General features: G+C 41.0%; 1 protein-coding gene across 2 annotated transcripts; it reads right to left on the minus strand.

Annotated features, from left to right (window-relative positions):
• Nucleotides 1-10,508: 10,508 nt before the first annotated feature.
• Nucleotides 10,509-45,489, minus strand: LIPK (lipase family member K). Of its 2 annotated transcripts, XM_013050133.2 has the most exons (11): nt 43,200-45,489; nt 37,662-37,805; nt 32,500-32,615; nt 30,023-30,137; nt 27,206-27,404; nt 25,862-25,971; nt 24,567-24,703; nt 19,193-19,339; nt 17,266-17,337; nt 14,753-14,824; nt 10,509-11,367 (listed from the first exon to the last, which is right to left on the minus strand). In XM_013050133.2, the coding sequence occupies exons 3-11, from the start codon at nt 32,602-32,604 to the stop codon at nt 11,128-11,130; spliced, it is 1,197 nt and encodes a 398-aa protein (XP_012905587.1). In that variant the 5' UTR covers nt 32,605-32,615; nt 37,662-37,805; nt 43,200-45,489; the 3' UTR covers nt 10,509-11,127. The 2 variants fall into 2 exon arrangements, with proteins under 2 accessions (XP_012905587.1, XP_012905588.1); XM_013050134.2 differs by lacking the exon at nt 37,662-37,805.
• Between the last annotated feature and the right edge of the window lie 6,107 nt (nt 45,490-51,596).

Genomic DNA, 51,596 nt, shown 5'->3' on the forward strand with positions numbered 1-51,596 from the left:
TGTTTTGAAAAGAGCATGAGGTGTCACAGAAAGAAGGGTTTGTTGTTTTTTGTGTGTGTGTGTGTGTGTGTGATGATGATCTTTGTAACTGTTCAAGGGTCCCCATGATACCCTTGAAGGAAGGGATGAGAACTGATGGTTCATTTCTCTAAACAGAATGCATCCCTCTGAAGCCATGCTGGTGAGTGGGATAGCACAGGCCACCAGGCCCGGAAGAGGAGCCTACAAGTCGGAAACCCAAAGATGGGAAAATGTGCAGCCTCAGATAAGAAGGCTCGGGTGAAGAAGGAGGAAAGGCGTGTTATTGCAGAGGATGGCAACCTCTCAGATTTTCCAGTTCTCCTAACCACAGAGGGAGCAGGGCTCTGTTGAAGGTTGGGTAATTCTCCAGTGGGGCAGGGCAAGGCTTTTCTGACAGGAATCGGGTTGCGTGGGGTCAAGGGGATGACTCCTGGCTGTGACCCTGATGTGTTGTGGCTGTGAGAGAACCACCCTAGCACACCTGTCAACAGATCCATCAGAGGAATAACAACCCAGCTGCTGAACCTGGCTCTCCTCTCTGCTGGGCTGGGTTTGACTCAGAACTGGGGTGTCCTGTTTCACCTACTGGAGGACCTGCCTGCTCCAGTCTGACCCCGCCCACTTCACTGCCGCCCCCGCCCCCGGGGCTGGCTCGGCAGCTCCCTTTCTGCGGTTCTGGTGACACAGATTTTGCTTCACTTGCTCTGTTTCTTAAAATCTGTATGAAATTCTGGCCTGGCCAGGCATCCCCATACCAAACAAGAGCCTCCCTGACCAGAGGGTCTCGCCTGCGCTTCCTCATCTGTTCTTTATGGACACAACACAAGGAAGTGATGAGAGTTGGAATCCAGATTCAGAGAACTCTTAAGACCCACATTTGCCTCTGATTGGGCCGACGTAGTATGCAAGGCTTCTGAGCCTCTGTGGTCTTTGAAATAGCCTAATCCCTTTATCACCCAGATATGGGCAGGGATAAGTGGCTCAGGCCAGGCCTTCGGTAAATCCCCTAGAAGTCAGTAAGTGCGAAAGACTGTTAACTATTTTTATGATTACCCTCATTGGGTTGAAATTCCCTAGCATCTTTTAAACTCGGTATAAGTCATAAGATGAGAACCACATTTTCCTTGTGTAATGTCCTATTATCTCCAGCCTCTGACACATAGGAGGTGCAGAGTAAATTATTATTATTGTTTTTAAAGATTTTATTTATTTATTTGACAGAGATCACAAGTTGGCAGAGAAGCAGGCAGAGAGTGAGGAAGAAGCAGGCTCCCTGCCGAGCAGAGAGCCCAATGTGCAGCTTGATCCCAGGACCCTGGGATCATGCCCTGAATGGAAGGCAGAGGCTTTAACCCACTGAGCCACCCAGGTGCCCCAGAGTAAATTATTTTTTAAGATTTTATTTATGTATTTATTTATTTAGAGAGAGCACGAGCATGGGGAGGGCCAAAGGGAGAGGCAGAATCTCAACCAGATTGTACACTCAGTGTAGAGCCCAAGGAGGGGCTTGATCTCAGAACCCTGAGATCATGACCTGAGCTGAAGCCAAGAGTTGGACACCTAACTGACTGAGCCATCCAGGTGCCCCACAGAGTACATTTATTTAAAAGAATGACTTATAACTCTGAGGAGTTGTTTGCAAATTTCTTTGTTGGGGGTCACAAAGACAACCCTAGAAGGAGAACCCTTAGCCCCCTAGTCCTGCACAAAGTAGGCTTAGGATGAAACTGAAAAGTGGTTCCATGTCAAAAGTTTCTCCCCTCTGGAAGCTGCCAATATTCAGATTCCTGAACACGTAATACAAAATCAAACTAAAAATATGATATTTACATGATTGATGAGAGTGATAGTGATGTGCCTTGAAGCTTTTACAGAAAATAAATTATAAATTTAAAGAGTATTTTTAAGAGACAGCACTAAAGGCAAGAAAATCCAACCTGATCAGGAAATGCAACATTGTGACTTAATTTTAATTGAATTCCATTCTGTTTAGGGCAAACAGCGTGGGCCGATTGTGTGTCGAGGAGAATGAGGAAGATGCGTGGGAAGACTTCAATAAATAAACCTCGTGCAAATGAAAGATGGGCATCTGGTTAGAGAAGCAGAGGCAGATGTATCTAGAAAAGCAAGTGAAGTCAGGTTATGAGGAACTGTGAAATATAGCTAGGGAAGCTGGAGTTTGGTGGAAGAAAATGAAAAGCAGCAGAGTCATGGTAAGTTCTGGTACAATGGTATTTCATGGTGAAAACACCCTTGAAAAGAGGAATAGGGAAGATGAGTCAGTGGAAGAACTCATAAATGTATTAAGGAGGAAGCAATAAAGTTTTTTTAAAAAGATTTTATTTATTTAAATGAGAGAGAGACAGAGAGAGTGCAAGAGAAGGGGGAGGGGCAGAAGGAAAGGGAGAAGCAAGCTCCCTGCTGAGCAGAAAGCCTGAGGCAAGGCTGATCCCAGGACCCTGGAGACCCTGACCTGAGCCAAAGTCAGATTAACCAAATGAACTACCCAGGCACCCCAGGAATAAAGCTTTTGTCAAGAAAAACTGACACAGTACAAATACTATATTGGCCCACCATGCTGGAAATACAGTTCCAGTCCCAGCTTACTCTCTAACTCATACCCCTTGGGCACACCACTTAAACATATGACTTGTAAAAGACAATTTTAGGTAGAACATAGCAGAACTTTGAAATTGTTAATCGTTATGCTTATTTTAGTTACTTTCTTCATGTCAGGAGTTACACTAGCTCTGCCTTAGCACAGTGATATAATCTTGAGAATAATGATGCAGTTTTAAGAATCCCACCCACCAGCATGGTATCAGAGGGATATAATCAGTTTAGTGACATGGACCAACCAGTTCTCAGCCCTTCCTTTCAAGGATATTGTGGGTACGGCCAACATGCTTCTAGCCATCAGACAACAGCAGTGTCTGGAAATACCATCCTACCATCAAAACTAGAAGATTGGAGCCAAAGTAATAAGCAACAGTTTTCGAACCTTGGAAATCTGGCCATACAGGACTGTGATTGCTGAGAGGAGGGAAACAAATGAAGTGTTCTCTAGAAAAACCTGAATGTTCTGCCTACTGATCATTTCTAGATCACAGCAAAGGGCGGGGGGAACCCACTCAGGAGGAGTGGGGTCAAATCATGGATGCCAGGGAAGCCCCTGATTGTGAGAAGAACCTGAACCAGGTGCCTTTGGATCTGCATGCCCTGGGTTCTGCTCACACAGACTACCATCGTTGGCACTTCCTGGAGGACTACTTCCTGGGTGATGAGGTAAACCTTATCAAGAAGATAGGTGAGCCCCTGCCTCACCCCCACAGGCTGGCTGTGATGAAGTTCTAGAACCTAGGTGAGGTTTGGTGGGCTGAGGTCCGGAGCCGATGACCAAGAAAGAATTCTTGAGACATCTTTGGTGCAAAATGGTGGTTTATTAAAGCACGGGACAGGACCCATGGGCAGGAAGAGCTGCTGCCCCGGGTTGTGAGGGATGGCAGGTTTTGTACCCTGCAGTTGGGGGAAGGTGAGGGGAAGGGAGGTGTCAGTGGAGTTTTCATATGCTAAAGAGGGCCTACAAGGTGCCAGGATGTTCCAGGCCTGCCGGAGGCCTTGCCCTTGCTGCTGGATCAATGTTGTCTTTAGACCAGCCATTAACATTAAGATCTTTGGGAGACTTTTTGGTGGGGTCTCACAATCCTGCTATCAATCGTCTTTGTTAGTGAGATTTAGAACATTTGTAAGCCAAGGGAGACTCCTGTCTAGCAGGATTGTGAGCTCTGCAAGTTAACTATTTGCTTATTGTTCATGGCAGTCAGGGCTGCCTGAGGGATGCTACACTTATGGAGGGGAAAGGGTGAAGAGGGGTGCAAGGCGCCAGCTTTTGCTTTGTCCTCAGCCAGCCTCCTGCTCCCTCATCAGCTGGGAGAGGACCCCTTCAAAAAGGTTCACCCTGAAGCACAACTAGGAAACTCTGAGCCCAGCAGATGTTGAGGGGTCCCTCTGGCATCCCCTGATGCCAAGGTTCTGCCTGAGCCTCTCCCTGCAGCCATGAGACAACTCTTCAGCCACTGTGGAACATTCTCCCAAGCCCTGGACCAAATGGAAACAGTACAAGCTTTTTGCAGAAAAAGAGAGAGAGAGAAAGAGAAAAAGAAAGGGAAAGGAAAGGAAGGGAAAAAGAAAAAGAAAAGATGAAAGAAAAGAGAAGCTCAGTGGTTTTTATGCTTTATGAAACCAGAGACTGGTATTCGGGGATGATGAGGACGATGAAATCTGGGAGTCAGAATACCAGAGAAGGAAGGGCAATACAGAGGAAGGGCTTCGGAAATATGGAGATGTATACCCTTGAGCTTTTGGCTAAATAACACTGTGCCCACACAGAGGGTGAAATATCACCAGACTGGACATAGTAAAACTTTCAGAGAGTGAACAATTGCCAGGAAAGTATAAGCAAAACAATTTCTAGAGTGTCCCTAGTATAAGAAGGGATGCATTTGAATTCTCACCAGCTGGCATGGAGAGAGGTTTCCGAACACCTGGGAGCATTTACTAGAGACTTCAAAAAGTGCACACCTCCTACAAAGGCAGAGCTTCCTGGGAAGAAAGATTAGTCTAGAGCAGCCCTTGAGGAGATGAAAAACCAAAACCAAAACAAAGAAGTCTTAAAGCAATCAGGCTTAGCTTCAAGCAAACAAACTGAATGCCAAAAGAATTCCCAACCCTATTTAAAGGAAGACAATAAAACTTAGCCCTCAGCAATGCAAAATTCAAAGTCTGGTACCCAATAAAAAAATTAAGCAGACAACAAAGCAGGAAATATAACCCATAACCAAGAGAGAATCAATCTATAGAACGAACTCATAAATGAGAAAGGTAATTCCATAAACAGAATGTATGTTAAATAGGTTCAGAAAGATGCTGACTATGCTCAAGGATTTAAAGGAAAACATAAAATAAAGAGGGGGAAAAACAGGAGATATAGAGAGGAGGAGCAAGATGGCAGAGGAGTAGGAGCCCAAATATTGTTGGGTCTCAGGAGTTCAGCTAGAGAGTTATCAAACCATTCGGAACACCTACAAACTCAACAGGAAATCAAAGAGAAGAGCAGCAATTCTAGGAACAGAAAAGTGACCACTTTCTGGAAGGTGAGATGTGCGGAGAGGTGAATCCAAGAGGATATACAAGAAGATAGACCACGGCGGGAAGGACTGGCCCCCGGCAAGCGGCAGAGCAGCGGAGCACAAAATCAGAACTTTTAGAAGTCTGCTCCATTGAGCGATGTCACTCCAGAGGCTAAGTTGGGGCGGAGCCCTCGTGAGGACAGTGTGGTCTCAGGACCTGTGGGGTCACAGAAAGACCAGGGATGTTGGACTGTAGCAGGTCTCTCAGGTATTGCAGTAGGGAAGCTGACTACAGAGACGGAGCCAAGGAGGGGCTCTCAGCTCGGGGTTACCATAAACCATGATCCACAGCACAGTGAAGCCACTGCTCTTTGAGCCGGGACCCCACAAGTGGCAGATCTGGGGAGACTCACCTTCCTCCTCTGGAGGCAGGAATCTGTTGGGTTTGGAGACTCCATATGGGGCTGTGCTCCAGAGACAGAAATACTCAGTCACATGTTGGGTGAGCATCAAGTGCGGCCAGAGACCAGGGAGAGGGGAGGGATTGACTGCCCTTCTCTGAGGGCACACTGAGTGGGGTCCTGAGCTCTAGGCTCTCTTGGCTGGAGATTGGGCCATTTTCATTCCTGTCCTCCAGATTGGGTCATTTTCATTCCCGTCCTCCAGAGCTCTACGGAAAGCATTTAGGGAACAAAAGCTCCCAAGAGCAAAACTGCGCAGATTACTTAGCCCAGCCCCTGGCAAGGGCAGCGCAATTCTGTCTGGGGGAAAGACATTTGAGGATCACTGCAACAGACCCCTCCCCAAGATCAGCAAAAACATCCAGCCCAGACCAAGTTCACAGATCAACAAGAACTGTGGAACTCCAGAGTAGGGGAAAGCAACACATAGAGTTCATGGCTTTTTTCCCATGATCCGTTAGTCGTTCACAGTTAAATTTTATTTTTCTATTCTATTTTTAAAATTTTTCCTCTTTCCTATTTTAACCTTTTAAAACTATTTTATCTTATCAATACCTTTTTAAAAAATTTTTAAAATTTTCATTGTTATAGTCACATTCTGTCCCTTCATTGTATTTAACCTTATTTTTTGTATACATATAGGTTTTTCTTTCTTTAAAATTTTGGGATACAGCTTCTTCTAATAGATCAAAATATACCCCAAATCTAGCACATGACTTTGTTCTAATCTCCAGCCGCATCACATTCTTTCCTCTTTTTTTTTTATAACCAACTTCTTATCAATTCCTTCTTTAGAAACTTTTAAAATTTTAAATTAAAATTTTCATCTAAAATTTAATTTTCATCTTTATATTCATATTCCAACCCTTCATTGTGTTTACTCTTATTTTTGTGTGTGTGTATATATATATATTTTTTTTTTCTTTCTTAAAATTTTGAGAGGCAATTTCTTCTACCAGACCAGCATTCACCCAAAATCAAGTGTATGGCTCTGTTCTATTCACCAGTTGTATGTATGTATGTATGTATGTATGTATATACACACACACACACACATATATATAAAATATATGTGTATATAATATCATATTAATATATAATATATTATAATAATATAATACATATGCACACATATAAAATATATGTGTAGTTATATATATATACATACATATATGTATGTATAGTGTATATATATATATAAATGTGTATATATATTTCTTTTTTTCCCTACCTTTCTTCTCCCCTGGTTTCAGGTCTCTTCCAATTTGTTTAGTGTATACTTTTCTAGGGTCATTGCTACCCTTTTAGTATTCTGTTCTCTCATGCATCTATTCTTACCTGGATAAAATGACAAGGTGGAAAAACTCACCACAAAAAAAGAACAAGAAGCAGTACCAATGACCGGGGACATAATTAATATGGATATTAGTAAGATGTCAGAACTAGAGTTCAGCGTGATGATTATTATCAAGGTGCTAGCTGGGCTTGAAGAAACATTGAAGATACTAGAGAATTCCTTTCTGGAGAAATAAATTCCCTTTCTGGAGGAATAAAAGAAATAAAATCTAATCAAGTTGAAATTTAAAAAGCTACTAATGATGTGCAATAAAGAATGAAGGAATTAGTGATATAGAAAACCAAATGACGGGGAATAAAGAAGCTGAAAAAAAGAAAGACAACTACTGGACCACGAAGGGGGAATTTGAGAGATAAGTGATACCATAAGATGAAACAATACTAGAATAATCAGGATCCCAGAAGAAGAAGAAAAGAGAGGGGCAGAAGGTATATTGGAACAAATTATAGAAGAGAATTTCCCTAATTTGAGGAAGGGAGCAAGCATCAAAATCCAGGGGGCACAGAGAACCCCCTCAAAATCAATAAAAACAGGTCCACACCCTGTCATCTAATAGTAAAACTTACAAGTCTCAGTGACAAAGAGAAAATCCTGAAAGCAGCCCGGGACAAGAAGTCTGTAACATACAATGGTAGAAATATTAGGTGGCAGCAGACGTATCCACAGAGACTTGGCAGGCCAGAAAGGACTGGCATGATCTATTCAGAGCACTAAATGAGAAAAATATGCAGCAAAGAATACCATATCCAGCTAGGCTTTCATTGAAAATAGGAGAGATAAAAAGCTTCCAGGATAAACAAAAACAAAAGAATTTGCAAACACCAAATGAGCCCTACAGGAAATATTGAAAGGGGTCCTCTAAATGAAGAGAGAACCTAAAAGTAACAAACCAGAAAGGAGCAGAGACAATATACAGTAACAGTCACCTTATAGGCAATACAATGGCACTAAATTCATATCTTCCAATAGTTACCTTGAATGTAAATGGGCTAAATGTCCCAATCAAAAGACATAGGGTATCAGAATGGATTAAAAAAAAAAAAAGACCCATCAATATGCTGTCTGCAAGAAACTCATTTTAGACCCAAAGACACCTCCAGATTGAAAGTGAGGGGGTGGAAAACAATTTACCATGCTAATGGACATCCAAAGAAAGCTGGGGTGGCAATCCTTATATCAGTTAAATTAGATTTTAAGCCAAACAAAACAAAACAAAACAAAAAAAGAAAGATATAAAATAGACCTAAATGGGATCTCTAGAGATGAAGAATATAGGCTTCAAAATAGAAAATGCATCAGATAGGATTCCAGCAGACTAGACACTGTGTAAGGAAAAATTTGTGAATATGAACACACACAATGGACATTATCTAAAAGGAAGCACACCAAAGGAAAACAGTGGGGAAAACATCCAGCTTCAGTGACTTGGGGGTCAACAGCAAGTGGTCAATGCCTTAGAGAGCCAGGGGATGTGAAGTCACAAAAGATGTTTGATGTCGGGCGCCTGGGTGGCTCAGTAGGTTGAGCTGCTGCCTTCGGCTCGGGTCATGATCTCGGGGTCCTGGGATCGAGTCCCGCATCGGGCTCTCTGCTCAGCAGGGAGCCTGCTTCCCTCTCTCTCTCTCTGCCTGCCTCTCCATCTGCTTGTGATTTCTCTCTGTCAAATAAATAAATAAAATCTTTAAAAAAAAAAAAGATGTTTGATGGGAAAAAAAAGATATTTGAAGAAATATTTTAGTTAAATTATTAAATTAATAATAATTATTAAATTATCAAATTTGATGAAAACTTTAAGTCTATGGATTCAAGAAGTTCATTGAATTCCAAGTAGAATACACAACCAAACCACCCCAAAGCTCAATCAAATCAAATTGTGGAAAATCCCTTGGTGAAAAGAGAAGCTTAGAGTAAAGAAAAAAAAATATGCAGTAAATACAAAGAAGGAATAGAAGAACTCACATACTGACCAGAAACTACATGCCAGGAGGTAATGAACAACATTAAAAAACATTGCAAGCGCGGTGCCTGGGTGGCTCAGTTGGTTAAGCATCTGAGTCTTGGATTTGGCTCAAGTTATGGTCTCAGGGTCCTGAGATTGAGCCTTGCATCAGGCTCCTCGCTCAGCACAGAGTCTGCTCAAGATGATCTCTCTCTCCCTCTGCCTCTCCCCCCACTTGCACATGCATGCGTACGCTCTCTCTTGTTTTTTAAAAATAAATGAATATAATCTTAAAAAAAAAAAACCCTGTGAGAATAACAAAATAGGAAGCATATCTGTCCAAGATTCTCTTACCAGAAAAAAAAATTTTAGAAATGAAGGCAAAATACCTTCACTGATCAGCCCAGGTGGAGATTCTGGGAGCCTCTCAAACTTTTCCTAAGGATGTATGCATTGCCACTTCTCTTGCTCGCTCCTGGGGGATAGGTCCCAGGGCCATGCACCATCTCTGTTCATTGCTGACCATCAGGGAAAGGCAAATCAGAACCACAAAAAGCTATCTTCTCACAACTGCTGGGATGGCTATAACAACAACAGTACTACCAATAAAACAAAAGACAAATAAGTGTCGGTGTGGATGTAGAGAAATTGCACCATTACACAGTGTCAGTGGGAATATAAAATGGTGCAGCCACTATAGAAAATGGAATGGAAGTTCCTCAAAATATTAAAAACAGAACTCCTCCATGATCCAGGATTCACACTTCTGGGTATATATTCAAAAGAATTGAAATTAGGATCTTAAGGGGTGCCTGGGTGGCTCAGTGGGTTAAACTTCTGCCTTCTGCTCAGGTCATGATCTCAGGATCCTGGGATTAAGCCCCACATCAGGATTTCTGAGCCTGCTTCCTCCTCTCTCTCTGCCTGCCTACTTGTGATCTCTCTCAATCTGTGTCAAATAAATAAATAAAACTTAAAAAAAAAAAAAAGAAATCAGGATCTTAAAAAGATACACGTACTTCCAAGGTCATCCCAACATTATTTGCGGTGGCCAAAGTATGGAAACCACCTAAATGTCTACAGATGGATGAATGAATAAAGAAGATCTACTTTAAACATACATATAAGGGAATATAATCCAACCTTAAGTGATGGCAAAACAAAGATTTTTTTTCAGACAAACACTCTCAATTGATCGCTAGCAGATCTGCAAAACAAGAAATGTTTAAGGAAGTTCATCAAAACAAGAGAAAGAAGGAAAGAAAGGCAATAAGGAACAGGGTCTCTCAAGCTTTTAACCAAAGAGACAAAATAATAATAATAGTAATGGCTTGTTATTACTATCAACAGAAGTTCACTATTGCTGGTAAGAAATTAACCACAAGGGGTGCCTGGGTGGCTCAGTAGACTAAGCCTCTGCCTTCCTTCAACTCAGGTCATGATCTCAGGGTCCTGGGATCGAGTTCCGCATCAGGCTCCCTGCTCAGCAGTGAGCCTGCTTCCCCCCCCCTCTCTCTGCCTCTCTGCCTACTTGTGATCTGTCTGTCAAATAAATAAATAAAAATCTTTAAAAATAAAAAAAAAGAAATTAACCACAAATGTGGAGGTTTAAAAGAATATCCATTTATTTTCTCACTCTTGCTGTGGGTCCACAGTCTGGACATGGTGCAGCTCCCTCCTCTGTTCAGGGAATCCCCGGGCTGCACTCGAGGTGTGGCCAGCCTGATTTCTCCACTGGAGGCTACACTGGGGAATAATGGGCTTCCACGCTCACCCAGGAGCTGGCTCTAATTCCTCCTGCAGCTGTACGACTAAGGATCCGTCAGTTTGCTGGTTGTGGGCTGGAGGCCACCTGCAGATGCCAGATGTCACACGTGGCTCCTTGCCATGCAAGCTACCATATCTGTTCACTTCATCAAGCCGACAAGAGGAAGCTCTTCTCCAGTCTACTTAGATGGAGTCTCATATAATATAACACAATCAGGAAGTGACGTCCCATCACCTTTGCCTTAAACATGATCTAACCAAGGGTGTGGCACCATTACCTTTGCCAGTTCTGTTGGTCAGAAGCAAGTCTCGGGACACTCCCATACTCGGGGGAGAGGATTACCCCAACACATGGACGCTAGAAGGTGAAAACCACTGGAGGGGTCACCTTAGGGGTTTGTGTGCCATGTTATTAGTTTGAGAATCCACTTACTTAGAGAAAGGAAAATGTATTTACTTTTGCAAACATTCGTCCATCAGTCTAAAAAGGTCTTGGTAAATTTCCTTGGGCGCGTCCTGTCCGAGGTAAAAATCCACATGATTGTAGTGTGGGATCAACTTGTAGTAAATAAGCCTGGTAATCTTAGGGAGTAAATTCTCAACGTCTTTGAGATCAGCCACACGGTCATGTCCTCCACTCCACACAGCCGTTGGTACCTCCATCTTTGTGACGTCATATAAGGGAGGTGTAAGCTAATTACAAATAAAGAGATAGAGGAAAAAAAAACCAGTTTTTACAGAAGACCACCTAATGAAGTAGCATTCAATATTAATTGTTTTTTTAAAGATTATATTTATTTAACAGAGGAAGAGAGATCACAAGTAGGCAGAGCAGCAGGCAGAGAGAGAAGGGGAAACGGGCTCCCTACTGAGCAGAGAGCCCGATGTGGGGCTCAATCCCAGGACCCTGAGATCATGCCCTGGGCCAAAGGCAGAGACTTAACCAACCAAGCCACCCAGGTGCCCTAACTATTAATTGTTAAGCAAGTTCTTCAAATGCTCCAAGCATGCAGTTAGAATACACTTAGTGATCTATAAACATTAAAATGTTCAAAGTACCTAAAAACACTTTTGTGCAATAGTTCAATTGTGAGCAGATGAACAACAATGATTAAAAAAATCCACAACCATTTTATTCCTGATCTGCACTTGGAGGAAAACAGGAAAGAATTCTAGGGGAAGGAGGTTCTTATTTCTATGGGGGCCATCTTTCTAGTAACACTTGCATGAGGACTATGTCCTTTTCCAACAAGATAGATGTGTTTATGTATTGGATACATGTAAATACTTCATCTCATACACAGAAATCTGGACAAGGGGTTACTGACACTTGAGCAGTCTCTTGGGGGAGCACTGAGACCAACAGAAGAAAACATCTGAAATACAAAGTTAAGAAGGAGACAGCCTGTTCCAGAGAAGAGTGGCTGTGGTATTAATCTCTTGTCCCTTCTCTCTGGACATACAGCGTTTCTCACGTGGATCCAACAAATTCCATCCTCCAGTTTATCAGTGGTCCAAGATGACCAGGCCTGGCCTATCCATCCTTCATTCTTCTGGCTTCCATGACTGGATGAGAGATGGGTACATGGCTAAAAACCAAGCCAGAGCTCTCTCTGGAACTTTCGGCTAGAGTAATTGAGAAAAATACTGGCCTTTTCTTTGGATTTGCAGTTGGAAGAATGCTATGAGCTAAGTACCACCAGGCACCCTTTCACTACTATTTGTAAAAATAGCTTAAGAAGGGAAAGGGCATACACAAGCAGAAGTGGGAGAGAGAGAGGGAGAGACCAAGGGAGCAGGAGAGCCTGGAGGACAGTGTTTAAGTTTCTACCTATTGTGAATTTCCCACCACACTTCTTAGCTCAGTAAAGCATACTGCTTTTATATTTTTTAAACTTAAAATAAGTTTAAATAAATAAAAATAAGTCTTCTGTTTAAGCCTCCAACTCTTGGTTTTGGCTCAGGTGGTCAACTTGGGGTTTCGAGATCAAGACCCTGCATGAGGCTCTATGCTGGGAGCAGAGCCTGCTTGAGATTTTCTCCCTCTGTCTCTGCCCCTCCCACTCATGCTCTCTCTCTTTCTCTAAAAATAAATAAATACATCTTTAAAAAAGAAAATGCACCATCATTAATTTTGGCAGCAACATTAGGAAGAAAATGTCATAGGGACAAAGGTACAGATCCTTAGGAACTTGTAACCTTGCCCGGGAGAGGTTTCCTAGATGAGAAATGCACACGGGTGGGCCATACCTAACTAGGCGAATGTGCACCCAGACTTCCCTGAGCAGGGCGGTATTCAGGCAGAGAGCATGGCTTTAGTCATTACAGAAGTCACTGGCAGTCCATGTGTTGGTGTCTGGGTCTTCGCATCACTAACTATCTTACTGTTTCCACCTACGCTATACTGCTGGGAGACTATGGCCTTGGGCTTAGAAGCAGGTGGTCAGTGAGAAGGTGTAGCTGCAACAGGGAGTGAAAAAGGTCAGGAAGCAAGTGAGTGCAGGTCGGCTGTGAGCATAAGGGCTCAGGGGAGCAGAAGGGCTCAGGGGAACTGGCGCAGTGCCCAAAGGCAAAGAACAGCAGAGGCAAGAAGAGACGTGCTTCCCCTGACTCTGTGGGTTTCTCAGTAGGATGATACAGGGTACAACGACCCGGATGCAAGGAGGGCGAGAGCACAACCCAGAGGGAGCAGCACGTGCTAGCAAGTATATGGCAACCGACTGGGGCTCCGCAATGGTTTAGGACACTATGAAGGACAAAAGGGGGCCCAGAAGATGGCAAAGCAAACATGAACGTGAAAATCAGGATGCAAATAAGACGTGCTGGCTTTGGGCCAAGAAATTCTTTTTTACTCTCGTGGTAATAAAGGATTGGTGATTACATTGATAATCACGCCTGCCTAATTTAGGGCTATTACTTATACTTGTGACAAAAGCTATTGCTTTGTACAGTTGATTTCATCTACCCTCAGTCTGGGATTTTCCATTATTCATTCCCTCCAAGGTCCCAAGCAAAAGATTGTAAATGAACTTGAACTACCCCCTCTCCCCACCCAGTCTTCTGAGGATCTGTGAGCACATTGGTAAAGCTAAGCGTTGTGACTCAGCTCTCAACCAAATTGATATCTGAGGCCACAGATAAATTCATCAACCAAGACACTTTCCTTTGAGCAACTATCTATTCCTGTGAGGACGAGGAATCAATCAATTACAACAGTAAACGGCACTTGGGACATAGTGGGTGTGTCTGTGGGTGGCCAGCAGTTTAGGAGAAAACTACAGAAGTTCGGGAGGAAAATTGGATTTTTCACACCAGCCAAAATTATGCAATTTCAATACTGCAGTTGGGGTAGCACTGAAAATTTGCTTTTGCTTTTTAAAAAAAATTCCAATTTTTTCCATATTCCTGATTTGAGGAACTCATGTGTCTTTGATGACTACTTGTTTAATTTGAGCTCAGTCTATTAGCATGAGGCCAAAATCATATACAGATTTCCTTATAAATTCTGGAAAAAATAACAACAAACAGAACATAACCTATTGTCATTTAATATAAAACTTTGGCCCCAAAAGTTTTCAGAGATTGTGTTAGGAAGTATCGTGACCCACTGATCTCTGACAGATAACAGCACTTCTTCCTTAGAGTGAGAGTTCTGCCTCGTATATCTTTAGTGATCCATGTTGTTTAGTGATCCAGTGTTGTTTTTTTATTTTTTATGAGTCATACATGGCATCCCAAAGAACTGTCCCAAAGCGCTGAGAGATTCTACTTTTTGAGAAGGAAGAAGTGCAGTGGAAGAAGAATGGATACAAAATCCAGGAACCCTGGGTCATACTCAGGCCCATTACTAGCTAAATAATTTTGGCAATTTACGTAACCTCTCTGAGCCTCTGCATAATGAGGACAATCATATTTGCCTTGCACAGTCCTCGTGAGGATCACAGTCATGATGTGGAACCTGGCAGGAAACCGAGAAGTAGCATCTGACTGATATACAACATCTGGGGTAGTGTTGGTGGTTAACGAGTGAATACCACTTTATTAGTTTGCAAGCAGGTGCCCCTGATGATTATTGTACCTGGTGGAAGTGCCTCATGTTCTGATCAGCATTTCCCCAATCAAAAGCTTGGAACAGACCAGAATTAGCAGCCTATAATAAAATAAAAATAAAAATGCATTACCATGATATAAGAAGACAGCACACATTGAAAGACAATAAACAGAAAATATACAAAGAGGATGACATCACATCCCACTGTTTTGGCACAAGAGCTAAAACCCAGTAAAGAGGAATAAACCTGATCATATAAATGATAAATATTGATATACTAATTCACAGAACTGACTGTTTTTCAATCCCTTCCTCCATACTTCTCGAACGAAAATCCTCAGGCAGCAATGTCCTTAAATGTTCTAATGCCTATGAAATGTTTACAAGGATGCTGGGTGGGATGATTCTTGAATATCTTAGCTTCACGAATTTTAAATTTTTTTTTTAAAAGCACCAGCTGGACATCTCCTACATTGAAAATTGACTGTTTTCATGTACAAACAGCTTTGTACGTTATCCTAGGCAGGCGGTCTAGGGTATTAGGACCATATTCCTTATTCTTTTTTTTTTAATTTATTTTTTATAAATGTATATTTTTATCCCCAGGGGTACAGGTCTGTGAATCGCCAGGTTTACACACTTCACAGCACTCACCAAAGCACCTACCCTCCCCAATGTCCATAACCCCACCCCCCGTCTTCCAACCCCCCTCCCCCCAGCAACCCTCAGTTTGTTTTGTCATATTCCTTATTCTTAAACATTTTGTCGCCAATGCAAGGAATGTTCATTAACTCGGAGCCTCCTCAGCACTTTCTATTTGAGGTACAGTGTTGCTGTCCCCCATCTGCAGGACCAGGCAGCCTGTGTCTCCCATGTCATCTGTTCCTGTGGCCACAGCCTCCAGGTCTGAGACACCACACGCACCCATATTTGCATTTTAATGTTTAGACTTTGGCTATTAGAATAGAAATATTCATAAGCCTCTACACCTAAGGGTTCCTTCTGTGATTTGCCAGGAAGCAGGTAACGTTCACATTTGTTTCAAGGGCTTCATGAAATGATTTTCAGGCTAATCCAAGGGTTTTTTTTTTTTTCTTAACTTGACTCTCTGATTTTTTTTTTCCCACCCTCGTTGATTTAATCCTGATTTTTAGTTTAAAATTAGTCCCATCGTGATGTCTAAGGACAGATGCAGTAGTCTGCTGCTGTTGGAATTTTGCAGGGTTTTGGCAATGGGAGGCACTATCATGGGCTACTTAGGTCATCTTCCCCAATGCTCATCTGTGAAATGGAAATGACAACATCCTCCTCACGGGCTGTGGAAATCTTTTTTTTTTCTTTTTGGTTGTGAAGATTAAATAGGGTAATGCAACAAGATAAAATAAATAGGGTAATGCATATGAAGTGGGTGACACCTAATTACCACCATCAGCATCAGCCTCATCACCCCTGCCTTGGCTGTCTGAGTAACTTAGAGCCACATGATTTATCTCATCCCCTCCCCCCACTGTCCTGACTTATTTCTGTCCTGAAGAGGATTTTCTGTCACAGAAGAGACCTTCTGAAGAGCAGTCAGCTGGGAGATGCGTAAGGGACTGGCTAGGACATCTGTAGAATGGGGGTCCCAACACCTCCATGGAAAGACTGTTATTAAGAATTCAGTGAGACTGAATGAAATCACACATATGAGTAGCAAGAACACATAGTAAGTGCTCAGTAAATGTGAAATTGAGGTCGCGTCACCTGGAAGGCCATTCCCATCACAGGCTCCAACCGTCTCCTCACCGGGAGGAGGCCCTGTGGCCTTTTTCCTGCATGAACTTGAAGGCTTAGCTTCTGGGGGATATAACTCTTCAGAGGAGTTCAGAAATCCTCAACTAGTATTTCAGGCTATCTAGAGCAGTGCTTCTCAACCTTAAACCATGGAACAAATTTATTTGGGTGGAGGTTAAAGATTCCTAGGGATCTCAGATATATTAAAACTCTGGGAAGACCTTTCTATCCTCCTTCCTTCCACACATGTTCATACATACTTGGCTCAGAAAGCTCTACCAATTGAATTTGACTTGTCTCTGCACTTGCTGAATATTGAGTAATAGGATAAGTAGAACACTTAAACAAATTTGAAACTGAGGGTAAAAACCAGAAACCATTAATCTATTTTAGTCCTTCTCTAACATTTAATTTGCTCAGAACGAAACATGATTTCCATACTCTGAAATGGCCCACATGCCAATAGGAGGCTGAGCAGATCTTTCTGGAACAGCCCATATCATGCTGTATAAAGTTCTGTTAGAACTGACAATTTTCCAAAAGAGGAAATACAAGCTTTCCCAGAAAAGGTCGTTTGGAGGGACCCAACAATCAGAGTTCAATCAGAATCTGTGGGAACTAGGCCTGTACACCAGACACTATTGAGGACATGAACAGAAGAGAGAAGAGGAAGTCGCTGCACAACCCCACAGTGGGCTCTGTGAGACCACTCCTCAGGGGTCTCCAAGACCTACGTGGACCTCATCTCAGGAATAGAGAGCTCTTACCTGGGCCCAGTGCAGCATATTCTGAACAGACGTGCCCGCGGAGCTCTGTGCCAAGTAAACATCCAAGCGACTCTGCAAAGGAGAGAATTTTTCCTCATCTGGAGGCTACTCATGTGACCACACCACAGATAAACCTGAATATTCTCTCTGTCAGGAATAAACATGTACCATACCCTCTTGAAGAACTTTCTCCTCCCTTGGCTCTAGACTGCCCTGTGCAGCCTTCCTAAAGTCCAGAGGCCATCCTGCAGGGTTGAAGGCACTAACACATGTTCTCTCCAGCCTCACCTCAGACAGGTCCGACAGTCCAGGGGGTCAAGGAGTAAAAGCCATAGTGACCTTCCTCACCCTGGGTTGAGTCCCAAAAGACATTCCCAGAGAGTTGTTTATCATGAGGCATTGACAAAAGATCTGAATGTTTGCTTTCTGATTTTAACAACATGGTCAATATTCTATAGGGCTCTCTGAAAGTTTGTGGGACATAACCCAACCAGTGTTGTAGCTTCCATTAACATTTAGATTTTTTTCTGGATTAAAAAAAATTTTTTTGTTTGTATTTTCCATTGCATATTTTTTTGCATATATGAAAGAGTTATATATTTCCACCAAAGTAAGCCTACTAGAAACATCATGGAGCTTTTAAAAAAACACAACTCCTCATGAGTTACCCAATACCATGAGGTACTATGAGGTACCCAATACCAATACCATGAGCTATTGAATCAATATCAAAACTTCTAGAGGTGAGTTCTGGACTTGTGAAGTTTTTCAAAGTTCCACAAACTCTTACTTATGCATCCCTGCTTATCCACTAAAACATTCTTGTAGAGACTATAATATTCCATAGGATGGTCCCCAAAAGTGAAAAAAAAAATGGGCCAATCTGACTGTACAATGAAGGCCCTCCGTGGGAGTTATTCTGTGAAGTCTTTCTTTAGCAAGCTCTTCGGCCATGCCTTGAAGGTATTTTTGAAATGATCTCAGTTGGGTGTGCATAAAGATCCTCTTACTCAGCTCTGCCTACATGATATGCCTCCATCAAAGTGATAAGCAAGCAAAGTTCCCTTGTAAACTGAGAATAACGTAGGGGAGGAATGTGGAAAGCCAGTGACTAAGGTATGCTTTCCATAAACCGCCTTTTTAAAGTCTTGCTTAAAAGCAAGAGAGGTGTTATCAGTGCCTTCCACTAACAGAGGGAGACTAGGCTCTGGGCAGAAGTCTGGGAGATAGTCGAAGACCATTTTCAGCTTTGCCCTGCCTCTGGTTTCAAAGATACTTCCTCTCTGGCTTGGGAGAGTGGACAGTGGACAGTAGCTGACTCTTTGGCTCAGCTAGTGGGGACTGAGGAAGAAAAGGATTTCATCTGGAGAGAACTCACCAGTAACCCAGCTTATCCCTCTCAGTGTCCCTTGAACAATGAATCTATACTTAACATTGGAAAGCCACCCCTTAACCTCTTTGGATTAAAGAAGTAAGTGGTTCAAAAAATGACTATTTCCAAGTCACCTATGAAAGAGGAAGACTGGTTCAAAAACAGATGCCTGAGCTTACTCCCTGAGATTCTACTTTGGTAGGTGTGGGGTAGCGTTTAGGCATAGCAAGATAAATTTCTAAATCATAGCCTTCATGTAAGTGAAGGACTTTCCAAGGGCAGCATGTTGGCCAATAGCAAGAGTTGGTGAGAATGTTCAGTGGCCAAGCCTTCTCCTCAGAACCTCCTACTAAAGCAGGTGGACTCCCCAGCTTGGTTGGAAACCACCACCATGTATCTTCAATTTAGAAGACAAAAAAAAAAAAAAAAAGAAAGAAAGAAAGAAAGAAAGAAAAAAAGATCTTGAAATGTGGTCTCCACATGATTCAGTACAAATTCTCCTCACCTCTGTGCAACAAAACAATTGTTTTCTTGGCTCTGACTACTTACACATACCATGTTTAAATTTTTCGGGTCAAATCCACTCAAAGTAAACAGGAAATTGCTGCAAATATGACGAAATAGCTTCCGGTTGCACACCTTGGTGGCAATGAATTGGTCAAAAAACGTATGAGGGTAGAACATCTTGTCACCAAATAGTGCCTGCAGGATGAGTATAAGACACCATCAGATTTCATGGATGTGGACGTCAAGAGTGGAAAGGGATAGACAAGGGATGGACAGCAGTGGTATCTGCACTACACTAGTCCTCAGTGAAATGGAGAGCTCTGTTAAATTTTGTCTTTGGTTCTCCCAACCCACCCTGGTGATCTTTCCAACTTCCCTCTTGATGCCTTTTCCCAAGATCCTCTACTTGGGGTGTTTTGAGAATGCCCCTTGTGAAAGTAGTCCCTGTAGGGAACTGGTAAGTCTCTGGAGTTGGGGATACCTTGGTTCAATTTGGGACTCTGTTTCTTATACCTTAAGGGAGTATTGAATTTCAATTATCCAGAAGTTTCTCAACAATGACATGAAAAATTAACATGCAGTATGTTCTGAAGATAATAGGTCTTGTTTAAAAGGAGCCTTCTGGGGGCACCTGGGTGGCTCAGTAGGTTAAGCCTCTGCCTTTGGCCCAGGATCGAGCCCCACATTGAGCTCTCTGCTCAGCAGGGAGCCTGCTTCCCCCCCCCCCCTCTGCCTACTTGTGATCTCTCTGTCAAATAAATAAATACAATCTTTTTTAAAAGGAGCCTTCTACAGTTTCTAGAATCTAGTAAACACTCCTCGAACAATAACTGCTATTATAATTAGTGAATGATTGTTCCAGAATCTTTCAGCGAACTCTTCCAGAGGCAAAAGCTCAACCCCCCCCCCCAAATCGATCTCTACTAATGGAATTTCAGGCAATGTTGCCAGTGAGTTGAATTTACCTTCTGAACTTTAGGAATCCCTTCAAATTAGAACACAAGTTCATATCTAATTCCTGTGCATAGAATATGAATCTTGCCTTTGTTTCACAATAACATGTTTTATAATCTTAAATTAGATACAAAGATGAAAATATTCTAAAAAAAAAAAAAAGACTTTATGTGTTTATTTGAGAGAGAAAGAGAGCAGCAGGAGGGGCAGAGGAAGAGGGAGGGAAACAAGCAGATTCCCTGTTGAGTGCAGAGCCTGGTAGCTCGATCCTAGGACCCTGAGATCATTACCTGAGCTGAAGCCAGACAACTGCTCCTTCACCCTAACCGAAAGATAAAGGATAGCAATGCAGGCCAGTCAGCCATGCAGCGCCCATTCCCTACGGTGTAGTCAACGTGACCCGTAGACTGTGTAATTCCAAGTTGGTTCTAGAGGTGGCGTACTTGTCACGTAGCAGCATATAGCTCTAGCTGCTGTGAATTTAAGGTGTTCCTCCTAGGTACCTGGCCCCATGCCAGGTCACATGGTTTACCAAGCAGAACATGGGCTGGATGCAGCTCTCGATGGCCTGCTGAGCTGGGCACCATGTGCATGGCTGTATAAGGATCCAGAACTAACTTTTTCAGGTTGGCATTGGAAAGGAGGGGAAATGATTATGTAGAAGAAAGGACATCGACCACAGATGGCCTGGTCAGATCTGGGTTCAGGTTCTGGTTCTACCACCCATTTGCTGGGTCATTTGGGACAGGGTGCTTAGTCTTTTTGAGCCACAGGTTCTTCTTTTAGAAATGAAGATGGGCGCTTTGTTGGCTCAGTCAGTTAAGCATCATCTGACTTTTGATTTTGGCTCTGGTCATGATCTCAGGGTTGTGAGATCAAGGCCCTGAGCCTTGATGAGTGCTGAGTGTAGAGCCTGCTTTGGATTCTTTCTCTCCCTCTGCCTCTAAAGAGAGGAAGAAAAAAAGAAATAGAGAAAGGATGGAAGAAAGGAAGACAATACTAACAATCCTTACTACTATAGATAACATGCAAAGAGGAAAGGGTCAAAGCAAGCTGTAGGTCAGAAAAAAGATAGAGGGGCAAGAACACAGAAATGCTCAGGGGTAAAACAGGGGTGGACGATGTCGAGAGGATAAGCAGTTGGTAATTAGGAGATCTGAAGCACCAAGTGCTGAGGTTTTGAATCTAAAATAAACTTAAATAATAATACTAGACAATTTTTACTGAGCACCTGCTATAAGCCAGATAAGATGCTTAAACATATATCGTCTTAATCAATCTCCAAAAAAATTTGACAAATCTTACCCCTTTTTTAAACTCATTCATTCATTTTCAACTTTACTGAGGAATAATTGATATCATAAGACGGTGTCTTATAAATGAAGTTTGTACGCTTTGACCTACATTACCCCATTTCCCCCTCCTCCAGCCCCTACTAACCACCATTCTATTCCCCTTTTCTATGAAATTGATTTTTTAATATTAGATTCTACATATAAGTGATTCAGTACAGTATTTGTCGTTCTCTGTCTGGCTTATTTCACTTAGCGTTGTGCCCACGAGTTTCATCTGGTTTCCTTATTCTCTTTTGACTTTTTAATGTTCTTTTAAATTTTCCCATTTTAATTTGTCTTTACTATTTTCCAGAAGAGCTATACTAATTTATATTTTCACCAGTAGCGTACAAGGGTTCGCTTTTCTCAACATCCTTGCCAACATTTATTTCTTGTCTTTTTGGTAAAACTCATCTAACGAGTATGAGGCAATGCTCCATTGTGGTTTTGGTTTCCGTCTCCCTGATGATGAGTGAGGTTGCGCATCTTTCCATGTGTCCGTTGGTCATTTGCATATCTTCTTTGGAAAAATGTGCATTCTTGTCCTTTGCCCATTTTTAATAGGATTACCTGCTTTTTTGGCTATTGAATTGTATGAGCATTTTTATACATTTTGGTAATCAACCCCTGATCAGTACATGGTTTGCAAAGATTTTCTCCCATTTTGTAGGCTGCATTTTCAATATATTAATCACTACCTTTGCTGTTGAAGCTTTTTAGTTAGTCCCATTTGCTGATATTGCCAGTTCTCTTGGTGTTTTATCCAGAAAAATCATCGTCAAGACCAATGTCAAGGAGGCTTTTCCCTATGTTTTTTTTTTTAAAAGATTTTATTTATTTATTTTACAGAGAGAGAGAGATCATAGGTAGGCAGAGAGGCAGGCAGAGAGAGGGGGAAGCAGGCTCCCCACTGAGCAGAGAGCCTGATGTGGGGCTTGATCCCAGGACCCTGGGATCATGACCTGAGCCGAAGGCAGAGGCTTAACCCACTGAGCCACACAGGTGCCCCTCTCTATGCTTTTTTCTAGGAGTTTTATGGTTTCAGATCTTCAGTGTAAGTCTTTAATCTACTTTGAGTTAATTTTTGTGAGTGGTGTAACATAGGGGTTCTGTTTCATTCTTTATTTAAGATTTTATTTGACAAAAGAGAGAGAGCACAAGCAGGGGGAGTGGCAGGCAGAGGAAGCAGACTCCCTGCTAAGCAGGGAGCTCGACACGGGACTCAATCCCAGGATCCTGGGATCATGACCTGAACCAAAGGCAGACGCTTAACCGACTGAGCCACCCAGGCGTCCCTCATTCTTTTGCATGTGGCTGTCCAGGTACCCCAATACCATGTGTTAAAGGGATTGTCTTTTCGCCATTGTGTGTTCATAGTACCCTTGTCAGAGATCAGTAGACAGAAATATGGGTTTATTTCTGGTTCCCTATTCTATCCCACTGGTCTACGCACCTGCTTTTATGTTAGTACAATACTGTTTTGATGACTGTACCTTTGTAAAAGAGTTTGAAATCGGGAAGTGGGATGCCTCCCCTTTTGCTCTGCTTTCACAAGACTGGTTGGGCTATTTGGGGCCTTTGTATTTCCGTACAAATTTTAGGATCATTTTTTCCAGTTCTGTGAAAATTGCCACTGGAATTTTGATAGGGATAGCACCGAATCTGCAGTTCGCTCTGGGTTGTATGGGCACATTAGTGATATTAATCCTTCCAATCCATGAACACAGGGTATCTTTTTATTTATTTGCACCTTTCTGGTTTGTATAGGTATGGAACTGAATCACCATGGGCTAATTTACTTATTTCTCACAAGCCAGAATCCCTGGCTTCTACAAAAATGCTCTCCCTTCCATCTGCTTTAACTAAAATCACTGAATGCAGCAATCACTTTCTGTCTGCCATGGGAGAAGCCCATATTAATGTGTTAGAGGAAAACACACTAAACCAATTTATTTCAACAGAGTAACTGATCAGATTCATTAGCTCTCAGCGCACAGAGGGAATTTGGAGTTCAGGATATTGCCCAGATTTTGAGGAGTTGATGGACTGAGAGTCTATGAAGCATGGGCAGTTGAGTAAGGTTGGGCTTTCAGTGGGGCACTTGGGTGATGCAGTTGGGTAAGGATCTGACTCTTGCTTTCAGCTCAGGTGGTGATCTCAGGGTTGGGAGATCGATCCCCACAACAGGCTCCATGTCTAGCGGGGATTCTGCTTCAGATTCTCTCTCCCTCTCCCTCTGCCCCTCCTGCTCATGCTAGCGCGCGCTCTCTCTCTCTCTCTCTCTCAAATAAATAAATAAATAAATATTTTTTTAAGTTGGACTTTTCAGGTGGGAAAAAAGTAGGTTCTAGGCAAATCCTGGTAACAATGAGTAGCTGACATTTATTAAAATTTTATAATGTGCAAGACCAGGTTCTAAGGGATTCACAGGTTTGAACTCAATCCTCACAGCAGCCTGAGGAGTAGGGGAGGTGCCCTCTTTGGGGCACCTGGGTGGCTCAATGGGTTAAAGTCTCTGTCTTCTGCTCGGGTCATGATCTCAGGGCCCTAGGATTGAGCCCCTCTTTGGGCTCCCTGTAGGGATCCTGCTTCCTCCTCTCTCTGCCTGCCTCTCTGCCTACTTGTGATCTCTGCCTGTCAAATAAATAAAATCTTTAAAAATAGATCCCATCTTTATGGGTGAAGAACATGATTCACAAAACCTATAAGGTCTTGACCAAAGTTACCCAGCCAGCTAGGATCCAACCACATTCCACCCACTGCCATGCTGTGTTCTCAATCCCTACCCCATATTGCTCCTAAAAAACCAGGGGCCACTAGAGAGAAATTTAACCCACGAGATTAAACAAATCAATTAAATACTTCAACATTGGCTTTATCTGTGAGGGAGAAATGACATGGGATAGAAGCCCCTGGTGTAGATTTGGACAATAGAGTAGGATGGTATCAGTGTGAGCTCCCTGAACCCTGTCGTTAAAATTACGTTATCGACAGATCTATGTAGACATCTTACATCTGTGATAATCTCAGAAGCTTATAAAATGCCATTTTGTCTAAGGTTTTCTTCTCTTAAAATCAGTGAAAATAGAACTAGTTTTAGTAACTACAGATTTAAACTTGGAGGAGTCACATACCTTGACTACTTCTCTGGAAAGAGTTTTGAATTTTTTCATAGGACTTTGGGTGTATTTCACTGTGATGACTGGAGCCAATGCAAAAAATATCTTAATCCTTTTAGCCAGCTCTGGATTGGTAGAGAATGCTATGAAGGCTGAAGGGGAAGAACACACGAGTCTATAGATTTAAAACAATTCTTCATTCACCATAAATGAGAGCAAAAGAAGGCATGTTAAAAGCAACAACAGCCACTACAAAACAACTCAAAATAACTACCACTGGTAAGGAAAACTTTCCTAAACTTCTCAAGAAGAAAATTGGGTAATTCAAAATGCAATGACTTTCCTGTCCCTGGAGAATTTAAGTCTACTCATAGTGCTACAGAAAGGGTTCAAACATCCACTGGGGGGCATGGCCAGGTAGACTCCAAGGGCCACTCTACCTTGACCATACTCTTTGGTATCAGATAATATTTGGCCCACAATTTTGGCTTCCCATTCACTAGCCGTGGCAAGTCTTAGTTTGCTCAAACTGTAAATGTGGAAAACACAATCCTCACAGGATGATTCTTTTGAATCACATATATATAAAACAGAAGGTATTCTTTGGCATTCTCACCATTGGGAAGGATTTCCAAATTCAGCCATTTGTAAAACATGGAGGATAATGGTCTCAAATGTTTCTAGGTTGCCATGAGAGATAGTACATAAGATGCACAGCATCCAAAGACCTACTTTACACCAGAAACCTGGTCAGGATTCAGATGCAGAAAAGAGCCTGGTGGAGATGCTGTTAGTATTGTTGAGGTGTCTAGCTACATGGGGAGCAGGGCAGGGGGCGAAGTGCCTCATGCCATTGTCAACATGGCCCCATCTACCTCTAGCCTATCCCAGGGCCTCTGGGAACAAAAAGAAACAATAATTATAGTATATGATTTTCACAGTTTGTAGTTCTCTCATTTCTTTTTGGTGTCCTCATTCAATTGAAAGCTCTTTAAGGGAAAGACTGTATCATTTTTATCTCGGCCTTCCCCACGTCTAAACCAGCATCCAGCAACCGTGTGTGGTATATACACACATGAATAAGTCCCTCTCCCTCAGGCTTATCTGTCCATTTCTAAATTCAGTCCTGGGGCAGCAGAAATCCCTGGTGTCCTCCTCACTTTATTTACTCTTCAGAAACCAGTCAGAGGAAACGGTTTCCCAGGCCAAGTCCTCAAGCTCGAGACTGCACAGAAGGAAGAACTCCTGAATCCTTTCATGAATCTGGAAGGTTCTCTGACACTCTCAGATCCCACCTGTCCCGAACATACCGATGGTGGTGCCTTGTGAGTGGCCCACATAATAGAGTTGCTCTTGTCCAGTTTTCTCTATGATAAAATCGATTGTGGCTGGAAGGTCATAGCCAGCCATCTCGTCCACGCTGCCAAAGAGAAAGAACAACAAAACTGGAAAAAGAAACCATCCATTGTCAGGCCTGCAATGTTTAGACATGTTGATTGCAGGCATAGAGACATAGCTTTTGTCAGTTTAATACTAGAGTCAATATAGAACTTTCAGCATCTCGGCAAGTTTTGCGGATGTCCCCTTGATTGTAAGAGTCACATGGTGAAGAGACCAGAATTGGAAAAATCTGCTTTGCAAAGGCCCAGAGAGCATTTTCCTGTAAGCCTTGCCATAGTTCACTAAATTCTATGGCATATTTACCTTGAAAAGAACAGTGCCTGGGATGCTTATTTTAAAAGCAGACTAAAGAAAGCAGATCTGCAGGCGTCAGCCCAGATAGAGGGAATCAGAATTTCCAGGGAAGTGGCGCAGCAATCTGTGTATTTATCAATCACATCAGCTGTTTTGCTGATGTAGCTGGGAAAACACTCAGCTAGGGAATGATCATGGTACCTGTACTCGTGCTGTCACAGGGTGGCACTGGGGTGAGGAATGAGGAAATAACAAGAAAGGCATCAATGGCTTTAGTGGCCTGTAAGGCATGCTTCTTAGCTCCTGGGCCAGGATGGACGGTCGTCCCTGGCTGCTGTGGCTTCTAGAGCAGACCATGCCCCAGGAGCTGTTGCTGGCAACTCTGCTCTTCTGTCATTCTGTGCTCTCAGGCTTTCTTTTTATTTCCCCGGGACCCCGACTCCAGGCCCAGGTCTCAGCCCCGCCAGCCGATGGTTTATTCCTCCTCAGCAAACAAACATTGGAGGTACCACTTGTGCAGACTCACCCAGGGCTCACTCTTGGCTTATCATAAATGTCTGGGCCTCAAAATTTGCACCCAGAACCTTGTTTCTGGTCCCATTTCTCCATCAATTCCTACTTGAGCAAGCACCTCATGTAAGCTTCCTTTGGGGTCCACAGTGGCTAAGTGACAGTCTTGGAATTAACCTTCCTAAAAATCTCTGCATTTTGATTTTTCTTTTTGCATATATACTTTGCACACACACACACACACACACACACACCAGCAAGCAGGGTTTTTAAAACAAACAACAATGCAGTGAATAAGGGCATTTCTCCAGAGCCTGGGTAGAGGAAGAAATGTTTGTTTCCTTCTTACGGATTCCACTGGGTTGCATGTGCACAGAAAGGGAAAACCCAAGGGTGTTCGTGTCCATGAACAAGGTATACCCTTTATTTATTAGGATGCAGATCCTTACCTGAAGGCCCAGTATTCTTGAGATTTGGGTGAGAATTTCAAGTGTTTCCTGGACCAGGTGTTGCCCCGGCTGTTCCCCATCCACACATCATAACCGCGATCTGCCAGAAGGAAAGCCAGGCTGTTGTTCGGGAGGTTGCATATCCAGTTAGTGGCAGACGCGATTAAGCCATGTTGCAAATACACGACAGGTCTCGGAGCTGAAACACACACAGGCAACAAGACTCTCAGGTCCCCATGCCTTCAGGGTCTGTAGGGGAATCCTCTTTCCTGACTTCCTCTAGCAGAACAGAGGGCAAGGGATGGCATTTGGCACCTGGCAAACCTGGCTTCGAGTCCTCTGTGAACAAATTAGTTGGGCAAGTAATTTGTTGTCTTCTGTCTTGTTTTTCTCTTTGTAAAATTTGGATTATATATACTGTTTTACATTGTTCTGTGGGCACTGGAGTCAGGTTGTTCTTGCTCAAAGTCGATTCTGCTACACATTAATCCCTTGTGCCTCAGTTAATTTATCTGTATAATGGGCAGTGATAACAAATGTTATCTCCTAGTGTAGTCAAAAGAATTAAATTAGAATTAAAAAACTTAGGCGAGCCTGGATGGCTGAGTCAGTCAGTGTCTGCCTTTGGCTCGTGTCATGATGTCAAGGTCCTGGGATGGAGCCCTGTGTTGGGCTCAGCACTTAGTGGGGGGAGGGGTGTCTGCTTCAGGATTCTTTCTCTTCATCTCTGCTCCCCCCTGCACTTATCCTCTCTCCCTCTCTCTCTAAAATAAACGAACAAATATTTTAAAAATACATAAAAGACTGTCCAGCATAATGAATCATTTCTCTCTGATTATTCATATCAATAAGGCTTGCTGTCTCATGGAGCATCTGACTACCAAACTAAATTTTTCTCGAAATAATAACAGAAACATTAAAAAATGCCATTTGTGAATATTGACTGAGATCCAGGCACTAGGCTCAATTTTACACACGCCACGTGGTCTCATTCACATTGTCAGAAAGCTAAACAGCAAAAGGCAAGGTGTTCAGGAACATGTTATGCAAAGTGAAATTGCAAAGTCCTGTTCACAATGTAGAACAGGGACATCTTGATGAAGAAGAAGGCAAGAAGTGGTGTTGAGACACAGACAAGAGAGAAAGTGACAACAGTGTTCTTTTCTTTCACGACGGGTTTATAACTGTGCTGGTGCCCAAGACCCCCTCAGCTCCCCCGGGCTGGACAAGTTCCTGGGGATTGGGTCGCTACACCGGGGTCCCAGAGAGCCTTCTGTCACCCAGACACAAGAAACTAAACTCTATGTTCATTCAGTCTACCTTTGGAGGAAATGGAAAGAAGGAGTGTTATTAATTCTGCTCAGTTATTGCTAAAGAGCAGTCATAAGCCATAGCCTGCCCCGGATCGTCTCACTGTAGAGTCAACTGTCCAGCTCATGCATTTCAGCAGCTCGCTGATGAACCAAAATAAAAGTTTGGGCAGACAAAGTTCTCAATGACTATTTTCAAAGGTAATGGGGTTATCTAGAATCTAGATTTTTCTCTTCACACGATAAACCATTCTGATACTGCTAAGATTCATTATACAAGACTCCAAAGGATCAAATGAGCTAAGATTTGAGAGAAGAAAGCAAAGAGTTCTTGCCAGATGAATTCCCCCTTTCTCTACAGAGATCAATCTGTGTTGTAGGGAGCTAGGGCTGACTCATTAATCAAGTTTAAGTATAGCACTATTTGGGCCCAATTTAGGACCCCTGGATGGCTCAGTCAGTTAAGCGTCTGCCTTCAGCTCGGGGCATGACCCCAGGGTCCTGGGATAGAGCACCCCACTGGGATCCCAGCTCAGCGAGGAGTCTGCTTCTCCCTCTACTCTTCCCCCTGCTAATGAGTTCTCTCCCTCTTTCTCTTTCTCCCTGTCTTTCAAATACATAAATAAAATATAATCTTCTAAAAAATCGGGTCAGATTTACTTAAAACATGAAGTCCCAATGACTTAAGAAGAGAACTAATTACAAATGAAGTTGCGAAGCTGTTGGGATAGCTGAAGCAAAAGACAGTGATCATGTCCAAGTCTAGACTTGAGGAATACTGAAGCAGAGAGGAGTTTTCAGATAAGAGACAGATTGGAGGCAAAATTGGTATATCTTGGCAACTCACTGCATATAGGAAGTGATGGAGAAGAAAGCATTAAGTTGACTCCTAGGGGTCTGGTTGTTCAGCCTCACAAGGGTATCTCCAGAACAAGACCAAGTTTTCTTTCATGTTGTTTTGGAAGGAAAATGTGATGGAGTATAAAAAGATTAAATAAACAGTATACAGTTGACCTTTGAACAACATGGTTCCACTTATACATGTTTTTTTTAATAAATCCAGTACAGTCCTATAAATGAATTTTTTATTCCTTGTGATTTTCTAAACATTTCCTTTACTCTACCCCACTTCACTGTAAGAATACAGTATATGATGCCCATAACAGACAAAGTACGTGTCAATTGACTATTTATGTTATTGTTGAGGCTTGTGGTCAACAGTAGGCTATTAGTAGCTAAGTTTTGGGGGAGTCAAAAGTTACATGTGAGTTTTCAGCTGCTTGGAGTAGGGGTAGTGGTGTCCCTAACTCCCGTGTTGTTTGATCCAACTGTGTATCTAAATGCTTGAAAAACTCCAGAAGATTCTACGAGTGAAATGGAGCGAGACTGGTGGAGGTGATGAGTTTCTCATTTCAGAACAAAAGCTGCCTGTCTGCTCTGCTTCTCTCAGCACCCCTAGGAATCTCTGCTGTAGGCATTCTTCCTTCCATAACAAAAGAAATCCTACTTGTTCTGGGACATCCTCTTCCATGAGGAATCCGGTAAATTCCGAGGACATAACCATCTTTGGTCACGACATCATACTCTTCGCAAGGGTAACCCCAGTAGGAAATAATCTGGCTCTGAAAAGAGAAGAGGAAAACAGACACGACCATGATGTCACCTCTCGGTTCGTATACCTACACTGCAGTATAGCACTTTGAATTACACAACCTACTGTTCAGCTAAGTACTGGGATAGAATGTAGCAGGAAAATCAGGATCACTTGAGGAAGATTTTAGAAGAAGGTTGCATGCAAAGGCAGGGGAAGGCAAGGTAGGGTGACCATACCTCCTGATATTATTAATGCCACCCAGGTACACTCTCAAAATGTTTGTGAAAAAAAAAATGTATGATCATGGTCAGCTACTGAGGGAAGCCATGGGGATTGTATAGGACCCCATGGCAGGTAACAAGTGAGCTATGACTAGACAACCTTAAATGGAGGTAGGAGAAAGTAGTCACCAGGCCCAGAATGAGATAGGTAGAAAGGGCCACATGGAGGAGACAGCCCACCTAAGGTGACCACGTGGAGGAAACAAGGGCTCATCAACGAATCATCCAACCTCCCTCTTGTCCTTCTGATCTCTGCTTAAGATTTCAAAGGGCTGAACTGAACTGAAGTCAATGTCAAAGGAGCTTGTGGACCTAGGTCAGCTTCTTGACCAGAGGGAAAGATGCAAAGAAGAGAGAGTGAACCCAAATGAAACCTCCTGCACAGATACACAGGCATGAGGGGAAATGTTGTTTGCTGGTCATCTTCAGCAGAAAGAGTGTAGTGTATATGTTCTGCTTTATTAATTGTTACAACGAGCCTTTGAGATGGGGTCGTACCCACTTACAATGGAGAGAAGGGAGTGTTAGCAAGCTGCACAATCTATCTGAGATTGTACGCTAGGAAGAGAGAAAGACAAAGTTAAAGCATAAGGAAGCTCAGCCCCAAAGCGCATGGCTTTACCACGGGATTACGCAGGTACCCATGCAAAGTGCACAAAAGATTTGCATATGCATTTAAAGCAGTGGTTATGAGCCTAGACTCTGGAGACAAACCACATGGCATTGAAAGCTAGCTCTTTCTCTTCTTAGCTGGGCAACTCCGGACAACTTATTTAACCCTTTTGTCCCTCAACTGTAAAATAAAAACAATACTAGTATCTCTTCACAGACTTGTTCTGAGGACTTTGCATAAAGTATCTAGAACAGTGCCTGGCACCCAGCAAGTGCCCTGGAGATGTTTATCATTCTCATTATGTTTATAGAATGATTAAGAACCCCAAAGCACCCAGACCAGGAAGGAAGAGAATGTGTGTGAATATGAGAGAAAGAGGGAAAATTCCATATGATGACATATAGTCACGGACTGTGACGTCAGCCATGTAGGAGGTTAGGGCTGCCTGCTGCTTACCATGGAGAGAGGAACAACAGGAGTCACTAATTAGCCACTGTGACAGTTTCATTCTTCTTAAAGTCCTAACACAGCCTTGACATGGGTGAGGACATCACTGGTACAGAATGTGTGCAAGAGTATGGAGTAACCCACTGGAATGAAGACTATGGTGGAAACTGGTCATTTTCTTCCTTCCTTCTTTTTCTTTCTTCCTTTCCTTTCTTTTCCTTTCCTTTCCACCTTTCTTCCTTTTTCTTTTCTTTCTTCCTTTCCTTCCCTTTCTTTTCTTATTTATTTATTTATTTATTTATTTATTTATTTATTTATTGAGAGAGAGAGAGATCACAAGCAGGCAGAGAGGCAGGCAGAGAGGCGGGGGAGAGGGTGGAAGGCAGGCTCCCTGCCGAGCAGAGAGCCCGATGTGGGGCTTGATCCCAGGACCCTGGGATCATAACCTGAGCAGAAGGCAAAGGCTTTAACCCACTGAGCCACCCAGGTGCCCTCCCTTTCTTTTCTATTCTTTCCTTTCTCTCCCTTCCTTCGTTCCTCTGTTTCTCCTTCCCTCCCCCCCCTTCTTTCTTTCCTTCTTTCCTCTCCTTTTTTGACTAACACTGTTCCATTCCACTCTATTCCTTTTCACCTCTGGTATAAATGTCTGTTATAAACAACAGTTACCATGTCTGGCTTATTAAACTAAGAGAAACCCTGAAACAGCTCACAAATTAAAGAAATGACTTTAGAAAGAACTTCAGGGAGAATGCAGAGATACTCTGTGGAGGTCGTCAGTATGAACTCATGGAACTGTTCTTCAGGAAACCACCATCAGATGGTAGCTCAAACCACCAGGAAAGGGAATATCACTGCCTCAACTTGGCTCATATCTTTAAAAGTTTAGATTAGCAACTTCCAGACCTGGTGAGCCCATGCCAGGGAACAGGGGCACGAACACAGATTTAGTCAACGCAGAACTGGTTGTAGACAAGCACACCAATTAGATCTAAAATGATGATACATTAATAATTTCTTATCTTAATGTTTGTTCTTCATGAAGGACTTACAATATTCATATTAGCTTCAGGATTTGTGATACTTCCTTTCTTGTGATAGCCATATACAGGTCCAAGAAGAAGCATCCAGTATGCTGTTGCTAAAAGCTGCTGCATTTGGGGTCTGCCTAGAAAAAGAGATATTAATATATTTGTCATCAGAGAGAATGCTACAAGTGAACTTTGTGTAATCCTTCTGTAATACGACTGCAGGAGAGAGTAGAAACATGATTCTAGGTTGTGCTTTAGCAAGCAATAAACTTAATATTCAAGACTAATTCCAAGAAAAATCTGAAATTATGAATCTTTAGTAAGAAAAGAAAGAAGGAAGGAAGGAAAGAAGGAAGAAAGGAAGGAAAGCATAAACATCAAATAAGTCTCCACTATACAGCTGGACAAAAGAAGGGAATGTAGAATTTGTAGAGAAAGAAATATAGTGGCCAATATATTCATGAAGCATATTCAATATCTCAATAGTTATCAAATGAATTAATTCCTTGTTTTCTGATCATAGGAGTAAGCACTGGCACAAACTTTACAGAGAAATTTATTACCATGACTTACAAATTTAAAAATATTCACAATTTTCATCCAGCGATTGTTTCCAGCAGTCTATCCAAAGGAAAAATAATATACATAATAGTAAAGAAATACATATTATAAAATCACTCCTGATTATATATCTTAATATAGAGAAATTTACCAACTAAGAGATTGATAAAATAAAAATTATGGGCGAGGAAGAATGGTATTATCCAGCCATCAAGTACAATGTGTTACGTGAAATCTCTATTATATAATATTAAGGGAAAAGCAATGTGAATCGTGCACATATGTTGAGCCCAATGAAAAAAAGCAAATGACAAAGAGAGAAAAAAGACTGTCCCCTGCCAAACCCCTCATGACTAACCCTAAGACCTGACCTTGACTGCCCACTGCAGGTACCCATCCACATTCGCCCAACATTTCCCTTAAGTTCTTTTTTTACAGCCTATCTCTTAAGCCGGGGTTGGGGGGTGGGGGTGGGGCATGGGAAACCATGATAGGCACAGCACTCTATGATAGAAACCCAAAGCACACCCCTCAAGCAATAGCAATTGTCCAGCGGAAGAGCTCCTGTCGCCCAGAGCACCCTGACCCGTGTGAGCTTAAACCCGGACTCACGTCTGTGCAGATGGACCGTGGAGTGACTCGGTTGCCTCTACCTCCTTATAACGCTAAAATCTCCACTCAAGGGGGGCACAAGCTTATTTACATAACGTGCAATGTACGTGCAGGCAAGGTTCCTCAGGGCGCATGCTCAACCTCGTCCCTGCCTCTAGTAGGTCCGACGACAAGGCTCCTGTGTTTAAATACTCATCGTCACCCTGAGGAAAAGGAACCTATCACCCTTGCTCAGGGGTCCCAGCTTTGGAAGTTATTATTCCCCGCGATCTCCTTATTTGCTGCAAATGACGTTTTCTTTGTGCGACAACACACCTGGTGTAGTTTCTCTCTGTGACTCACCAAGAAGCCAACCTACTCAGTTTCCTAAACACCAAATTTTAATTACGATTATATCTGGATGGTGAATGATTGTCTCATTTTTCTAGACTTTCCATGTTTATAGTATTTTTTTTAAATATCCAGTATTACTTTGTCTTAAAAAAGAAGTTACTTTTCAAATAGAAAATTCTCAGAAGGGTGGGGGAGAAAAGATGATTATATTCCCCATTTGGCTTTGAAACCACTTAAGTTTAAAAGCAACAAGCAAGGAAACGATCGCAGCAATACCACAGGGGGACACTTTGCAGGATGGAGAGTCTTTGATTCAAGACACTGCGGCCCATCACCACTGCGTCCTGCCTCTCCTGTGTGTGCTGGGACCTTGGATCAGGTCATCTCTTCGTGACTAGCAGCAAAATCATGTTTCATGGAATTTTCGGTAATTTAATATAAAAGTCTACAAGCTAACAATCTAATTCCAAAGACGTTGGTCACCTTGCCGCTTCCTCATTCCTGGCCCTCTGGTTAAAAAAAAAAAAGGGGGGGGGGAAACTTCTTTATTCAAAAGAAGGAGACATTTCTGCACACCATCTCAAAAGGTTTGCTTTTTTTTTTTTTTCCGTTTCTTAGTATCTTCCTCCTTCCTTCCCGTCTTCCCTCCTTTTCTTTCCTTCTTTTTCCTTCTCTCTATGTCATTCTCTTTTTCCCTCCAGCCCTCCTTCCCTTCTCTGTAGCAGGAAGAATCACATCAGCATTTGGGTTTTAAAGGGCTTTTAGGGGCACCTGGGTGGCTCAGTTGGTTAACCCTCTGACTCTTAATTTTGGCTCAGGTCGTGATCTCAGATTGCTGGGATGGAGCCCCATGGCAGGCTCAGCAGAAGTCTGCTTGAGGTTTCTCTCTCCCCCTCCTCTCTCTACAATAAATTAGTAAATGAACTTTTAAAAGAAATAATGGGTTTTAAATAGGACTATTCTCTCTGAGGCCAATAAACAGAACTGAAAAGTGGAAACTGCATGAATAAATCAGATTTAGATACCCACAAAGGCTGTACTTAGGCCGAACAGGTGCTGTGGTTAATGAGAAGAGGAAAACAAACTTTGGCTCAAATGACTCACAGTGTGGAGTCTGGAATAATAAAAACACACTGTCTGGAATAAACAGGAATTATTCTGAGGATGCTGTAATATATTTATAGCAAGCACTGTTTCTGTTCACTGTTACCAGAATTCAGGCCATGAACAGGTAACACTGGGCAGGTCTACAACATGGATTTGCTGAATAAATGTGAGAATGGTAAGCAAGTAAATGTAAATTACTCGTGTTTTTAGTGGTTGTTGTCATTGCTGGCTTTAACTCTTTCAGCTGAAAATATTGCTGAAATGAACATTTCTTATCTATTTAAAAAGAAAAGAAAATCTAATTTTAACCGAGAGAGCTCAGCTGGTGTACTTTCCTTCCTGATAAATTGTTCTTAATCTTCTGAGTGGATCCTTGGTAGCCATGATTATTAGAAGAATATGGAAATTAATCAAATTAGCAAATAAAATCAGTTTCAAAACTGGAAAATAGATTTGACAAAGCTCAACTCCTCTTCCTAACCAAAACTTGTCAGCAAAGTAGAAATAGAAATTCCTCAATTAGTTGAAAGACTCTGATGAAAAATCTTCCACCTGCCATTACAATCAACAGTAAAATACTGAATATTTTCACCTTAAGAATGAGACAAAAGGCTGGGTATGTGCTCTGATCATGTTCATTCAGCATGGTACAGCAGGTGTCATTAAATAAAATAGAGTGAAAAGAAGGGAAAAACAAAACTAAAAAGCAGAAAAAGGTGGGAAAGTAGAAGTGAAAAGGAATTTGCAAATGACATGATAGTGCATTTAGAAAATCCTAATCTGCACCAAAATTACTAGATATCATGAGTACATGCAGAGAAGTATCAGAACACAAGATCAACATAAAAATAAGCAATTATTTATTTTATGCTAACAGAACAATGCTTATCAAACAAAAATTTTAAAATACGAGTTAAATAGCATAAAAAACAAAAATTGTAAGTAACAGCTTTAACCAAAGACCAGCAAGATCTTTACACTGAAAACTGCAAAACTTAAAGAAACCTAAATGAGTGGAGAGAGATTACCTACTTTATAAATTAAAGACTCCATATTGCTAAGCTGTCAGTTCCCAAGTTGAACTATAAATGGATCAAGTTTCAGGTACAATTTGGCCAGACTTCTTAATAAAAAATGACAAGCTGATTTTATAATTTATATAGAAATATAAAGACCCTATAGTAGCCCAAGTTATTTTAAAAAAGAATAACAAAGTTGGAGGACTTACACTATACAATTTAAAGATTTACTATGGAATCACTATAGTCAAGACAATGTGATATTGGCAAAAGGATTGAGGAAGATCCATTAAAAGAATAGAGTACAAAAAAGAAAAAGAACAGAGTACACAGAAATAGACCAAATTATATGTAATCTAATAGCTTTTGACAGATGTTCTAGTGAAGTTCAATGAGAAGAGAAAAGCGTTTTCAATAATTATTTCATTGGAGCTTTGATATCCAGTTGGATATCAATTTTGAAAAAAAACTTGCTACATTTCTTAAACCAGACATAAGATATACTTGAGATGTATTGCAAATAAAAAAGTGAAAACTAAACTACAAAGCTCTTAGAAGAAGTCAGAAGATAACATCTTTACAAATTTGGGATAGACTAATTATAAAAGAAAAAATACTATAAATGAGTCTTTCTTAAAATATTATAAACAAGTTTTTCTTTAAATAAACTTCTGGTCATCAACAACACCATTAAGAAAATTTAAAAAAGCAGATCACAGATAATATAAAAACTTTTCAATCGATACCTGATTTATAAAGTACATATGTGTAGGATTTTTTAAAATTAGAAAAATAATAAGTAACAAATTTAAAATTAGCAAAATACTTGGATAGTCACTTCACGAAAGGATATATAAAGAGCCAATAAACACACCAAAAAGATATTCAATATTGTTAGTCATCAGAAAAATGCCAGTTAAAACCCTCATGAGCTACTACTGCCTACTCACTACATTGGTTAACATTAAAAAGACCAGCAATAGGGGCTCCTAGAGGGTTCAGTGGGTTAAGAATCCAGCTCTTGGTTTCAGCTCTGGTCATGATCTCAGAGTCCTGGGATCAACCCCTACACTGGACTCCCCATGGGGCATGGAGCCTGCTTGGGATTCTCTCTCCTTCTCCTTCTGTCCTCCCCCTTCTGCCCTCAAATAAATAAATCTTTAAAAAAAACAAAACAAAACAAAACTGATAATAGTAAGTAGTGGATAGAAGGAGGAGCAATCAGATCGCTCATACATTGCTAAGGGGAGTTTATAATATTAAAACTGTCAAAACTGTAAATTTCTTAAAACCCTATAAGACTGCAATTCGATATTCAGGTAGTTGCTCAAAATAAAAGAAAATACAGGTCTATATAAAAACTTGTTTACAAACTTGTTTCTTGAAGCTTCTTCAGAATAGTGAATTACTGAAAATAGCCCAAATGTCCATCAATATTAGAAGGGACACACAGATTACATTTATACAGTGCAACTCATTGACACATATGGCATAGATAATTCTCACAAATGTTTGCTGAGTGAAAGAAGCCAAACAAAAAAGAACGCTTACTTGATAATTCTTTCTCTATGAAGACCAAGAACAGGTAAAATGAGGGGTTCCTGGCTTGTTCAGTCGGTGGAGCATATGACTCTCAATGCCAGGGCTGTGAGTTCGAGCCCTGCGTTAGGTGTAAAGATGACTTAAAAACAAAATCTAAGGGGAAAACAAGAACAGGTAAAATAAATGTGTTGGAATAGAAAAAATAATAGTGTTTGGTGGTGGCATTGATTGGAAAGGTACAAGAGCATCTGAGTGATGACAGTGCTCTGTATCTTAACCAGGATGATTGTCAAGACTCACCAAACTGCACACTTAAGATTTGTGCATTTTTATTGTATGTAATTACAACTCGATTAAAAAAACTGGAAACTATGTTGCAAAGCAGGTATTCTCAATGATTACTAGTTCTGGAGTAAATTAGTGCAAGTCAGTTGGTAAACAACATTGCTACATTTACCAGGACTTCTTCATACTATTCTTATCTTATGTCCCAGAGGTTCCACTCAATAAATAAATACTAAGAGAATATATCTTTCACTTTGAAGGTGGGGCTGTGGGGGCATCTCTTTTACAAAGTTATTTTCAGGCTTGTTATTTTAAATAAATGAAACAAGAACAGATGTTCAATTGAAAAGGGCTGCTTAAATAAAATATAATATGTTAGATGATTAATTAAATATTGTAGAGAAAAACCATGAAAATGTTCATGAAAACTACGTAAAAACATGAAGACACACTTAGGATATTACATTAAGTGAGGAAAAATTTGTCGGGAGGAAGAACTGTACATATCAGTGGTCTTCAATCCACGGTATGCGATGACTTTCCAAGAAATATGAAGGCATGTAAATAGTTTTATTTTTTAATTTTTTTAAGATTTTATTTATTTATTTGACAGACAGAGATCATAAGCAGGTTGAGAGGCAGGCAGAGAGAGAGGAGGAATCAGGCTCCCCATTAAGTAGAGAGCCCGATGCAGGGCTTGATCCCAGGACCCTGGGATCATGACCTGAGCCAAAGGCAGAGGCTTTAACCCACTGAACCACCCAGGTGCCCCAACATGTAAATAGTTAAAAAAAAAATCAGATTATAGATCTTTGACTCCTGTATATTCTTTCCTAAAACTGATACGATCTGAGAATTTCTGACTTCAAGCTGGTTTCCCTTTTTGAACTCTACAAAGGGAAGGTCTACCTGTCCCATCTTCTGAATCCTAGGACCGCAAATCATACAGAGGAACACTTGACAATATCAACACTGGTATTGGCAAAAGCATTGCTGATAAAGTAGCAATCTTTTTCCAAGGGCAAGTTACCTCTGCAAATGTGTTGGTTTTTAATTCTTTGTTTTCAAAAAATTGGAAAAAAATCTACTTGACTTGTCAGGAGGTCAATCATTAAAAATAATTTTTGTGGATGTATTACCATCTGATTTGTGACAGAGAGCTTCAGAAAGAATTTGAGGAACTGAATAACACTATATAAACATGTTTTTTCAGCACTTACATCTGTTGAATAAATGGAAAACAATTGATGCTGAATTTTGTTTCATCTGTTAATCAATAATCATCCTCAGTGGGTGTATGGATTAAAAAGTGAAATTCCATTCATGTCGTTAAGAGATTCATTCCTAGGGGGTGCCTGGGACCAAGGCCCACATCAGACTCTCTGCTCAGCAGGGAGCCTGCTTCCTCCTCTCTCTCTCTCTGCCTGCCTCTCTGCCTACTTGTGATCTCTGTCAAATAAATAAATAAAATCTTAAAAAAAAAGAGATGCATTCCTAATAAAATTTGGTTTTAATGCTTAATAATTATTCATTAAACCTTTAATATATTTATGATCCTTTGATTATATGCTAATGAAAGTTACAATGGCAAGTCATTAAAAAGTTAAAAGAAAATGCAACTTTATGATCAGAAAATAAAAACAATTCTAATTTCAACGCATATCCACTGTTTCAGCTGCAGAGAAGCACCAATTGATGAATAAAAGACTTTTTAAGCATACAAATACATTTGGATATGCATTTATAGAAATATATAAAGCACCTGAAATATATAAAGCACCTGTGGAATGGGAATACGAATTCAAGGAACAAACAAAAGATATAATTTTTTAATCCATTAAACAAGAGATTTTTTTTCCAAAGGATGTTAATAGGTTTCAAATCACATTCTATTGCATATATTTTTTAAATTGTGTAATAATTTCAATTTAAACTGTCTACAATATACCTTAAGGTGCATCCCTTGCAATCATTTAAAATTATGATAGGGGCACCTGGGTGGCTCAGTGGGTTAAGCCTCTGCTTTCGGCTCAGGTTATGATCTCGAGGTCCTGGGATCGAGCCCCTCATCGGGCTCTCTGCTCAGCGGGGAGCCTGCTTCCCTCTCTCTCCCTGCCAGCCTCTCTGCCTACTTGTGATCTCTGTCTCTCTGTCAAACAAATAAATAAAAAAAATCTTTAAAAAATAATTAAAATTATGATAAAAACAATTTTATGTCAACCTAAAAGTTTGTACATATTTGTGGAGTCTTGCACAATTTGGGATGATAGAGGCAAAAACAATTTTTAATCAAATTACAGATATATTTTTAAATATATACTTTCAAAAGATCTCAAAAAAATAAACTAAAAAGTATCGTCTTCAAAAAGACTGGAAGGATTATTCCAAAATGATAATGATTATGCTTGGATTCTAGGAATAAACACTTCACCTCTTTTGCTACTTATTGGTTATACATTTTTCCTTGATGACTTTATTATGTTGAATTACTCTTATAATATAAATATACTTAAGACATTTAGAAATAATTAGGTATAAATTTAAACCCAATGACCTCTGCGAAATCCCCTAGTGATGTGGGAGACAAATGCAGAAGAAAAATGACTAAATTTCCTTACTACTTACAGCCCTTTGTCAAGTCCTTGAAACAGGCAGAGAGGCATTCCTCTAAGGGACTCACCTGCCTGGCCAACAGGCAATCTTAGCCTTGACCCCCAGGATCCTGCAAGTCTACCTTAATATATGAAAATTCCTTCAGAAACTTCCTTTATCTCTACCCCCAGGATACATGTTGGCAATCATCTCTCAAGTACATGACCCACCATACATCTGAAGGGTCTCATGGAGTAAGGGACAGGTGGGGCTAGGTAGGGTGAGGTAGGAAGGGGGCTGCAGGGTCAGGCTCACAGAAATCCCAGAAATGCTGAGGTGTAACAAAACCAGACCACCCTGCCCTGAGCCTCAGAGGTGGGGTCTTTTTGTGGCAGTCACACTGTGACCAGACCCCAAAGAAGTAAGCCCTTAAACATGCTATCACCAGCTCTCACTCAAAACGAGACATCACAACAATGATAAGGGCACAAGCTCCCGGGTCAGTTCCAAAGAAAAGATTGTGGATGGAGGCCCACATTGGCAACCCAGTGAGGGACCCCTCTCACTCCTGAGAGCTTTTTCTATGTCCTTGCCTAATAAAACTCTATTTTGTCCATTAAATTTCATTCTCTGACCCAGTGAGACAAGAGCCTCACTCTCCTGCTTCACTGGAAGTCTTCTGAGGGGGCAAAGCTGACACGTTTTAGTATTTCTGTTTTGTAATAACCATATCAGCAGTTCTCTATCCCCCCTCACTTTTTGATGTTTACACGATTTGGGGCAGTGATGCCAATGACTGTGTTGGCCGGAAGACTGTTGTCTGTCAGTGAAGACGTTTTGGTGTTTGCCACACTTTCCCTTTTTATCCAACATATTCTATCCAAAACCAATGGGGCGTTTACAAAAATTTAAATTCTGTCTCCTCCTTTCCCCAGCATCCTCCAGAAAGCTCTGATATTCTTATCTCTTACCAAAGAAGTGTGACTCACAAGGCTACATCACTATTTAGCAACCGGGTGAATCAGAATCTGGATCCAATCTGGTTCTCTGTTTCCTGAAGTCCTCCACCCAGAGTGAAAGAGGGAATAGGGAAGAGTGAGGGCATTATTATCAACAAGTGAATGGGAGGAAATCATTACGCAACAGGACATCCAGGCCTGCAAATCTGGGATGTGAGGATTTAGCACTTCGTGTCAAAGGAAGAGGACTCCTGAAGCTTTGACAGGATCTACAAATGGGGTTGAGAGGCTAATAGCTCTTGGAATCAAGGCTAGGGGAATTCCAACAGAAAAGACTTTCATCCATTCATCTGTTGAAGGGCCTGGTGGTGGGTGTTATGAAGGGCACGTAACAGAGGGAGCACGGGGTGTGGTGCCTAAACAATGGATCTTAGAACACTGAAAAAATAAAATTAAATTAAAAATAAGACTTTCAAAATAAAAAATTAAAAAAAAAAAGACTTTCAGGCTGTATGGGGAATAAAATGCTCACGAGGAAAAGGAAAAAGAGCAGACACTAGAGGGCATTGCATTTTCACGTCTCTTCTACTACGTTGAGGACAAAGCCCTTGAACTCTGGAAAACCGTTGCATCAAAATTTATAAAAAGTAAGATAACAAAGGAGGAGCTGTGGAAGAGATAATTCTTTTATGAAGTAAAGGAGACATAGAATAGGTCAGTGAATAAACATTAAAGCTGGTTGTGTTAAAGTGACTCCTTTGACGCCATTTTCCTATCCCCCAGTTAGCTCCGCAGGGTGTCATATTTCTGGTCTGAAGTGTTAAGTGGGCTCAGGGGATTCTATATTTGAACAACTGTCTTTTTCCAAACATGAAAGTCTGGTAACAACTTTCTTGTTTCTGAAAACAGAGAATAAAAGATAGGGATATTGTAAAAGCAAGAAAATAAACCTTTGGCTTTGACGTGTGGACTGAAAGGACCATCATTTCATCTCTGATTCCCAGGGGGCTTCACACAGGTCTGCAATTATGAGGGCTGGAGGAGCATTTGACTCTTATATCCGCATTCATAGAAACCACTTTTTCACTCCTTGCCCAGTGAAGCTACTCATTACAAAGCAACAGAAAGGGAGAATGACACGTCCTTAGATATTGTTCGAAGAATGTTCATAATTTCCATAAGTAAGAATGTCACTTAGTACAGCAATGCCAGCCAGTCACTTGGCCCCACATTTTCCCACAGGTGACCCTGCTTTTAAGAAGGAATATTCATGTTCAAGGCCATTGGAAGGAGACAATAAAAGACTTTTTGAAAATTCCAAAAAATTTTGAAAACATTATCCAAGCATTCTTTCCCAAACCCCTAGATGCACAATCCAAAAGAATGGTCTCTTAAATCCATGAAATCTGCCACTTGCCTTTTCCAGCTGTGGACTTACATTACCTCCTCTTGAGGAAACTCAAGTATAGATACATCTCCTATCCAAATGCTACAGCTTTCTGAAACTCATTGTGATATTCTCTCAGGAAAACTCTGCATCCTGTCTTCTCGGTGGTCCCATTATACCTGCATTACCTCTTGCTTCATGAGGTAGAAACAAATACAACATTCCTCACCAACACATGATGTTTCTGTGCCTCCAACTATCTCCCAAGTCTCATTGAAATACCAGGACTCAGGCTCTGCAAACAGATCAGTAGTCATTACCCACCTGATCCCTGAAGTCTCTGGGACAAGGGGGTCTGCTGTCGTCAAGCCCTGGGAGCTTCAGATGGATTCCAGCTCCTTCCAGAAGCAGTTGCCAGGAGAACATGCTCTGTTCCAGCCAGCCAGGGAGATGTCGCAACCAGAAACTTCTCAACTCAAGGCAGATTAATCATGGCTTTAAATATGACAGAGGCCGCCCAGGCAACCTTGTCAGGTGAGTTCTTAGTTGGGCAGAAAAAAGAAGTATGAATGGACTAAAACCTTGCTCCTGCCAAGCCGGTCCCCAGGTTCTGTGCCTCAAGGGTCAGATGGATTGGAAACTTCTCAGCGGAACACAGACTCTCCATCCAGAAAATAATTCCACCCAAGGATGGATGCCATGACCAGTCATACAAGCATCTTCATAAAATGCCTCATCCCTCACCCACCCGCCCCGCACCATTAGTTGCAACACCTGTGGTGTTATTCATTCCCAATTCCTGCCTTGACTTTCCCAAATTTTCTCTACCTTCTTATGTAAATTGAGTATTAGAACAGGCAGGAATCAGAGAAAGTGTATCCAAGTCTTTCAACGGAAGCCTAGAAATACTGCGTCTCATTCAAGGTCTCCAGCCAGCTAACGGCAGAAGCAGGGGCTTTTGCTCTCTCCAACCAGTGTCTTTCCTACTGGATGAGCAGCTCCTGAGTCTGCACTGGAAGGTGGGGGAGCTGCAGGGGTGTGGGATGTAACCTGCAGGGAGTGTTAGACCTATGTGGAGTCCTGCTTTCTGTTTTCACAACTGGGAGGCTGCAGATCCAATCTGACGACACTAATCCAAGCAAACTTCTAAAATGATGCAAACACTAACATTTGACATGCTTGAAAGTCATCTGAAGAACAATGAAGTCTTCCTGAATTAGCTCCTGAGTTTTCCCCATTGGTTCTGGCATCTCTGTGGCCACTCAGAGCACAGGACATGGTTGCAAAGTCACAACATGACTTGTGGGGTTGCTCAGTAGGTTAAGCAGCCCACTCTTGATTTCAGCTCAGGTTGGGATCTCAGGGTCGTGAGATCGAGTCCTGAGTCAGGCTCTGTGCTCAATGGGGCATCTGATGAGGAGTTTCTCTTTCCTTATGCCTCTCTCCCCAACTCTTGTGCTCTCTTTCAAACAATTAAATAAATCTTCAGAAAAACAAAAACAAAACCCACACACAAAAGGAGAACTTGCAGTTTCATGGGGTCAGTCAGGAAGGACTATGTGGCATGAAGTTGATTTTAGCACCAACAAGTCTCTTTGGATTGTGTCTGTGAGTAATAAGATTGTACTCGATTTGATTAAGAATTGTATCAGCATTGGTTTTGCTCCTGTCCTGTAATAGTTTTGGCAGTTAATTAAAATGTTTTAGAGATTGACTTGTTTTATTAGAAAAATTTTATATCTCTATGTTTTTCATAGGCAGTTCCACTTACAAAGTAATGTGTTTTACAGCCCGCCATTTTGAGTCTTGAGAAGAAAAACGAAGCCCACCGGAAAGATGGTTCATGTGTTGGCAATATAGAAACATCTGGAATCTAGTCCATGCTAGAAAATTAAATACTCTGAGGCAAAAAGAAATGGAAAGGTGAAGTTTTCAAGTATTGCATTCAAGTATTTTAATTTAGAATTGAAGTTTTCAATGACTGCATTATTAAACTACTTTACCCAGAGTTTTCTGCAGGGCACCCTTTACCCGAAGAAAATCCAAATCATTGTTGTTTGGAGACTTACAGTGAGTGAGTTATTCACCCATATAAGGGCCTTTTGTGGTTTTGTTTGTTCTTATTTAACTTTGATCTTTGTCTCTGATCCCTACTCCCACATGCCTGACCTCCTTTCTACCATAACCTGTCACTGTAGCATATCATTGTAAAGAATACAGTATATTACTCTTCCATATGGTATTTTGTATTAAATCTCATCCCATTTCTTACTTTTCTCTATGCTATTCTTATGAACAGGACTGATGGCCTAACAGAGGAGAGCCAGTGCAAAGCGACAACACAGGATGCCGTGCTGAAAAGCGATGAAGAATTTCAAGATGTAGGCAGCCGAGGAGTAAACAGTGAGAGAACATTCAGAGCATGGGGCCCTACGGTTTGCATATGTGACATAACTATCAAGTCAGCCCTGCTTGTGAGAACACAGCATGTTCCTGTCTGTACATTGGTTTGTTTTTAATTACCGTCCCACAGAATTCTGCAGTATCTGTGTGGGTTTTTTTTTTTTTTAAGATTTTACGTATTTATTTGACAGAAAGATAGAGAGCATAAGTAGGCAGAGAGACAGGCAGAGGGAGAGGGAGAAGTAGGCCTCCCACTGAGCTGGGACCCCGATGCAGTGCTCGATCCCAGGACCTCGGGATCATGACTTGAGCCAAAAGCAGGTGCTTAACTAACTGAGCCACCCAGGTGCCCCCGTGATATCTCTTTTTTAAGTATCCTGTTTCCCCTGAGTCAGACATACAATTTTATTTCTGCAAAATTCTCAGTTAAGAACATTAGCATTTATACTCCCTGTTATCAAATGTGTAAGAATTTCTTTGAGATCTATTCCTAGAAGTGAGAGCTTTTGGTCATACGTCATACTGTTTGCTCAATTTTCCTTTATGCTGCCAAACTGTTCTAGTATAGGCTGTGGGCTCCCATTCACAGTGCTGAAAGGACTCATGTATTTCTCTACCTCTTTTGCTAGTTGTGCCAATGTAAACCTCTCTGTCAATCTGTCATTTCTCTATTCCTTTCATCTATGACTTGACTCAGTGAACAGAAGCCCAACTCTGTTTACATATTTACTTTTACATGCATATCAGTGCTTTCTTTAAGCTTATTCCCCAACCCCTAGATCACCAAGGCACAGGACAAGATGCTTTCCCTCTGTTTGGGGGTAGGGCCCATCTTACTCTGCTGCTTCTTCTGGCCCTCTGTTGGAGGAGTATGTGCTCTTTTAGGAACACTTCCTTCCTCTTTCATCATGATTTCTAAAAGCTCCAGGGCATTAGGACAGAGCAAGGGAAAGAAGAGGGTAATCCCTGCCTGACTCCTGCTATAGGCTCATCCTCGTAGTGTGTGTGTGTGTGTGTATGTGTGTGTGTGTGTGTGAGTCTATCTAGCAACCATGCTCCAGGGGCTGGGGGCGAGGGAAGTCTTAAAGGGATCGCAACATTCACAGTGGATGGGAACTGGGTCCCCAGTCTGAGCCCATTTTAAAATCTGGGTCTTCAGAGGGTTTTGAGTGAAAGGAAAATACTCTGTATTGTACTATCCAGGATAGTACATCCAGTATCCTGGATGCAAGTCATTTCATTACACGTTTGCTGAAACTAGTAGAATTCACAACAGTTTACAAGACTGAACCCTAAAATAAACTGTGGACTTGTGGTGATGACCATGTGTCAAAGTAGGTTCATTGGTTCTAAATGGACCGCTCTGGTCAGGGAATCATGATGATGGGGAGGCTACCTATGCACCTGTGGAGACAGGTGATAAATGGGAAATCTCGGTACCTTCCTCTCCATTTTGCTGTAAACCTAAAACTGAGCTAAAAACGTTGTCTTCAAAATAAAATAAAAATCTGTGCCTTGGGGCACCTGGGTGGCTCAGTGGGTTAAGCCTCTGCCTTCAGCTCGGGTCATGATTCCGGGATCCTGGGATCGAGCCCCACATCGGGCTCTTTGCTCAGCAGGGAGCCTGCTTCCCCCTCTCTCTGCCTGCCTCTCTGCCTGCTTGTGATCTCTCTTTAAAAGAAAAAAAAAATAAAATAAATAAAAATCTGTGCCATTAAGCTGGAGCCAGGGATCTGGCATTGTTTCATCAATGAGATTCTACGCCTTGGTGTGTGCATGATGTTGTACTGCCTTGTATTGTTTTGGTTTATTGTCTTGGTGTACTCTTCCCTGGGGCAGTATTGTTGTGGGTTGGTAGGGACCTAAAGTACCTGTGAGATTCAAGATTTTTATTTTAGGGGATGTCATCCTCCAGAGGTGTGCGCTGAAGCCCTTTTGTATGTGCCTGTGTGTATAGGCACCTGCTATCTTGTGGGCCAGAGTGTGCTGGAGATTATGAGTCACAGGGAAACAAGGCACATGGACAAAATAAACATCAAAACTCACTCCCTCTCCTGATGACTGCAGTAATTCATTAAGGCCTGTGGATTTTCCCAGGGAGGGGGGTGTTAAATTTGAAAAGACTAAAGAACTTATAGTATTTTGTTGAATCTAAGATGTCCTCATTCGTAAGTTGTAACTTTCATTATATCATATACTCCTAGGAAAGAAACAAAACATCAGCCATACTCATAATACATCAATTGTAAGAAACATTCTGAGTACCGAGATACGAAAATGTAAAAAAAAAAAAAAAAAAAGGCCTTTTGAAATCCATGAAATGTAGATTATAATTCAGCCACACTGAGTTAAATCACAAGGCTTAGACCATAAGATCTTTGTAAGAATTTGCTTCACAATTCAGATATATCTATGGGTTGAAATACTTGCATGCTTTGATATATCATGAAGTAAAATCAACCAGGATTCTGCAAGCCCCAAAGATCGCTTTCTAAAATTTCATAGGGGCCTTAAAAGGCCATAGCTACTGGAAATAGGATACTGAGACCAACCCTTTAACTCAAATTGTCACCTAAACCCTGTTCAGTAGATATTATAATGTTCATTTTACAGGTGAGAAAACAATTCCTAGAAGTTATAAATACTTAGAGAACTAGCTGGGCGGGGGGGGGGGGAGGACAAATAAGACTCTCCAAAACATTTAATTCCTAACACCAAATGCCTGAATTGCCCTCTTATATAGATATTTGATATTTTATTACAGGTCTCATAGTCAAAATGGTCATTTGTAGACAGTCCATATATTTGAAATACAGAAAAAAGTATCATTCAGCCCAAATGGGGTTTCTAAGTCAATGTTTAACTACGTTTGTGTTATTATCCAATAAGCTGTATATACAGACAGGATCAAGTCTGTCCATTTTATAAAATGGAAGAGGCAAAAAGAGAAGAGAATTCCTCTTCCACTCAAAATATTTTATCTGCGGACTAATTGTCTCTGGTGCCTATCTTTACAAGCAACTTGAGAATTCATATTTTTAAAGAAGGCCAGCATTACTCTAATACCAAAGCCAGAAAAGGACATTACTAGAAAAGAAAACTATAAGCTAATATTCTAGATGGATTATAGATGCACATATTCTCAACAAAGTATTAGCAAACTGAATGCAGCAGCACATTAAAAGGAATTTATCCCTGAGATGCAGGGGTGGTTCAATATACACAAATTAATCAACATGATAATACCATATTAACCTATGGTCATATCAGTATATGCAGTAAAAACATCTGACAAAATTCAACATCCATTCACAATAAAAACACTTAGCAAAATAGGAACAGAAGGAACATATGTCAACATAATAAAGCCGATATACGACAGGCCCATGGAAACACCATACTTAATGGAAAAAGGTTGAAAGCTTTTCCTCTAAGATCACAAAAAAGACAAGGATGCCTTCTTTCCCCACTTCTATTCAACACATTACTAGAATCAGATAAGAAAAAGAATTAAAAGGCATTGGAATTGAAAAGGAAGAAGTATAGTTGTTTGTATTCACAGTTGACATGTTTTTAATATATACAATCACAGACTCAACCAAAAGGCTGTTAGATCTAATCAACAAATTCAGCGAAGTTGCAGGATACAAAACTAACATACAAAAATAAATAGCATTTCTGTTCATTGACAATGAATTCTCTGAAAAATAAATGAATAAAAATAAAATAAACACCCTTTACAATAACATCAAAAACAGTAAAATACTTAGGTATCAATCTAACCAAAAAATTAAAAGAACTCAATTCTGAAAACTGTAATGCAATGCTAAAATAAATCAAAAAAGACACAAATATATGGAAAAGTAGCCCATGTTCAGGGATTGGAAGAAATAATATTGTTAGAATGTCAATACTGGCAAAAGCTATCAATAGGTTTAATGCAATCCCTATCCAGATTCCATGGTTTTTTTAGAAGTAGAAAAAAACAATCTTAAAATTTATATGGAACCATAAAAGATCCTAAATAGCCAAAGCTATCCTAAGCTATCCTAAGAAGGAAAGATAAATCAGGCCATTTACATGGGAGGACCTTGAAGACATTATGCTCAGTGAAATAAGTCAGATGGAGAAAAGCAAATACTATATGATCTTACTTACGTGTGGAATCTAAGGGGAAAAAAACAGGCTCATAGGAAAAATGATCAGATTTGGGGTTAGCAGAGACTGGGAGGTGGGGCAGAGGGAATTGAGAGAAGGTGATCCAATGATAACTTCCACTTCAAATAAATAAACACAGGGATATAATGTATAGTATGATGACTGTAGTTACTGCTGCTGTGTTACTTATTAGAAAGTTAAGAGAATGAATCCAAGAGTTCTCATTATAAGGAGAGACCTTTTTTCCCCTCTTTTTTTCCATTTCTATTTATTATACCTGTATGAGATGATGGATACTACCTGAACTTACCATGACATCATTTCACAATATATGTAACTCAAACCCTTATGTTGTATACCTGTTCATTCTTGTAGCTTCCTTTTATTTTATTTAGTTTAAATACTTAAAAGTACATCCAATTCAGTTTTATTAAACAAATTCATTGTGAATTCCTGATTTCAATTTCTTTTCCCTTTTCCCGTAAGGGAGAAAGAAAATTTTTTAAGAGTTTGAAAAACAGAAGAATATTCAAAAACTAACTCTTCATATTCAAAAACTAATCCTTTGAGTAAAAATAACTGTATATAATAGAAGAAAAGCAATATACAAGATTCAGAATAAGAAAGGGAATACAATTCTTTTAAATTCTCAGAGAGAATTTAAAAACAAATTTAAGGGAATGTTCTAGGACATTGTATAACTTAGAAGAATAGTCCTACAGAAAGATTGAACAACAACAAAAGATTCAGAAACGTGTAAGAACTCTTTATGTCATACTTAGAGATTCATAAGGCACGTTAGCTTTATGGATGCTTTTGGGTGAAATGGAAGCTTTATTGTGAAACATAAATGATTAACATTAAATATAGAAGCAATAGAAAACCTGAATAGATCTTAGAAAAAATTTAAAAGGCAGTAAAATATCCCTTCGTGGAAAATACATTATACTTAAAGGAATCTTAGCTTAGAATTCTATCAAATAATGAAAGAACAGACAATTCATAGGCTATCTAAACTATTACAGAGCATCAAGAAGACTTTTCTAATGCATCTGAATAGAATAACCCTCATAGAAAACAAAAGGATCAAAAAAAGTTAAAGGCAATTACAGACCATGCTTATGTATAAATGGTGATACCTCAATGTTAAATAAAAAATTAGCAAATATAATACACCACCATGGATTCCTTCTAGCTATGCTAAAGCATATAGTATCATAAAAACTTTCACTGTGAAAATGCATCTAAATGCCTAGACTTCGGAACACAATAAAACCTTGTTTAAGATGTGTGGATATGGGGCACCTGGGTGGCTCACCTGGGTGGCTCAGTGGGTTAAAGCCTCTGCCTGCAGCTCAGGTCATGATCCCAGGGTCTGGGATCGAGCCCTGAATCGGGCTCTCTGCTCAGCAGGGAGCCTGCTTCCCTTCCTCTCTCTCTGTCTGCTTCTCTGCCTACTTGTGATCTCTGTCTGTCAAATAAATAAACTCTTAAAAAAATTAAGAAAAAAAAAGTTGTGTGGACAAAGAATTGTTCCCCAATGGCATCGGAATAAGTGAGTAAATACTTGGAACACAATAAAGGTAAATGCTTGCATCATTCCAAATCCAAAAAGAAAGTCCATGTAAATTAAGAATTTAGATGCAAAATATAATAATACCAAGTTGTAAGGAAATGTACGTAAATATTTTTTATAATATTTGAGTGAGGGAGGGCTTTCTAAATATGACCAAAGGCAGGAATTATGACAATAAATCATTAATTAAGCCATGTAAAATTGGGTCTATGTTCCTAAAAGCAGCATAAAGAATTTTCAAAAGCAATGAATTTAGAAAAATATTTACAACTTATGAAATAGAGTTAGTAATCTTTATATATAAGGAGTACTTCGGAACCAGCAAATAAAAGAGTATGCAATTATCAGTGACCTTGGTAGAGCCCGGTGAGGCTTACGTGTGCAGTGCTGGTCAAGGACAAGGCCTGGGTATGCAGGCGTCTCAGGCCTTCCAGGCCAGAATTCTAGGGCCATTACACTGAACCAGCGAGGTGTTAGTGGAACAACCCCTTTTTATTTCTTACTGCTTTTATACATCTGCCATATGGAGCTAATTTTTCCCATCTGGCTGAAAACTCAGGAAAATCCTACAATGTCTCCAAGAA

This window comes from Mustela putorius, unplaced genomic scaffold (assembly GCF_011764305.1).
Source record: "Mustela putorius furo isolate JIRA1106 unplaced genomic scaffold, ASM1176430v1.1 tig00537291_pilon_pilon_pilon, whole genome shotgun sequence".
Classification (NCBI taxonomy): Eukaryota; Metazoa; Chordata; class Mammalia; order Carnivora; family Mustelidae; genus Mustela; species Mustela putorius.

Bases quoted from the DNA above. Each gene is read 5' to 3' on its own strand.
- LIPK (XM_013050134.2), bottom strand. From the start codon at position 32,604: ATGCAGCAGCTTTTAGCAACAGCATACTGGATGCTTCTTCTTGGACCT. The intron at 27,405-30,022 runs GTAGGATTTCTT...TGTGTGTTTCAG, and splicing joins AAGAGGATGTCCCAGAACAA to CTCCGAGACCTGTCGTGTAT. The intron at 17,338-19,192 runs GTATGTGTAAGT...TCTCCTTTGCAG, and splicing joins ACCCGAAAAATTTAAACATG to AGTCGCTTGGATGTTTACTT.